The 72,089-nt window shown below is 38.5% G+C and overlaps 1 protein-coding gene across 2 annotated transcripts; it reads right to left on the reverse strand.

Moving 5' to 3' along the window:
- Window positions 1-24,242: 24,242 nt before the first annotated feature.
- Window positions 24,243-26,417, reverse strand: LOC124502880 (lithostathine-like). Of its 2 annotated transcripts, XM_047067472.1 has the most exons (5): window positions 26,339-26,417; window positions 25,665-25,783; window positions 25,317-25,454; window positions 24,594-24,720; window positions 24,243-24,310 (listed from the first exon to the last, which is right to left on the reverse strand). In XM_047067472.1, exons 1-5 carry the CDS (start codon window positions 26,415-26,417, stop codon window positions 24,243-24,245), a joined length of 531 nt encoding a protein of 176 aa, XP_046923428.1. The 2 variants fall into 2 exon arrangements, with proteins under 2 accessions (XP_046923428.1, XP_046923429.1); XM_047067473.1 differs by lacking the exon at window positions 25,317-25,454 and having other exon boundaries at window positions 26,339-26,414.
- Between the last annotated feature and the right edge of the window lie 45,672 nt (window positions 26,418-72,089).

A 72,089-nucleotide genomic window follows, 5' to 3' on the forward strand; every position in this document is an offset into this window, starting at 1 on the left:
AAGGGAGGGAGAGCTGCTGAGCCCCCGGACGACAGAGCTCAGTTTGGTGGGGAACAAAGGCTCTCACCAGCGCCATCTCCCCCGCCCATCCCCCAGCCAAAATCCCAAAGGGAACCGGTTCCTGCCAGGGAAATTGCTTGCTCCGCGCAAGCATCCAACTCTGTGCTTCTGCGGAGCCAAACCTCCGGCAGCGGATCTGACTCCCTCCCGCTGCCACAGGGCCCCTCCTGAAGTGGATCACCTAAGGAGAAGCGAGCTAAGCCTGCCCCCCTGCCGCCGTGCACCTTGCCTACCCACCCCAGCTAATACGCCAGATCCCCAGCATCACAAGCCTGGCAGTGTGCAAGTAGCCCAGACGGGCCACGCCACCCCACAGTGAATCCCGCCCCTAGGAGAGGGGAAGAGGAGGCACACACCAGTCTGACTGTGGCCCCAGCGGTGGGCTGGGGGCAGACATCAGGTCGGACTGCGGCCCCGCCCACCAACTCCAGTTATACACCACAGCACAGGGGAAGTGCCCTGCAGGCCCTCACCACACCAGGGACTATCCAAAATGACCAAGCGGAAGAATTCCCCTCAGAAGAATCTCCAAGAAATAACAACAGCTAATGAGCTGATCAAAAAGGATTTAAATAATATAACAGAAAGTGAATTTAGAATAATAGTCATAAAATTAATCGCTGGGCTTGAAAACAGTATACAGGACAGCAGAGAATCTCTTGCTACAGAGATCAAGGGACTAAGGAACAGTCACGAGGAGCTGAAAAACGCTTTAAATGAAATGCAAAACAAAATGGAAACCACCACGGCTCGGATGGAAGAGGCAGAGGAGAGAATAGGTGAACTAGAAGATAAAGTTATGGAAAAAGAGGAAGCTGAGAAAAAGAGAGATAAAAAAATCCAGGAGTATGAGGGGAAAATTAGAGAACTAAGTGATACACTAAAAAGAAATAATATACGCATAATTGGTATCCCAGAGGAGGAAGAGAGAGGGAAAGGTGCTGAAGGGGTACTTGAAGAAATAATAGCTGAGAACTTCCCTGAACTGGGGAAGGAAAAAGGCATTGAAATCCAAGAGGCACAGAGAACTCCCTTCAGACGTAACTTGAATCGATCTTCTGCACGCCATATCATAGTGAAACTGGCAAAATACAAGGATAAAGAGAAAATTCTGAAAGCAGCAAAGGGGTAAACGTGCCCTCACATATAAAGGGAGACCTATAAGACTCGTGACTGATCTCTCTTTTGAAACTTGGCAGGCCAGAAAGACTTGGCATGAGATTTTCAGTGTGCTAGACAGAAAAAATATGCAGCCGAGAATCCTTTATCCAGCAAGTCTGTCATTTAGAATAGAAGGAGAGATAAAGGTCTTCCCAAACAAACAAAAACTGAAGGAATTTGTCACCACTAAACCAGCCCTACAAGAGATCCTAAGGGGGACCCTGTGAGACCAAGTACCAGAGACATCACTACAAGCATAAAACATGCAGACATCACAATGACTCTAAACCCGTATCTTTCTATAATAACACTGAATGTAAATGGATTAAATGCGCCAACCAAAAGACATAGGGTATCAGAATGGATAAAAAAACAAGACCCATCTATTTGCTGTCTACAAGAGACTCATTTTAGACCTGAGGACACCTTTAGATTCAGAGTGAGGGGATGGAGAACTATTTATCATGCTACTGAAAGCCAAAAGAAAGCTGGAGTAGCCATACTTATATCAGACAAACTAGACTTTAAATTAAAGGCTGTAACAAGAGATGAAGAAGGACATTATATAATAGTTACAGGGTCTATCCATCAGGAAGAGCTAACAATTATAAATGTCTATGCGCCGAATACAGGAGCCCCCAAATATATAAAACAATTACTCATAAACATAAGCAACCTTATTGATAAGAATGTGGTATTTGCAGGGGACATTAACACCCCACTTACAGAAATGGATAGATCATCTAGACACACGGTCAATAAAGAAACAAGGGCCCTGAATGAGACATTGGATCAGATGGACTTGACAGATATATTTAGAACTCTGCATCCGAAAGCAACAGAATATACTTTCTTCTCGAGTGCACATGGAACATTCTCCAAGATAGATCATATACTGGGTCACAAAACAGCCCTTCATAAGTTTGCAAGAATTGAAATTATACCATGCATACTTTCAGACCACAATGCTATGAAGCTTGAAATCAACCACAGGGAAAAGTCTGGAAAACCTCCAAAAGCATGGAGGTTAAAGAACACCCTACTAACGAATGAGTGGGTCAACCAGGCAATTAGAGAAGAAATTAAAAAATAGGGGCGCCTGGGTGGCGCAGTCGGTTAAGCGTCCGACTTCAGCCAGGTCACGATCTCGCGGTCCGTGAGTTCGAGCCCCGTGTCAGGCTCTGGGCTGATGGCTCGGAGCCTGGAGCCTGTTTCCGATTCTGTGTCTCCCTCTTTCTCTGCCCCTCCCCCGTTCATGCTCTGTCTCTCTCTGTCCCAAAAATAAATAAAAACTTTGAAAAAAAAATTAAAAAAAAAATATGGAAACAAACGAAAATGAAAATACAACAATCCAAACGCTTTGGGATGCAGCGAAGGCAGTCCTGAGAGGAAAATACATTGCAATCCAGGCCTATCTCAAGAAACCAGAAAAATCCCAAATACAAAATCTAACAGCACACCTAAAGGAAATAGAAGCAGAACAGCAAAGGCAGCCTAAACCCAGCAGAAGAAGAGAAATAATAAAGATCAGAGCAGAAATAAACAATATAGAATCTAAAAAAACTGTAGAGCAGATCAACGAAACCAAGAGTTGGTTTTTTGAAAAAATAAACAAAATTGACAAACCTCTAGCCAGGCTTCTCAAAAAGAAAAGGGAGATGACCCAAATAGATAAAATCATGAATGAAAATGGAATTATTACAACCAATCCCTCAGAGATACAAACAATTATCAGGGAATACTATGAAAAATTATATGCCAACAAATTGGACAACCTGGAAGAAATGGACAAATTCCTGAACACCCACACTCTTCCAAAACTCAATCAGGAGGAAATAGAAAGCTTGAACAGACCCATAACCAGCGAAGAAATTGAATCGGTTATCAAAAATCTCCCAACAAATAAGAGTCCAGGACCAGACGGCTTCCCAGGGGAGTTCTACCAGACGTTTAAAGCAGAGATAATACCTATCCTTCTCAAGCTATTCCAAGAAATAGAAAGGGAAGGAAAACTTCCAGACTCATTCTATGAAGCCAGTATTACTTTGATTCCTAAACCAGACAGAGACCCAGTAAAAAAAGAGAACTACAGGCCAATATCCCTGATGAATATGGATGCAAAAATTCTCAATAAGATACTAGCAAATCGAATTCAACAGCATATAAAAAGAATTATTCACCATGATCAAATGGGATTCATTCCTGGGATGCAGGGCTGGTTCAACATTCGCAAATCAATCAACGTGATACATTACATTAACAAAAAAAAAGAGAAGAACCATATGATCCTGTCTATCGATGCAGAAAAGGCTTTTGACAAAATCCAGCACCCTTTCTTTTTTTTTTTTATATGAAGTTTATTGACAAATTGGTTTCCATACAACACCCAGTGCTCATCCCAAAAGGTGCCCTCCTCAATACCCATCACCCACCCGCCCCTCCCTCCCACCCCCCATCAACCCTCAGTTTGTTCTCAGTTTTTAACAGTCTCTTATGCTTTGGCTCTCTCCCACTCTAACGTCCTTTTTTTTTTTTTTTTTTTTTTCTTCCCCTCCCCCATGGGTTCCTGTTAAGTTTCTCAGGATCCACATAAGAGTGAAACCATATGGTATCTGTCTTTCTCTGTATGGCTTATTTCACTTAGCATCACACTCTCCAGTTCCATCCACGTTGCTACAAAAGGCCATATTTCATTTTTTCTCATTGCCACGTAGTATTCCATTGTGTATATAAACCACAATTTCTTTATCCATTCATCAGTTGATGGACATTTAGGCTCTTTCCGTAATTTGGCTATTGTTGAGAGTGCTGCTATGAACATTGGGGTACAAGTGCCCCTATGCATCAGTACTCCTGTATCCCTTGGGTAGATTCCTAGCAGTGCTATTGCTGGGTCATAGGGTAGGTCTATTTTTAATTTTCTGAGGAACCTCCACACTGCTTTCCAGAGCGGCTGCACCAATTTGCATTCCCACCAACAGTGCAAGAGGGTTCCCGTTTCTCCACATCCTCTCCAGCATCTATAGTCTCCTGATTTGTTCATTTTGGCCACTCTGACTGGCGTGAGGTGATACCTGAGTGTGGTTTTGATTTGTATTTCCCTGATAAGGAGCGACGCTGAACATCTTTTCATGTGCCTGTTGGCCATCTGGATGTCTTCTTTAGAGAAGTGTCTATTCATGTTTTCTGCCCATTTCTTCACTGGGTTATTTGTTTTTCGGGTGTGGAGTTTGGTGAGCTCTTTATAGATTTTAGATACTAGCCCTTTGTCCGATATGTCATTTGCAAATATCTTTTCCCATTCCGTTGGTTGCCTTTTAGTTTTGTTGATTGTTTCCTTTGGAGTGCAGAAGCTTTTTATCTTCATGAGGTCCCAATGGTTCATTTTTGCTTTTAATTCCCTTGCCTTTGGAGATGTGTCAAGTAAGAAATTGCTGCAGCTGAGGTCAGAGAGGTTTTTTCCTGCTTTCTCCTCTAGGGTTTTGATGGTTTCCTGTCTCACATTCAGGTCCTTTATCCATTTTGAGTTTATTTTTGTGAATGGTGTGAGAAAGTGGTCTAGTTTCAATCTTCTGCATGTTGCTATCCAGTTCTCCCAGCACCATTTGTTAAAGAGACTTTCTTTTTTCCATTGGATGTTCTTTCCTGCTTTGTCAAAGATTAGTTGGCCATATGTTTGTGGGTCTAGTTCTGGGGTTTCTATTCTATTCCATTGGTCTATGTGTCTGTTTTTGTGCCAATACCATGCTGTCTTGATGATGACAGCTTTGTAGTAGAGGCTAAAGTCTGGGATTATGATGCTCCTGCTTTGGTCTTCTTCTTCAAAATTACTTTGGCCATTTGCGGCCTTTTGTGGTTCCATATGAATTTTAGGATTGCTTGTTCTAGCTTCAAGAAGAATGCTGGCGCAATTTTGATTGGGATTGCATTGAATGTGTAGATAGCTTTGGGTAGTATTGACATTTTGACAATATTTATTCTTCCAATCCATGAGCATGGAATGTTTTTCCATTTCTTTATATCTTCTTCAATTTCCTTCATAAGCTTTCTATAGTTTTCAGCATACAGATCCTTTACATCTTTGGTTAGATTTATTCCTAGGTATTTTATGCTTCTTGGTGCAATTGTGAATGGGATCAGTTTCTTTATTTGTCTTTCTGTTGCTTCATTGTTAGTGTATAAGAATGCAACTGATTTCTGTACATTGATTTTGTATCCTGCAACTTTGCTGAATTCATGTATCAGTTCTAGCAGCCTTTTGGTGGAGTCTATCGGATTTTCCATGTATAATATCATGTCATCTGCAAAAAGCGAAAGCTTGACTTCATCTTTGCCAATTTTGATGCCTTTGATTTCCTTTTGTTGTCTGATCAGCACCCTTTCTTAATAAAAACCCTTGAGAAAGTCAGGATAGAAGGAACATACTTAAAGATCATAAAAGCCATTTATGAAAAGCCCACAGCTAACATCATCCTCAACGGGGAAAAACTGAGAGCTTTTTCCCTGAGATCAGGAACACGACAGGGATGCCCACTCTCACCGCTGTTGAGAAACAACCAACAAAACTAAAAGGCAACCAACGGAATGGGAAACGATATTTGCAAATGACATATCGGACAAAGGGCTAGTATCTAAAATCTATAAAGAGCTCACCAACCCCACACCCGAAAAACAAATAACCCAGTGAAGAAATGGGCAGAAAACATGAATAGACACTTCTCTAAAGAAGACATCCAGATGGCCAACAGGCACATGAAAAGATGTTCAGCGTCGCTCCTTATCAGGGAAATACAAATCAAAACCACACTCAGGTATCACCTCACGCCAGTCAGAGTGGCCAAAATGAACAAATCAGGAGACTATAGATGCTGGAGAGGATGTGGAGAAACGGGAACTCTCTTGCACTGTTGGTGGGAATGCAAATTGGTGCAGCCGCTCTGGAAAGCAGTGTGGAGGTTCCTCAGAAAATTAAAAATAGACCTACCTTATGACCCAGCAATAGCACTGCTAGGAATTTACCTAAGGGATACAGGAGTACTGATGCTTAGGGGCACTTGTACCCCAATGTTCATAGCAGCACTCTCAAAAATAGCCAAATTACGGAAAGAGCCTAAATGTCCATCAACTGATGAATGGATAAAGAAATTGTGGTTTATATACACAATGGAATACTACGTGGCAATGAGAAAAAATGAAATATGGCCTTTTGTAGCAACGTGGATGGAACTGGAGAGTGTGATGCTAAGTGAAATAAGCCATACAGAGAAAGACAGATACCATATGGTTTCACTCTTATGTGGATCCTGAGAAACTTAACAGGAACCCATGGGGGAGGGGAAGAAAAAAAAAAAAAAAAAAAAAAGGACGTTAGAGTGGGAGAGAGCCAAAGCATAAGAGACTGTTAAAAACTGAGAACAAACTGAGGGTTGATGGGGGGTGGGAGGGAGGGGCGGGTGGGTGATGGGTATTGAGGAGGGCACCTTTTGGGATGAGCACTGGGTGTTGTATGGAAACCAATTTGTCAATAAATTTCATATATAAAAAAAAAAGAAGTTCTACTTCTGGATCATTTTTTTAAATTTTATTTTTTATTTTTTAAAATTTATATCCAAATCAGTTAGCATATAGTGAAACAATGATTTCAGGAGTAGATTCCTTAACGCCCCTTACCCATTTAGCCCATCTCACCTCCCACAACCCCTCCAGCAACCCTCAGTTTTTATCCATATTTATGAGTCTCTTCTGTTTTGTCCCCCTCCCTGTTTTTATATTATTTTTGTTTCCCTTCCCTTATCTTCATGTGTTTTGTCTCTTAAAGTCCTCATATGAGTGAAGTCATATGATTTTTGTCTTTCTCTGACTGACTAATTTCACTTAGCATAATATCCTCCAGTTTCATCCATGTAGTTGCAAATGGCAAGGTTTCATTTTTTTGATTGCCAAGTAATACTCCATTGTATATATATACCACATCTTCTTTATCCATTCATCCATTGATGGACATTTGGGCTCTTTCCATACTTTGGCTATTGTTGATAGTGCTGCTATAAACATGGGGAAGCATGTGTCCCTTCAAAACAGCACACCTGTATCCTGTGGATAAATGTCTAGTAGTGCAATTGCTGGGTCATAGGGTAGTTCTATTTTTAGTTTTTTGAAGAATCTCTATACTGATTTCCAGAATGGCTGCACCAGCTTGCATTGCCACCAACAATGGAAGAGAGATCCTCTTTCTCTGCATCCTCGCCAACATCTGTTTTTCTTGAGTTGTTAATGTTAGCCATTCTGACAGGTGTAAGGTGGTATCTCATTGTGGTTTTGATTTGTATTTCCCTGATGATGAGTGATGTTGAGCATTTTTTCATGTGTCGGTTGGCCATCTGGATGTCTTCCTTGGAGAAGTATCTATTCATGTCTTTCATCCATTTCTTCACTGGATTATTTGTTTTTTGGGTGTTGAGTTTGGTAAGTTCTTTGTGGATTTTGTATACTAACCCTTTATCTGATATGTCTTTTGCAAATATCTTCTCCCATTCTATCGGTTGCCTTTTAGTTTTGCTGATTGTTTCCTTCACTGTGCAGAAGCTTTTTATTTTGATGAGGTCCCAGTAGTTCATTTTTGCTTTTGATTCCCTTGCCTTCAGAGACGTGTTGAGTAAGAAGTTTCTGCAGCCAAGATCAAAGAGGTTTTTGTCTGCTTTCTCCTCAAGGATTTTGATGGCTTCCTGTCTTACTTTGAGGTCTTTCATCCATTTTGAGTTTATCTTTATGTATGGTGTAAGAAAGTGGTCCAGGTTCATTCTTTGGTATGTTGCTGTCCAGTTTTCCCAGCACCACTTGCTGAAGAGACTGTCTTTATTCCCTTGGATATTCTTTCCTGCTTTGTCAAAGATTAGTTGGTCATACATTTGTGGGTCCATTTCTGGGTTCTTTATTCTGTTCCATTGATCTAAGTGTCTGTTCTTGTGACAGTACCATACTGTCTTGGTGAAGTATAGCTTGAAGTCCAGGATGGTGAAGCCTTCTGCTTTGGTTTTCTTTTTCAAGATTGCTTTGATTATTCGGGGTCTTTTCTGATTCCATACAAATTTTAGGATTATTTGTTCTAGCTCTGTGAAGAATGCTGGTGTTATTTTGATAGGCATTGCATTGAATATGTAGATTGCTTTGGGTAGTATTGACATTTTAACAATATTTGTTCTTCCTATCCAGGAGTATGGAATCTTTTTCCATTTTTTTGTGTCTTCTTCTATTTCTTTCATAAGCTTTCTATAGTTTTCAGTGTATAGGTTTTTCACCTCATTGGTTAGATTTATTCCTAGGTATTTTATGGTTTTTTGTGCAACTGTAAATGGGATCGATTCCTTGATTTCTCTTTCTGTCACTTCATTGTTGGTGTATAGGAATGCAACCGATTTCTGTGCACTGATTTTATATCCTGCAACTTTACTGAATTCATGAATCAATTCTAGCAGTTTTTTGGTGGAATCTTCTGGGTTTTCCATATAGAGTATCATGTCATCTGCGAAGAGGGAAAGTTTGACCTCCTCCTGGCTGATTTGGATGCCTTTTATTTCTTTGTGTTGTCTGATTGCATAGGCTAAGACTTCCAATCCTATGTTGAATAACAGTGGCGAGAGTGAACATCCCTGTCTTGTTCCTGACCTTAGGGGGAAAGCTCTCAGTTTTTGTTTTTGCTTTTGTTTCCCTTGCCTCTGGAGACGTGTTGAGTAAGAAGTTTTTGCAGCCAAGATCAAAGAGGCTTTTGCCTGCTGAGGATGAGCAGCATGAGGATGATATTAGTGTGGGATCGTTCATATATGGCTTTTATGATCTTGAGGTATGATCCTTCTATCCCTACTTTCTTGAGGGTTTTTATCAAGAAAGGATGCTGTATTTTGTCAAATGCTTTCTCTGTATCTTTTGAGAGGATAATATGGTTCTTGTCCTTTCTTTTATTGATGTGATGAATCACATTAATTGTTTTGCGGATATTGAACCAGCCCTGTATCCCAAGTGTAAATCCTGCTTGGTCGTGGTGAATAATTTTTTTAATGTATTGTTGGATCTGGTTGGCTCATATCTTGTTGAGGACTTTTACATCCATGTTCATCAGGGACATTGATCTATAGTTCTCCTTTTTAGTGTGGTCTCTGTCTGGTTTTGGAATCAAGGTAATCTGGCTTCATAGAAAGAATTTAGAAGGTTTCCTTCTGTTTCTATTTTTTGGAATGCTTCAAGAGAATAAGTGTTAACTCTTCCTTAAATGTTTGGTAGAATTCCCCTGAAATGCCATCTGGCCCTGGACTCTTGTTTTTTGGCAGATTTTTGATTACTGTTTTGATTTCCTTAATGGTTATGGGAATGTTCAAATTTTCTATTTCTTCCTGTTTCAGTTTTGGTAGTTTATATGTTTCTAGGAATTTGACCATTTCTTCCAGAATGCCCATTTTATTGGCATATAATTGCTCATAATATTCTTTTATTATTTTGTTTATTTCTGCTGTGTTGGTTGTGGTCTCTCCTCTTTCATTCTTGATTTTATTTATTTGGGTCCTTTCCTTTTTCTTGATAAAACTGGCTAGTGGTTTATCAATTTTGTTCATTCTTTCAAAGGACCAGCTTCTGGTTTCATTGATCTGTTCTACTGGTTTGTTTATTTATTTATTTATTTATTTATTTATTTATTTATTTGGTTTCGATAGCATTAATTTCTGCTCTAATCTTTATTATTTCCTGTCTTCTGCTGGTTTTGGGTTTTATTTGCTGTTCTTTTTCCAGCTCTTTGAGGTGTAAGTTTAGGTTGCGTATCTGAGACCTTTCTTCCTTCTTTAGGAAGGCCTGGATTGCTATATTCTTTCCTCTTATGACCACTTTTGCTGTGTCCCAGAGGTTTTGGGCTGTGATGTTATCATTTTCATTGGCTTCCATGTACTTTTTAATTTCCTCTTTAACCTCTTGGTTAGCCCATTCATTCTTTAGTAGGATGTTCTTTAGTCTTCAAGTATGTGTTACCTTTCCAGATTTCATCTTGTGGTTGATTTAGAATTTCATACGTTGTGGTCTGATATGCGTGGTATGATCTTGATCTTTTTGTACTTACTTAGGGCTGATTTGTGTCCCAGTATTTGGTCTATTCTGGAGAACGTTCCATGTGCACTGGAGAAGAATGTATATTCTGCTCCTTTAGGATGAAATGTTCTGAATATATCTGTTACGTCTGTCCAGTCCAGTGTGTCATTCAAAGCCATTGTTTTCTTGTTGATTTTTTGATTAGATGATCTGTCCATTGTTGTGAGTGGGGTGTTGAAGTCTCCTACTATTATGGTATTACTATTGATGAGTTTCTTCATGATTGTGATTAATTGATTTATGTATTTGGGTGCTTTCACATTTGGCACATAAATGTTTACAATTATTAGGTCTTCTTGGTGGATAGACCCTTGATTATGATATAATGCCCTTCTTCATCTCTTGATACAGTCTTTATTTTAAAGTCTAGATTGTCTGATATAATATGGCTACTCCGGCTTTCTTTTGTTGACCATTAGCATGATAGATGGTTCTCCATCCCCTTATTTTCAATCTGAAGGTGTCTTTAGGTCTCAAGTGCGTCTCTTGTAAACAGCATATAGATGGACCTTGTTTTCTTATCCATTCTGTTACCCTATGTCTTTTGATTGGAGAATTGAGCCCATTGATGTTTAGAGTGAGTACTGAAAGATATGAATTTATTGCCATTATGATGCTTGTAGAATATTTATATATATTCATCTTTTCTCTCCTCAGAGAGTCCCCCTTAAAATTTCTTGCAGGGCTGGTTTAGTGGTCACAAACTCCTTTAATTTTTGTTTGGGAAACTTTTTATCTCTCCTATTTTGAATGACAGCCTTGCTGGGTAAAGAATTCTTGGCTGCATATTTTTCTGATTCAACACACTGAATATATCTTGCCACTCCTTTCTGGCCTGCCAAGTTTCTGTGGATAGGTCTGCTGCAAACCTGATCTGTCTTCCCGTGTAGGTTAAAGACTTTTTTTCCCTTGCTGCTTTCATGATTCTCTCCTTGCCTGAGTATTTTGTGAATTTGACTATGATATGCCTTGTGATGGTTGGTTTTTGTTGAATCTAATGGGGGTCCTCTGTGCTTCCTGGATTTTGATGTCTGTGTCTTTCCCCAGGTTAGGAAAGTTTTCCATTATGATTTGCTCACATAACCCTTCTATCCCTATTTCTCTCTCTTCCTCTTCTGGGACCCCTATGATTCTGATGTTGTTCCTTTTTAATGAGTCACTGATTTCTCTAATTATTAAATTGTGCTTTTTTTGCCTTAATCTCCCTCTTTTTTCTGTTTCATTATTCTCTATAAGTTTGTCCTCTCTATTGCTGAGTCTCTGTTCTGCCTAGTCCATCCTTGTTGCAACTGCATCCATCTGTGATTGTAGCTCAGTTATAACATTTTTAATTTCACTCTGGCTATTTTTTACTTCTTTTATCTCTGCAAAAAGGGATTCTAATCTACTTTTGACTGCAGCTAGTATTCTTATTATCATAATTCTAATTCCTGGTTCAGACATCTTGCTTGTATCTGTGTTGGTTAAATCCCTGGCTGTCATTTCTTTGTGCTCTTTCTTTTGGGGTGAATTCCTTTGTTTTGTCATTTTGAAGGGAGAAAAGGAATTAATGAGGTAGAAAAATTGAAATTAAAAAATGAAATTAAAAAAAAATTAAAAATTAAACACACACACACACACATCAAATAGATGATGCTAGATCCTAGGTGTGTTTTGGTCTGGGTGTTGAAAGTGGTTTGACAGATTAGAGAAAAAAAAGGGGGGGCCCGGGAGAAAAAAAAGAAATCATTTGAGAATTTGACAAAATGAATACACTGAAGTAGACTAAAATGAGATGATGTGGGTAAAATAGAATTTGAAAAAATATACACAAAAAGAAAGAATATAGTAGAAAAAAATTAAAGAAAAATATTTTTAATAAAAAATTAAAAATAAATACGAATTTTTTCATTTTCTGTATTTAAGAGAAAAGAAACAAAAAAGAGAAAAAAGATTTAAAAAAAGAAAAAAAAGAAATCATTTGAAAATTTGAGAATGTGAATATACTGTAGTAGACTAAAATAAAATGATGGAAGTAAAATAGAATTTGAAAAAATTTACATGAAAGCAAAAAATATAGTAATGAAAATTAAATAAGAATATTTTTAATAGAAATTGAAAGTCGGGGTGCCTGGGTGGCTCAGTCAGTTGAGTGTCTGACTTTGGCTCAGGTCATGATCTCATGGTTTGTGAGTTTGAGCCCCACATCGGGGTCTGTGCTGACAGCTCAGAGCCTGGAGCCTGTTTCAGATTCTGTGTCTCCTTCTCTCTCTGACCCTCCCCCGTTCATGCTCTGTCTCTCTCAGTCTCAAAAATAAATAAACTTTAAAAAAATTTTTTTAAAGAAATTGAAAGTAAGAATGAAGTTTTCCTCTTTCTGCATTCAAGGAAAAGAAACGAAAAAGAGAAAAAAAGAAAAAGAAGGAAAAAAAGGAAATTGTTTGAAAATTTGAAAAGGTGAATACACTGAAGTAGACTAAAATGATGGAAGTAAAGTAGAATTTGAAAAAAATTACACAAAAGTAAAAAATAGAGTAATAATAATTAAAGATATTTTTAATAAAAAATGAAAATAAAATGAATTTTTTTCTTTCTGTATTCGAGAAAAAGAAAAGAATTATAAAAGAGAAAAAGAAAAAAGAAAAAGAAGAAAGCAAATTGAATAGATGAACCTGTTGACAGATTGAAGTAGGACTGAAGTTGCTTCGTTTTCCCCTAGAAGTCAGTCTATGTAGCTCTTTATAGTCTGTAAATTAAGCTGGCGGTGAGACTTGTTTTCTTGAAAAGCAACGTTGGCCCCATTGGGCGGGGCTCAGTGTAATATCTCCGCTCTCCACTAGATGGCGCTGCTAGCCTACGGGGGTGGACTGTTGCGGAGCTCGTAGGTGCGTATGTGCATGCGTGGGAGTGGTGAAAATGGCGCCACCCAGCTACCCAGTCTGTTCTCCGGATCAGTAATCACGTACCTGTCCTCTTTCTTCAGCTCTCATCCACTGCCTGCTTTTTCACTCTCCGTGACCAGGCCCAGGCAGTACCACTCTCCCAAGTTTTGTCTCAGATGCGGCTGTTTTCCCCAGCCACTTACTTCCGAAGGACTGCATCTTTGACCTGTTCTGCCCCTCTGCGGGAGGGTGTCACTGAACAATGACCGAATGAGCAATGGCTGAATGTCGGCTGCTCCCAGGAATGCCCACTGGACCCTGTTGTTGCTGAGACTGCGGCCAGGTGCCAGCCCGTCCCAGAAAATGTTCGTGAGGTAGTGTAGCAGCAGTGTTTCAGGGATTATGGAAAATCACAACACACATCTGGCACCAGGCTTCACCCTTAACGACCTTGCCCAAGCACCAGCAAATGTGGCTGCCTTCCGGGGTCTGCTGGGACCAGGTGGCTTCAACAGTCTCTACCAAATGTCCTTCCAGCAGTGGAATCGCTTTTTCCTGTGTGGCCTGAGAACCTCCCAGACCCCACTCTGTTCCTGGGGATTCTCCCTTCCCACTAGAGCACCATCAGGTATTGAGCTGCAGAGTTGCAGCCTTTGAACTCCCCTTGTTTACAGTCTTAATGGAATTTAAACCCTCTCCTTTCTCCTTTCTCCCTTTTTAGTTTAGTCCCTGTGGCTGTTTCCAATTTTCCACTTTATCTCCAGGTGCTTTTGGGGAAGGGTGCTTTTCCCATATTCTCCCCCTCTCCCCAGTCTCCATCCTCTCTCCGCCCGCATAAGTGGTTCCCTACCTTTCATGGCTTCTCGCTCCCCAAGTTCAGCTCTCTGTGCCATCTACCCACTGAATTCTGTGGTTCAGGTTGTGCAGATTGTTGTGTTAATCCCCCAGTCAGTTTTCTAGGTGTGTTGGATGGTTTAGTGTTGGTCTGGCTGTATTTCATGGATGTGAGACACACAAAAAGCTTCCATGCAGTTTGCTTTCTTGGCTCCTCCCCTGGATCATTTTTTTAAATAGATACAAAGCTTGCTGATCTCTTTAGTGTCTTTATAATCAATACATCCAGCTCTCTGAGGCTTGATTGACTTCAATAATTTACTACCCATCATTGATCATGGCCATAGTCATAAAGACCCCACGAGAAGAGCTCAAAAAGTAAATAAACGGAAGACAACAAGCACCCAATACTATTTTTATTGAAGTATAGTTGACATACAGTGTTAATTTCAGGTGTAAAACTTAGTGATTCCACAAGTCTATATGTTATGCTATGCTCACCACAAGTATAGCTTCCATCTGTCATCATACAATGCTCTTACAGTATCACTGATGTTCCCTATGCTGTACCTTTCATCCCCATGACTAATTCACTCCATAACTGGAAGCCTGTATCTCCTACTCTCCTTTACCCATTTTGTGCATCCCCCTATCTTCCTTCCCTTGGGCAACCATCAGCTTTTTCTCTGTATTTATGGGTTTGTTTCTGCATTTTGTATGTTTGTTTGTTCATGTGTTTTGTTTTTTAGATTCCACATATAAATGAAATCATATGGATTTGTCTTTTTTTGTCTGATGTATTTCATTTGGCATAGTACCCTCTAGGCCCATCTATGTTGTCACATATGGGAAGATCTCATACAGCTCTGTTAGAAGGGATGCATAATATTGCATTTCATATATATACCACATCTTTTTTATCCATCCATCTATTGATGGAAAGCAACTAATTACTTTCACTCACAATTTGTCTTTCACATACAGCAGCATCACAAATGTGTATGTGTGTTTTGGAGGGGTGTATTGTTCTTCCTCATCTCAACATAGGTATAAGCGAGGCCCACCCATGGTCACAAACGCATGGGGTCAGATAAATTGAAATTAGGATGGAGACTAGGAGGGACAGAGAATAAGTCAGACCCTCCACCTCTCCTTCTCTCATAGCTCAGTTTGTGTCCAAGGAAATAAAAGGACACAAAAACTTTAGGGAAAGAACTAGCTATTACAGAAAAGTGTCCATGATCTCTCCCTCCTCTAAATCTCAGATCCTTGAATAGTTATAAAGTCATATTCTATCAAGCTACCAGCTATTTTATTTAATTTCTGTATGGGGTCTCCAGAAAATTTGTATATTCCTTAAATCCAGAAGCAGCTCTTTGCCTCTAGATTCCTCTTCTGTATAACTTTGAATTTGAGTTGCAAGGGGGAAGGCAAGGGTAGAAGCTCAGAGGCCCTACAGAGGACACTGACATAAGGAAATTGTGGCATCAGGAATAGCCTCTTCCTGGTACACCCTGGGAATTGTCACAGATGAGGTGTGGTTGCCCTTCCAGTAAGCAGGTTGGCAGACTGTACAAGTTGAAGGAGGCTTTGCCCTTCCCCAGCAGCAACCAGATGCCCAGTTCCCATGGCCCTGAACATCCCAGGAAGGAACAGAGTCCTTCCAGGAATAGTGACGGCTGGATTTGGGGGATAGTATGAGGAGACAGGCAGACAGTGTGTGAGTCTGTAATAGGATAATCTGAGGAACGCAGGGACAAGGGAGGCAGAGACATAAGATACTAGTGACCCTGCTTGGGACAGTGGAGAAAGCACTTTGAGATTCATGTAACTGACTCACTCAACTTTATACCATGGAAGAAAAAGTGGATAAAATTCAGCTCTTCTCTCTTCCAGTCTGCCTTTTTTCCTCTTCTTTTTAAGATCATGTTGTTCTTGGGGCACCTGGGTGGCTCAGTCGGTTAAGCCTCTGACTTTGGCTCAGGTCATGATCTCACTATCCGCCAGTTCGAGCCCCACTCAGGCTCTGTGCTGACAGCTCAGAGCCTGGAGCCTGTTTCAGATTCTGTGTCCCCCTCTCCTGCTCATGCGCTTGTGCTCTCTCTCTCTCTCAAAAATAAATAAAGATTAAAAAAAATTTTTAAAAAAGATCACATTGTTCTTTCTTTTGTCCCTGAATACAGCCCACCTGCGGAGTCCTGCTGGGTCCTTGTTTGCTGGCTCTCTCCCGCCATCTGTTTCCTGACCAGTCCTCTGCCTGCATCACCCTGATATATCTCACTGTATTTACCAAACCACTCTTTCATTTTAACTTCTACCATTTCACAGGTAGGCCGGAAAGCCCATGCTGTTCTTCCTCTACTGAGCACCCTTTAAGATAATCAAGATCACACTCTGCCTTTTGTAGCAAGGCCTCCCAGGATCTTCTAAGCATCTTCCTGATGGGACCCTGCTTGCTTGCCCTCAGATCCTGCCATCTGATAGAACGTTCTATTGGTTCTTTTCATCATCTGTGTTTTCCTTATTTTGCTAATTACAGAATGCTAATTACAGAATTTTGCTAATTAGATCAGAGAATTCTCTTTCAGAACATTTTTCCTTAAGGAAGGCCTGATAGAGGCTTAGGAAATACTGGAAAATAGGTTACGATCTGTTCAGTATTATCTAGGAGGCACAAGGTCCTTGATTCTCAGAGAAGGTGATTGTGGCTCACAACAGGGATTCTAGCCTACCCCTCACATATTTCATCCCTTGGAAACCCAGGGTGTTAGTTCACTTTTACTGCGTAACAAACTCGCATTCTCATTTAGGTTATTTTCACAAAATTCACTTTGTTGCAGTTATAGGACTGAGGTCCCTACTTCCTTGCTGGCTGCCAGCTGAGGAGCCATTCTCAGCTCCATTTTTCGGCATGAGGTCACCTCTAGCTTCTAAGCCAGCAATGGCACAATGAATCTTTTTGGTGCTTTGAATTTCTAAGACTTCTCCTTATGCTTCCAATCAGAGAATTCTGCTTTTAAATGGCTTATGTATTAGATAGAACCCACTTTAATAATCTCCCAGAAATCTCCATTTTTATTAATTCACAGTCAACTGATTAGTGACCTTAATTGCCTCTCCAAGACTTTAACTCAGGGGTTGATAGCATATCTACAGCCTCTAAACACAGATGAAAGGGAGATATTATAACAAGAACAGGGATCATTGGGAGTCATTAGAATTCTGCCAGACTTCTCTGCCATTCTTGCTTTCCTGAGATGGACCTCATACAAACTTGTATAATGGGAATAATTCCCCTGTTTCTTATATGAAAGCACCTGAAGTACATGAGACCTGAGAAATTTCCTCTCTGACTTTGCATCTACTTACCCCTGTGGCCATTCTCCCAACCAGCATCCATTTTTAAAGAACATCAACCCCTAATTTCTTCTCCCCTCTCCTTTAGTGAAAATTTAGGTTGCGCAAGTTATGGCTGCTAATCCTCACAAACAGTTCCTTTATTTTTTATAGTAACTGAACTTCAAGTTTCCTTCCCATGGTAAAGCCCCATAAAACATTCCACCCTCTTGCCCCAAGTTACAATGTTCCTTGGAAGGCTTATCCAGCGAGGCATTCTCAAATAAAAGCTAACGGTTCTTGGCATGATTTTTGTTCCCACTGTTTGGTTCATTGACTTGGATAGGATTGGATCCTCTACCACTCAGCTCAGCCACTTCCAGAATCCGTTTCATGTGTCCCCACCCTGGAGTCTCACAGACTGGCTGGCTGAAGAAGGCCCCTCCTGAGCAGCACTACACTTTTAACATTAAAGCGTGGTCTGTGCCTTTATACTCTCTCTTTGTCCTTAGTAAAAACCTCTTGATTTGATTTGTTTCACTACTCAGTGTTATCAGGACAAGGTGGGATTGCAGTGCTGAGGAGATCTGGGTTTAGTTTCTTACATATTTTTATCATTTGAATATGAACAGCTACCAGTTATTTAATGAAATTCAGAGTCATTGTCTGCCTTTTTAAAAATTTTATGTTTTTAATTTACATACAAATTAGCATATAGTGCAACAATGATTTCAGGAGTAGATTCCTTAGTTCCCCTTACCCATTTAGCCCATCCCCTCTCCCAAAGCCCCTCCCGTAACCTTCAGTTTGTTCTCCATATTTATGAGTCTCTTCTGTTTTGTCCCCCTTCCTGTTTTTCTATTATTTTGTTTCCCTTCCCTTATGTTCATCTGTTTTGTCTCTTAAAGTCCTCATGAGTGAAGTCATATGATACTTGTCTTTCTCTGACTGATTAATTTCATTTAGCATAATTCTCTCCAGTTCCATCCACACAGTTGCAAATGGCAAGATTTCATTCTTTTTGATTGCAAGTAATACTCCATTGTATACATATACCACATCTTCTCTATCCATTCATTGGGTGCAGCCACTCTGGAAAACAGTATGGAGGTTCCTCAAAAAACTAAAAATAGAACTACCCTATGACCCAGCAATTGCACTACTAGGTATGTATCCAAGGGATACAGGTGTGCTGTTTCAAAGGGACATATGCACCCCAATGTTTATAGCAACACTATCAATAATAGGCAAAGTATGGAAAGAGCCCAAATGTCCATTGATGGATGAATGCATTGTCTGCCTTTTAACATGACAAGGATTAGGGTGCCAGTAGCACTAAACATTTGAAGTTCTGGTAGGATTTTATGAAAGACAATTTAGAATGTCAGTGGCCTTTGCGGGGAATTTGTGATATCAATAAGACAATCTCTTTGTATGGTACTTTATAATCAAATGTTCAAATATTTCCAAATATTTATATACTTATTTATTTTTAAAGTTTATTTATTGAGAGAGGGAAAGAGAGAACAGTGGAAGGCAGAGAGAGAGAGGGAGGGAGAGAACCCCAAGCATGCTCTGCACCATCAGCACAGAGCCTGAAGTGGGGCTCCAACTCATGAACTATGAGAGCATGACCTGAGCCGAAATCAAGAGTCGGACACTTAATCGACTGAGCCCACCCAGGCATCCCCCAAATTCCAAATATTTAATCATTAGTTTCATTAAAATTGTTGTGAAGATGCTTTAGAAACATAGAAAAACTAAAAAGATTATAATATTCCTTCCATTAAGTATTACTGAGAATAGGATAATAAAAACATGGACAATCTAACTCCCAAATTTCAATTCTGGTTGGCTTTCTTCCTACTTGTTTTCTTACAAAATTCCTCAGTCTATGACCCTCTTGAAGTTCATCATATTTGATATTAGCAAATATTTCAGAAGAGTATTTGACTAAGATTCAGTTTTCCTTTGGAGAAGGAAAGAATGCACTTAAGGGAAGAATGACAGGACTATCCTTGCAATCATGCAGGACTAGACACTGTGACAGGATGGGGTCAGTAGCACTTGAAGATCTATGAAGGCAGGGAAAGAGAAAAATTCATGGTAGGACATGGAGGGAAGGGTAGGAGGGGAGGGAAAAGGCCAGGATAGCACAGCTGACAGGTGTAAGTAAAAAACCAAGAAAACAAAACAAAACAAAAAAAACAAGAAACTGCATTTTTCTGAAAGCAATGTGCAATGGAAACAGCAGTAGAAATTAAGTGAGACCCAAGACTCTTTTGTTAAGTTTCTTCCAGTGTGTTACAGGAGAAAAGTTACTTAATTTCAGGTCAAGAACTATGATTTCTCTGAAATATTGCCCTGCTTACAAGCTAAGTTGGACTTTGTGTTTCACTGATATTGGCCAAAGGCAAAGGACTTGACTACTTAAGGAGCATGAGCTCCCACTCAGTGTGGTCCCCCTCACTCCCAAGTCCCAAGTCCCATGGGTGTGGGAACATAGATGGGCTGGCACAGATGCCTATATATGCACTGGGTTATGTTATAAGGGAGGGATATTTTTATAATTATGCTATAGGAGCTTAGGAAACCTGAATCTTCATAGTGGGCTTAAATGTAGTCTTTATTTCAAGGGGAGACATCTTTATTATATTGGAGAGTAAGTATACCTTTCTTTCTTTTCTCTGGATGGAAACACTATCTCTATTTTCCAAAACTGAAAGCAAGCCTGTCTTTTGCTTTGGAAGAAAATGATATCTCAACTTTTTTTTTTTAATTCCAGCATAGTCAATGTACAGTGTTATATTAGTTTCAGGTATACAACATAGTGATTCAGCAGTTCTGTACATTACTCAGTGCTCATCGTGATGTGTACTCTTAATCCCCTTCACCTAGTTCACCCATTCCTCCACCAACCTCCCCTCTGGTAACCACCAATTCATTCTCTACATTTGAATTTTTTTTTCTTTGTTCATTTGTTTTGTTTCTTAAATTACACATTTGAGGAACTTACATACTGTCTTCCACAGTGGCCGTATCAGTTTACATTCCCATCAACAGTGCACAAGGATTCTTTTTTCTCCACATTCTCTCCAACACTTGTAGTTTCTTGTGTTTTTGATTTAGCCATTCTGACAGGTGTGCAGTGTGCTTTTTGGCCTTTTTTGTTTGTTTGTTTTTATTTCTAGGTTTATTCACTTATTTTGAGAGAGAGAGAGAGAAAGAACACAGAAGGGGCAGAGAGAGAAGGAGAGAGACAGAATCCCAAAAGAGCCTCCACACTGTCAGCACAGAGCCTAATGAGAGGCTTGAACTCATGAACCCATGAGATCATTACCTGAGCTAAAATCAAGAGTCAGACACTTAACCAACTGAGCCACCCAGGCACCCTGCCTTTTGGTTTTGTTTTGGTTTGTTTTCAAAAATTTTTGAAAATGGTTATTATGAGAGAGAGAGAGAGAGAGAGAGAGAGAGTGTGTGTGTGTGTGTGTGTGTGTGTGTGTGTGTGTGAGCAGGGGAGGGGCAGAGAGAGAGAGAGAGAGAGAGAGAGAGAGAGAGAGAGAATCCCAAGCAGGCTACGTGCTGTCAGCTCAGAGGCCAACGTGGGGCTCAATCCCACTAATCACAAGATCATGACCTGAGTCGAAATCAAGTCGATACTCAACCGACTGAGTCACCTAGGCGGCCCTGCCTTTTTGTTTTTAAACAAACAGACATTCTTGAGAAGACAGTCTCGAACTAGAGGGTGGTTAGTGTCTCTGCTTATAGCAAGTGCAAAAAACATGAGAGACACATGGACAATTATCTTTCAACTCTTCTTTGAATATTCTTTTCTTCCCCAATAAAACAAGAGGGTTTTTCCACTTGTGATAGCCAATGATTTTTAGAAAGAAATTATTTGTATGAGTTTAAGAGTCTGTATGAAGTTGGCAGTGAGAGATACTGAGCATTTGACAGTTTTTAAAAGCATGGAATTGAAGAATGAATGCACATAATGCATTATGCAACTAGAAAAATTTTATCATCCCTATGACAAATTCTCAGTAGCACCTAAGCTATTACAGGCATGTCCTGCAGACAACATCTCTGGTAAATATTTTCTTAAGAGAATACCTCTTGGTGTTAGTTAACCAAATTCCAAACACATATACAATGTATATATACCCCAGTGCAACATTTTTTAGCCAAAGCTTATATAAGAAAATTTTATATATGCATTCCCAAATCTCAATATAATTCATTTACTAAAATTACAAGTGGGCTAAACCTTGTTACATTCCAAACACAGTGGATAGAATATCAGGATCATCTACTCTGTGAAAAGAACACTGATGGTTAACAAAAGGCACACAAGTCACAGATGTTGCTGGTGCAAAGAAAGACATTGTATGTCCTATCATACAAATAAAAGTTTTAAACAATACATTTATTGCCCTCCTCCTACCACATGTACATTTTATAATTTAACAAACCTGAAACATTTCAGCATAATTTATAATGGTTAATATTCAATTCAATAGTTGTACTATAATTTTTAAAACTTACCTGGTTTGTTGAATGTTTATATTATTTTTAATTTTATTTTAGAAGATAGGAATAAATACTTCATGAATGTTTGTAATGATATTTCATTTTTTTAAGACAGTACTTATTTCTGAGAAAATATTTGGCAGCAAAGAACTGGTTATGAATTTCCTGCATTGTTAAGGAATCACTAAGAAGCCATTTGGTTTATAGACTTAGAATATGGATACCAAGTGGCCTTGTTGGAGTTCCAGATAAAAATTATAATTTTTAATACATCCTTAGGAGAACATTGGTGTCCAGTCTAAACCTGCTTTGAGAGAAAAGTTTTCAAAAGATTTAGTAAGTTACAATATCACAAATTTTTCCAAGTGTCCTCTTAATTCTCCATTTTTTTCATCGTTCTGATAAGAGGGCAGTATTTTGATTATATCTTTACCAGATGACTTATTCACCTCTCTAAAATATATAGCATCACCATCCTAGGTTTGAAAAATCATGTCATCTGAACTTTAAGTGCCAGTGGGTTCAAGAGAGGCTAAGAATAATCATAGCAAATTTACATAACTATTTGGGCAGAGGAAAGTATAAAGTAGCATTCACAATGTAAGTTGGCAAAGATAACTGAAAAGGTACAACTGAAGGTATGATAAAAATTGAAGAGTGATGTTTTATGACAAGAAGGCTCCAGAAAAATGACACTTGAGCCCTGACTGAACTGAGCTCAAAGTTTACCTTACTTTTAGATATTTCAGTTAGGTGATCTAATACATACCTTTACCTTTACTTTTTGAGCCAAATTATGCTGGGATCTTTTCTTACCTGCAACTACAATTGTCCTATCTTGTACCATGGGATTCTCCAACTGGAAGAACATAATCTGGCCCCCAGAGTTCCTCTCCAAAGGAGGAACTCAAACTAAAATAGGAATTGGCATAAGCACTGTCACTGTGAAATTTTCTAGCCCATTTTTTATGACTTTAACCAGGACAGAAGATCAAGACCCATGGTGTTGCACATCATAAATTAATTTAAAATGATGAAAAAGTGTTTCCACCAAAAAATGCTAAATGGGCATTTATTCAAAGCAGTCTATCTTTGAAAAGCAAAAGAAATTTACCAAATAATTATTTTTTAAAAAAAATGACACTGTCCATTCACATGTCCATTCATCTATCTGTTTGAGAAGCAATAACTTTGTCTAGCAATGTGGTAAAATTCTTTGCTCATAGAGAAAATTTTGCCAGTGGTTCTTGTGTGACAACTTCTTTTCCAGATTAGGGTGCTAGCCAAATACACTTTTTTATATAATAGAAAGATGTAGCTATGGAGGGGTGGTGTTAGATGGGAGGCAGATTTGTGGTCTTGATATATACAGATACTTGACAAACCTGGGTCTTGCCTTCATTCAGTTAGAGGGAATTTCTTCAAAAAAACATAATGTTTTATTCAAAAAATATTTTCAAAAACCATATCAGATGTTAAAGTCATCCCAACTCCAGTCCTGACTGAGGTCAGAATGTTTTAAGGGCAAAAATCAAAGGACCTAGTAGTGCCTTTTTTGCCCTTTAAGGACAGGGCAACACATAGTTCAGTGGACCGGTGCCAGCTGACCAAGGCAAGGAAGTATAGAATTTGAAAGTTATCAGTAAATTGTACAATAATTTGACAGATCACTTATATGTCTGTCAAAACTACTAACAAAAAAATTAGGTCTGCATTTTGATTGTTTTATATATTTATTTTTTAAAAATTATTTGTTCATAGTCTATATTACAGATATTGATGAAGCTTATTCATTTTCCTTCACTCTGATAGTTTAGGAACACTATTCTAAACATTGTCTGAACCTCTAGACTGATGTGTCATACTATCAGAGACCTGGCCTGGGGGGACTTTGTGGGTAAGAAACTGTGTGGGAGGGCAGTGAGCACAACCCAAATCCTACATGAGCAATGCTGAAACACCTTATCACAAATGTGCTGCTACAGATGCATATTTAGTTATTTATCTAGGAACAAGGGTGAAATTGGGCAAGGAGAAATCTACAAAGACTCCTCCCTGAACCACTTCAGAGTTTTTCTATGAGATTAAAGCACACAAAAGAGGCAATTGCAGACCAAATTTCTTATTTTTTATTCTGCCTGTTGAAACTCAAGTTATAGAAGATACAGAAGAGTTTGAAATGAGGCTGAAGAGAAAGGAAGGTCAAATGAGGTGGTCAAGTTTGAAGGCATGGGAGGCTGTCCCCTTATAGGGTGGGTTGTCGCACTTGGTTCTGTGTCCATGATGAGCTGCCTGCAAACTCAGGCTCCTGATGTCCCACCAGACCTAGTCCTTGAACTTGCAGATATAAGGTAGCATCGCACCGCAGTTATAATCTCTCCATTTCAGATATCCTAGAGAGACAGAGGAGCTCAGGTAGATGTGGCTGGTAGAGCTCATGAACCCAAGGTACAGGCAGCCCAGATTCTGGCGTAGGATTCACAGCCTCTCCCTCATCCTCAACAGTGTCCTACTCCAGGGGAATGGGACTCAAAGAAAGGAGAGATGAGAAGGGGTGGGAGAAGATAAACCAACCCTACATTTTCTTGCTCAAGGGGATTCTCTGACGGTCACACTGAGAAATAGGGAAAAAGAGGATGGAGAGGTCTGGCAGAAAGGAGCTCCTCTGTTGCTTACCTGTGCTTGCTGACAGACTCCCACAGTAGCCGGGGTTTGGGTTAGTGGAGGGGTGTCTCTCCCAGGCAAGGTAATTCAGCACATCCGTGCTACTCCACTCCCATCCACCTGCATTGGGCTCATAGCCCTAGAGAGGATGGAGTCTAGTGAGGTTGAATGGCCATTAAAGGGCTCCTTGTAGGAACCCCTCCCCAGCATCATGGAATTTGGTCTGCTCCTCTAGATGCTGCCTGGGAGCCAAAGCTCTCCTCTGGGAGACTCCTCCTAACTCCTTGCTCTTATTGACAAATCCTGAAGCCCATAAACACAAAGACCAATAGACCCATTCAGAGTAACCTCTCACTGACTGAACAACAACGAGTGATACATATGTGATTAGCTTCTGAACCTCAAAGATAGTGTCTGTTCCATAGAGCAAAAATGGATCCTCTCTTCATTTAGGAATCACTCTACACAATACGTGTAGACTCTGTGAAGCTCAGAGAACTGAATTACATGGCCTCCCATGCAAATTAAGAAGCAGATTAACTTCAGCAGAGGCAAGAGACTTCCACAGAACTCAGCTGTTCAGCTGGCCACAAGGTCCTCCCTTTTCCCCTAATATCCTCCTGGATCTCTGAGCTTCAAGGCTCTCTAGGGCATTTACTGGGCAGACACAGGGGACAGAGAGTGGGCTTGGGTGGCGATAGCAGCTTGAGAGGTTATAGAGAGATGTATTCATACCTCTGTGGGATCATGGAGCCCCATCCAGATGTTTGAGTAAGTGTTCGCACTGTTCTGTACTAGGGAGGCCACAAAGGATGCCTCAGCCCCACTGAGCACAGACACAAGGTGTCCCGAGGGTCTCTTCTGGCAGGCCATCTGTGTGGGGAAGGGAGAGACTCAGGGGAGGCCTGAGACATCACTGGGAGACGGGCAGTGCAGAGGTAGGGGAGAAGAGGTATGTATGCAAAAGATGAGGATGCTCACCGTCACCCCCAAGGAACTCTGGGGAATGGAACTCCCCCCCCCACCGCCAGGTCTCTAGTGTACTTGCCCTTAAAACCCCAACCTGCAAATCCAAGTACTCACATCTGCATTCATCCAGGATTTTGGTGTCATAAACAAGGCATAGCAGTGGGAGGCATAGGCCTTGGAGCCTTTAGGACACCTGATCCGTGGAGTGGGCACTTCCTTTGGCGAGTCTTCACCTAGGATGGAAGGACACAAAAGAGAGAGAAGAGGTGAATAGGAGACTGGGGATCAGGGTGGGAGGTGACCTAGAGGAACGTCTATGGGGTCGGTGCTTGGGGAAGTGATGCCAAAGTGCTGACTGCCTCTCACCACTGCCAACACTTTCAGGATTTCTTGTTCTTGAACCAGCCCCACTAAATGAGGAAACCTCTCCTTTCTTTTCATCTTTCCCATTCACAGTCCAACCCTTCCCCGCTCTAGGATACACATTCTTGCCCTGGGTCCTCATTTTCCTTCCCCTTATTTTATTTCTGTCCCTTCACACTTTCCTCTTTCGCCTACCAACATAAATGAGAGTGCACTGACAAGAAGCAAAGGACCTCCTTGCAGTGCTAGTGGACCACTGTGATGCCTGCCACCCCTGGTTACCCTGAAGGATGGTGTGGTGATGGACGAGTCACAGGCCATTTCATGGTGTGGGGATATATGTCACCAGTACCACGAGAGTCTTCCTTCTCCTCTTGGCCCTGAGCATTCGCAAGGACCCAGTGTCAGAGGCAGAGAAATCTCACCTTGGACCTGAGACAGCAACATCAGGCAGGAGAACAGCATCCAGGACATGCTGGGGAGGTCCATGTGAGGCCGCATCATGTCTGTGACCTGAGGAAGCAATCAGATTTCACTAAGAGAAGTGTGATCAGAGAGAGGACATATAGAGATGCCACACATCTTCTTTGTCTTTCCTTTGTTAGTCCCCTAGGAATAAGTTCATCTTAGTGACATCCATCCCCTTGTATAGCTCTGGAAAGAACTAGAAAATCTGTACATGCTCCTACCCCATGAGACCTCCCAAGCCTGCGTGTGCTGAGTCTCAGAGCTCCTGTATCTGACAGAGATCCTCCTGTATCTTCCCCCAAATATGTACAGTATAGCTCTTGCCATGGTCTCATCTTCTGTCAGCTTCCACTCACCTGTCTTGCAGGGATTTGCAGTGGTTTGTCATGTCAGAGAAGACTGTGCTTTTATAAGAAAATTAGAAGGAAGGGCACTCAAATGAATTACAGGAATGTGGAGGGGACAGGGGTCATGGGAGGGGCTTCTATTTGTTCAAGGAAATTGCCACCACATGGAGGAGTCTCTTCCCAGCAAAGCCTGGGAATTGCCACAGATGTTGCCTCTTTCCAGTTAGCAGGCCAGCACTTTTCCCAACAATAAGTGACATTTGGTCTTTCCCTGTCTCTTCCTTGTTATGGACTGGTTACAAATTGTGGCACTGGAAAATGGAGTCGTTCTTCTGGTGGATATCTCAAGGACTCCCTTTGGCATACATATGTATTTCTTTCTATTTTGTATAATATAATTAATATAACTAATTATAACTTCATGATAAGTGGAGGTGAGTATGGGAATTACAGGTGAGGGCATAGAAGGAACTGAAACTAATAGGACAGATCATTTTTCAGGGTTTCCTCTTAAACACCGTGGCGAATTTTAATGAAAATTCAGAATCATCTGATGACTCAATAGGTAACCCAAGATATTAAGGAAAATGAGATGATTAAACTTGTCTTGCCAGTCTCCTGAGCGATGGAGCTTACCTGATGGTTACTCATTATGTGATAGATTAAGAAGAAATGGAAATTAAAGCATAAGGAGGACTAGAGTAAGATGAAGAGCCAAAGGAAGAAAGCATGAGGCTTAAAGAAGGGTCAGAGCAGGAATTGGTTGAAATTGTAGATATTGTCCTACATTGCCGGTAAGTTAGAGGTGTGGCATCAAGATGTTCACTGCCCTGGGCTGCTAACAACCTCCTTGCAAGGCTATTGTTCGGCTTTAGATTAAAAGACATTTATTTCTGTTACATTCTTACTGGGAGAGGGGCCAGCTTCCTGTGAGGGTACTGAGAAAAGTTTCTCAGACAGGTTTACTTTCTGAGTTTGCAATTTTGCCACAGTGAAAAACATGTGGCTTATATGATGTGTTTCAGGGGCGTTTTGGCCAGTCCTAGACAAAGTTAGGCTTTCTACAAACCCCTTTTTTTTTTTAATTTTTTCAACGTTTTTTATTTATTTTTGGGACAGAGAGAGACAGAGCATGAACGGGGGAGGGGCAGAGAGAGAGGGAGACACAGAATCGGAAACAGGCTCCAGGCTCCGAGCCATCAGCCCAGAGCCTGACGTGGGGCTCGAACTCACGGACCGCGAGATCGTGACCTGGCTGAAGTCGGACGCTTAACCGACTGCGCCACCCAGGCGCCCCCAAACCCTTTTTTATACTATATTTTTATAGGCAAGCTTGTGTCTAGATGTCTATGGTAGAGCTTTGTGATGAGGTCATGCAGTTAAGTTCATCATTGATTCATCTCCTCAGAATCCAAACTCAGTGGATCCCACAAATGATCTAATAAGAAATATAGCCAACAGATTCTTTTGTTAAAACGGGAAAGGGGCGCCTGGGTGGCGCAGTCGGTTAAGCGTCCGACTTCAGCCAGGTCACGATCTCGCGGTCCGGGAGTTCGAGCCCCGCGTCAGGCTCTGGGCTGATGGCTCAGAGCCTGGAGCCTGTTTCCGATTCTGTGTCTCCCTCTCTCTCTGTCCCTCCCCCGTTCATGCTCTGTCTCTCTCTGTCCCAAAAATAAATAAACGTTGAAAAAAAAAAAAAACGGGAAAAAATTATTACTTTACAAACATATACAAAAATATGTAAATGAAATCCTATGACTAACAGTGAGAGCTCAGTGGAAATTGAAGTTTAAAAGTATAAAAATAGTATATCATAATATGATAGTTAAGATGATTAGGAAATTAATCTTGCTACATTAAAAGAATTACTTGAGGAGAAGTTAATAATGACAATTAACAAATCTGGAATGGACTGTGGTCCTGAATTCCTGAAAAATTCAGTGTAATGGAGCAAAGAATCCATTAAAATTTTTTTTTAATGTTTACTTATTTCTCAGACAGAGAGTGACAGAGCATGAGTTGGGGAGGGGCAGAGAGAGAGGGAGACACACAATCAGAAGCAGGCTCCAGGCTCTGAGATGTCAGCACTGAGCCCAACACGGGGCTCAAACTCACAGACCGTGAGATCATGACCTGAGCCAAAGTCTGATGCCTAACGGACTGAGCCACCCAGGTGCCCCACAAAGAATCCATTTTAAATTAAAAGAACCTAAAGAGATATAGCAACCTGATTGAGTGAGTAAATTTTAATTGGATCTTGATTAATAAAGTAAGTCATTTCAGGGACAACTGTGAAATGTAAAAATGGACTGATATTTGATAATCGTAGAATTTTAAATTCTCTTTCTTGTGATAATGGTATTATAGTCAGTAGATTTCCTTATACTTCTGATATTTATAGTGAAGTATTTAGAGGTGAAATGTCATGATATCCACAACTTATTTTCAAATTATTCAAGAAAATGTCTGTGTGTGGGGTGGAGAAGAGGTCAAGGAATGATAAATAAAGCAAATATATTACAATATGGTAACAATTACCAAATCTAAGTGTAAGGTGTAATGGTATTATAATATTCTTTCAATTTTTTCCATATGTCTAAAATTTTCCAAACAAAAGTTATAGGGGCACCGGGGTGGCTCAGTTGGCTGAGTATCCAACTCTTCATTTCAGCTGACCATCATGAGATTGAGCCCCGCATTGGGCTCTGAGCTGAGTGTGGAGCATGCTTGAGATTCTCTCTTTCCCTCTCTCTCTGCCCCTCCCCAGCTTATGCATTCTCTCTGTCTCTCTCAAAATAAATAAACTTCAAAAAAATAAGCAGGTATAGTTTAACTTACATGTTCACTATCAATAATAACACGTATGCATTTTTCTCATCATTACCATAAACTACAAATAGCATATATAGAGCAATATTCATGTAGAATCATATGTACTCTACACATTAAAAATAAATTTTACAAATTCAAATGAAATACTAAAGTATTATAAATAAATAATATTTAACAGTTAGCTATGTAAACAATTAAATAAAAACAAGAAAAAGCAATGAGGTAATTGATATTCTATGTCCAACCAGATAAAAATTGTATCTTCAGAGTTAAAAAGAGTGATCATCAGATACCATCTTTCAAAGCAGAGTTTAAATAGTTGTGAAAATGGAAAACCTCTGAGTCCTTCATTTATCTATAAGAGAAGGAAGTATATGTGGCTCTCTAAAATTTCTCTTCTTTTCAAACTGTGCTTGGTTTACTGTCCTCCTGAATCTTCCCTGTTGCCAGCTAGAAGGCAGTTAAATTCAGATACTCCTATGAGAAGTTATTAAAACTCAGTTTTGTTTTTATTTTAATTCAAATAATGTTATATTATAATAAACCTTGAGGCTATAATATCCCTAACTGCAATATAAGACTTTGGTTTCTAATGACAGCTCACTAAACTCAGTAAAAGTTAGTTGTTATTGTCTTATTTGTAATTGTTCTTCCAAACAGTCCTCATTAACCAGGCACTGAGAAGTTTGCTTAAATGCTATCTTTAAGGGAGCTGGTCTTAGGTTATTTACAATTCACTTCCTGGTGGTGGGAGAGGAATCCTTACTCTTGGAATAGCCAAGATTGAGCTTTAAAAAGTTTCCTTTGCCAAAAGATATGATGTCCAGGTTGTACTTCTTATCTCTATTAACTTCCAAGTCCAACAATATTTGCAGATAAGCCTTTGTATGGTTATTCCTAGAATTTATACAAGGGGAAAATGACCACTTTGCGGAAATCTAGTATGTTTCTCCCAAGGATGGTGAAATGTGAAGAGTTCCTGGAATAGCCTTGAAGTATATTTTATTGGAGATTTATCACTAAAGCACACCCAGTTGGGATATATTAACCAAATACCCAAGATGCGACTTTGGTCCTTTCACCTTATCCTAAGCCTGTCAGAAAAAAATGGGAACAACAAAAAAAAATGAGGTGCCATACACTTTGTGAAACAAGGCAGGCTGGCAAACCTCAAAGTCCCTGAGGCCAATGAGGGAAGTTATCATAGCCCTGGAGAGTTGATACCATAGCTGCTGACATCTGGTTAATTATATGCAAGTAATGAACAGTAACTATTTTTATCACCTGTGCAGTTATTGGGGGCAATAAAGCTCTTATCAGGAAACTGTCAATTTTCGTTTGGTTTCAGAGCCTCACATTGGTCTTAGAACAATTCCCTGTTGCGTATCATGTTGGTTCTTCCAATATATTTGAGTGTTTGATAAAGGCTATTTTTTGTTACTTAATTGTCTTTTAGGATAAACTAAAAGACATACAAAATGTTCTTCATTTGGGAAAAAAGTGAGATTATATTTCCAGCTGGTCACCATCATTTATAATCAGTTTGTTGGTGGAAACTCTGCAGATCTGAAATGCATTTCCAGAGTTTATATTTCTTTTGGCAGCAAATAAAAATAAAAATCAGAAATGCTTTCATAGCTGTGCTGCTTTTCTCTTTATTATGCATTGTTTTTATGATACAGAAAAAATTAATAAACATGTATGTATTCACCATCTAGAATGAACAGCAATCATATCTTGCCATTTTCACATCTTTATTTTTTTAAGAAATAAAGAAGTAAACAAGAAGTAATGAAGAAATAACCTAGTAGCTATTTCTTACTTCTTACTTAATTTTTACTTCTACTCCATTATGAATTTTCTAATCATTCTTCCAATTTATGTTTTTGAGCATTTGTTGAACATAGATATATCAACTCTATGTAGTATTATCTTATATTTCTAGATTAACATATATGTCATATTTCATATAACATTCTACAATTTTTTTGTTCATTTGACCTTAGGTTTTAAAATCTACTTTGAGATAAATAGTCTAATTCTTTGATTTTAAATGCAATGTAGTATTTACTTATCTAAGTATTTCAAAAGTATGTATCCTTTCTTCTGTTGGTGGAAATTTACCACTTTTCATTGATTTTAAGATTTGTAATTTACCCCATTTTAAAATCTCTAAAATCGGGGGTTGTGTGGGTGGCTCATTCCATTAAGTGTCTGACTTCGGCTCAGGTTGTGATCTCTCACCGTTAGTGAGTTCGAGCCCCATGTCGGACTCTGTGCTGACAGCTCAGAGCTTGGAGCCTGCTTTGGATTCTGTGTCTCCCTCCCTCACTCAGCCTCTCCCCGGCTTGTACTCTGTCTCTGTCTCAAAAATAATGAACATTAAAAAAAATTTGTTTCTAATGTCTAAAATCTAAATGCAGTGGTAATAATGACAAACATGGTCTTCATCTTTGCTCTGTAGGAAAGTGGTTAGCAAACTTTTGTAAAGGACCAGATAGTAAATAGTCTGGGCTCTGTGGGGCATTCTGTCTCTGAACTCTGCCATTGTAGCATGAAAGCAGCCAAAGGCAATATGCAAATGATGGACATGTTTGCGTTCTAGTTGAACATTAATTATTAACACTGAAGTTTGAATTTCATATCATTTCTATGTGTCACACAGTGTTAGTTTCAGGTGTACAACACACTGATTCAACAATTCTATGTATTACTCAGTGCTCACCATGATAACTGTAGATACCATCTGTCACCATACAACATTATTACAATATCAAAATACTCTTCTTTTGATTATTTTCCAAACATTTAAAAATGTAAGAAAATTCTTTGCTTATAGGCCATATAAAAACAGGCAATAAACCAGATTTGTACCACCGACTACTTTGCTGTAAACTGGGACATAAAAAATTAGAAGTAAAATAATCAAATAGTAGTATAACTAATCAATTATTTATAATATAGTAAGAGCCCTGAAGAATTAGTATAAAGATTTTGATAGCATAAAGCAGGAGGGGTGTGACCTGATCTTAGCAGACAGTTAACAAGTTGGTGTGATTCCAAAAGGCACTGGTTTTGATAATTTTTGTTCCAATTGTAAAAGAAACAGATGTTTAATCATGAACCCAGTCTAATCAAAAGAGCTCAGAAAAACACATCCATTTCAAATGTACTTTTTCCAAATAGTTATACTAAATTAAGTTCAATGAAAGCATCATTTGTGGAAAAAAACAGTATAAGAAAAAAGGTTGGTCTCAGATACTCTTCTCCAAAGTAACATTACCAATTCAAAAAAATCTAAATTCCAACTGAAGATTGTGTTCAAGAAACTAGAATATGCAGGTCCAAGTTCTCCATCCAAAATCCATTTCCAGATTAGAGGTCCACAGTCAGCATCTATGACCAAAGTGAAGTCTAGGTCCTGGTCCAAAGGACGGTCCAAAGTCCATATCTACCTAAGGACAAACACCATCCCCAAGGTTGTATTCCTAGGTATATTTCCACTCTGGATCTTGTCCAGACACAAGGTCCAGGTCTAATAGCTGGTCTGAGATCTAGGTCAAATTCATTTTTGATTTACAGAGTCAATATTCAGGTCTAGATAAAAGTTCGAAGATCGTGGTAAAGTTCTAGAGTCCAGTTTCACATCTGTGTTTAGAAATGAAGTCCAGGGGCACCTAGGTGGCTCAGTCAGTTAAGCATCTGACTTCGGCTTAGGTCATGATCTTGCGGTTTGTGACTTTGAGCCCCGTGTTGGGCTCTGTGCTGACAGCTCAGAGCCCAAAGCCTGATTTGGGTTCTGTGTCTCCCTCTGTCTTTCTCCCCCCTCCCCACTCACACTCTGTCTCTCTCTCAAAAATAAATAAATATTCTTAATAAAAACCCTTGAGAAAGTCGGGATAGAAGGAACATACTTAAAGATCATAAAAGCCATTTATGAAAAGCCCACAGCTAACATCATCCTCAATGGGGAAAAACTGAGAGCTTTTTCCCTGAGATCAGGAACACGACAGGGATGCCCACTGTCACCGCTGTTGTTTAACATAGTGCTGGAAGTTCTAGCATCAGCAATCAGACAACAAAAGGAAATCAAAGGCATCAAAATTGGCAAAGATGAAGTCAAGCTTTCGCTTTTTGCAGATGACATGATATTACACATGGAAAATCCGATAGACTCCACCAAAAGTCTGCTAGAACTGATACATGAATTCAGCAAAGTTGCAGGATACAAAATCAATGTACAGAAATCAGTTGCATTCTTATACACTAACAATGAAGCAACAGAAAGACAAATAAAGAAACTGATCCCATTCACAATTGCACCAAGAAGCATAAAATACCTAGGAATAAATCTAACCAAAGATGTAAAAGATCTGTATGCTGAAAACTATAGAAAGCTTATGAAGGTAATTGAAGAAGATTTAAAGAAATGGAAAGACATTCCCTGCTCATGGATTGGAAGAATAAATATTGTCAAAATGTCAATACTACCCAAAGCTATCTACACATTCAATGCAATCCCAATCAAAATTGCACCAGCATTCTTCTCGAAACTAGAACAAGCAATTCTAAAATTCATATGGAACCACAAAAGGCCCCGAATAGCCAAAGGAATTTTGAAGAAGAAGACCAAAGCAGGAGGCATCACAATCCCAGACGTTAGCCTCTACTACAAAGCTGTCATCATCAAGACAGCATGGTATTGGCACAAAAACAGACACACAGACCAATGGAATAGAATAGAAACCCCAGAACTAGACCCACAAAAGTATGGCCAACTCATCTTTGACAAAGCAGGAAAGAACATCCAATGGAAAAAAGACAGTCTCTTTAACAAATGGTGCTGGGAGAACTGGACAGCAACATGCAGAAGGTTGAAACTAGACCACTTTCTCATACCATTCACAAAAATAAACTCAAAATGGATAAAGGACCTGAATGTGAGACAGGAAACCATCAAAACCCTAGAGGAGAAAGCAGGAAAAGACCTCTCTGACCTCAGCCGTAGCAATCTCTTACTCGACACATCCCCAAAGGCAAGGGAATTAAAAGCAAAAGTGAATTACTGGGACCTTATGAAGATACAAAGCTTCTGCACAGCAAAGGAAACAACCAACAAAACTAAAAGGCAACCAACGGAATGGGAAAAGATATTTGCAAATGACATATTGGACAAAGGGCTAGTATCCAAAATCTATAAAGAACTCACCAAACTCCACACCCGAAAAACAAATAACCCAGTGAAGAAATGGGCAGAAAACATGAATAGACACTTCTCTAAAGAAGACATCCAGATGGCCAACAGGCACATGAAAAGATGTTCAGCGTCGCTCCTTATCAGGGAAATACAAATCAAAACCACACTCAGGTATCACCTCATGCCAGTCAGAGTGACCAAAATGAACAAATCAGGAGACTATAGATGCTGGAGAGGATGTGGAGAAACGGGAACCCTCTTGCACTGTTGGTGGGAATGCAAATTGGTGCAGCCGCTCTGGTAAGCAGTGTGGAGGTTCCTCAGAAAATTAAAAATAGACCTACCCTATGACCCAGCAATAGCACTGCTAGGAATTTATCCAAGGGATACAGGAGTACTGATGCATAGGGGCACTTGTACCCCAATGTTCATAGCAGCACTCTCAACAATAGCCAAATTATGGAGAGAGCCTAAATGTCCATCAACTGATGAATGGATAAAGAAATTGTGGTATATATACACAATGGAATACTACGTGGCAATGAGAAAAAATGAAATATGGCCTTTTGTAACAACGTGGATGGAACTGGAGAGTGTGATGCTAAGTGAAATAAGCCATCCAGAGAAAGACAGATACCATATGGTTTCACTCTTATGTGGATCCTGAGAAACTTAACAGAAACCCATGGGGGAGGGGAAGGGAAAAAAAAAAAAGAGGTTAGAGTGGGAGAGAGCCAAAGCATAAGAGACTGTTAAAAACTGAGAACACGGGGCGCCTGGGTGGCGCAGTCGGTTAAGCGTCCGACTTCAGCCAGGTCACGATCTCGCGGTCCGGGAGTTCGAGCCCCGCGTCAGGCTCTGGGCGGATGGCTCGGAGCCTGGAGCCTGTTTCCGATTCTGTGTCTCCCTCTCTCTCTGCCCCTCCCCCGTTCATGCTCTGTCTCTCTCTGTCCCAAAAATAAATAAAAACGTTGAAAAAAAAATTAAAAAAAAAAACTGAGAACAAACTGAGGGTTGATGGGGGGTGGGAGGGAGGGAAGGGTGGGTGATGGATATTGAGGAGGGCACCTTTTGGGATGAGCACTGGGTGTTGTATGGAAACCAATTTGACAATAAATTTCATATATTAAAAAATAAAATAAAATAAAATAAATTAAAAATAAATATAAAAAAATTTAAAAAAAAAAAAGAAAGAAATGAATGAATTCCAGGTCCAAGTTCTAGGTCCAAAGTCATGCCCAGGTCCAGACTAAGTCTCAAGTCTGAGATTAGATGTCTAGATCAATGTCAAGGACAAACTCACAAGTCCATGACTATGGAGCATGATTAAGGTCAGATTCAATGTTCTGCACAAATTCAGATCCTAGTTTTAGGTCTCCTGTCTCATTCTGGTGTATAAGTCTAGAGAATAGGTTCACATTAATGTCCAATATGTGAGATCCAGGTCTTGGTCTAAAGTCTAAGTTTGAAATTATGGAAATTTCAGGTAAAAGGTCCAATGTCAAGTTCCAGTCCATATTCAGTACAGGCTTATGGTTCATTCCTATAGTCCAGATCCAGTGTACATGTCCTAAGTCAGTGCTATGTTTGTGGCTGGAGTCTTGGTCCAAGGTTTAGGTCTACATGCACACTTAATGTCAATCTCAACTTTCAGGTCATTCCAGGTTCCACGATTTTCTGACCTCTCCTCCCCACCAGCATCTCTGTCTTTTTTATAACATCTGTCAATTCCTCTAGATTTTGTCCTCCCTTTTCCTCCTTCCACCCAAATCTAAACTTTGTTGATCCTCCATAATTTTTCCTCCTTCTATTCTTTTATTCCTCTCTTCCAACACCTGCTAATTCTCCCCCAGTATTTTCTCCTCTTCTTTTCCTTCTCTTGTCTTATGACACTTGCTAAATCTCCAGTATTTTCATAAGCTTTATGAGAACAGGAATGAGAACATTCCTCTCAATTTCACTTTCCTGTTATTGGTGGTTTTTGTCTCTGTACAACGGCTGCTTACAATAAGATTGATAATTGTACCTGGAATGAAGGATCTTATGTGAACAAGGTCCCTGCATTCTGACAAAGATTTACCCTTTAAGTGAAGAGCAGTGATAGTTGCATGCCTATAGTGCAAACAAATACCATCCATGTTCAGGATTTTAATACTTAATGAAGCCTAATATGTTGGTCCTATGTATAATTAGTGAACATGTTTCCCCTGCTATTCTCATCTATCTGGCTATTTGGTTTATGAATATGCAAATCGAAAAATATTAATACTTTAACATATATACTACATGAAGGCTTTTTTTTTTACTAGAATGTAGCAACCTCTTATATATTGTTTTTGATAAGGTGATATGCTCAGAATTAGAACTTAGGTTCATAATTCACATGCATAAGCAGTCTACAACAGGCAGTTCTTAGTATGATAAAAACAAACTATAGAAGGGTATATTAATAACAATTTACGTAAAAGTAAAACACTTCTGTGATGCAAACTATCTAATAAAGTAAGTAGTCAAAAAGCAAATCTGGGAACACCCATTTTTAACTTATACCAAAAATATACCTAATATACAATGATTTTCTAGAAATCAATTTTAAATTTTTTTTTTCAACGTTTATTTATTTTTGGGACAGAGAGAGACAGAGCATGAACGGGGGAGGGGCAGAGAGAGAGGGAGACACAGAATCGGAAACAGGCTCCAGGCTCCGAGCCATCAGCCCAGAGCCTGACGCGGGGCTCGAACTCACGGACCGCGAGATCGTGACCTGGCTGAAGTCGGACGCTCAACCGACTGCGCCACCCAGGCGCCCCTAAAAAAAAAACTTTTTATCAAAGTATAATATATATGAAAAAAAGTCCACAAGTGGTAGATGCATAGTTTAATGAGTTTTCATTAACTGAATACATCAGTATATCCAGAACTCGGATCAGAAAATAGTAATTGCCAGCATCCCAGGAGATCCACCTCTACTTTATATACTTAAATGAGTTTAGCATTTTCCATACGTGACATAAATGGAATCATAAAATATAAATGTCCAGTGACTGGCTTCTCTCAATTAACTTTGTAGATACGTTGAAATTATTTTGTGTAAGTGTAGATTATTCATTCTAATTTCTGTGCAGTCTTCATTGTGTGGATATAATGCAATTTATTTATATTTTCTTCTGTTTGTTGATGGACATTTGGCTAATATTCAGTGTTTGGCTTTAAGCATAGTGCTGCTAGGAATATTACTTGTCTTGTAGTATATCTATGTATACTCTCTTCTTAAATATATACCTAGGAGTGAAATACTGAGCAATTTAAAGTTTTATTTTGTTTTTCTGAAATGCAGATAAGAAATTGAGGACCCATACTATGTAGCTATAAAAAAGAATGTAAAAGCTATTCATGTACTGATGACAAAAATTTCTAAGGTATGATTAAAAGTGAAAAAGGTACAAAACGGAGTGTTTATACTTTGTCTAAAAAGGGAAGAAAATATATTAATACTTGCTTTTATATGCATGAAAAAACTCTTAGAGGATAAAGAAGACAGTAATAAAGATAGCTCCCTTCAAATATAAAGGGTGGTGCTGTGCATCCAAGAAGATGGGTCCAGAAGTAGGAGGAAAACTTCTCATGCACAAATGTACACACACATACACACACAAGTATGTGTACATGTGTGTGTGTATATATATTATATATATCCCACAATTTTTAATTGTGGGAAAGTCTACTCAAAAATGAAAATAGGGGCACCTGGGTGTCTCAGTAGGTTGAGCATCTGACTTTGGCTCAAGTCATGATCTCACAGTTTGTGAGTTCAAGCCCCGTGTCAGGCTGGCTACTGTCAGCTTGTCACCCAGAGCCCGCTTCAGACCCTCTGCCCCCCTCTTTCCCCCTCCCCCACTTGTGCTCTCTCAAAAATAAATAAACATTAAAAAAATGAAAGTAACATTACTGTGTCAGGGGTAAAACCTTTGTAAAGGTGATATTCCTTTTTTCAGACATGGTTACATTTGGCCATAGAATTTCTCAGAAATTTACCCACTTTCTAGCCAGTTTCCTAGAGAGTAGCTTTCAGCCCCAGGTTTTAGCAGTGTGGTCCTTCCCCCAGGGCAACTGCCGGCTTCCCTGCTAATGTCAGTTCTCTCTCTAGAATGAAGGCAGCTAGAAGTATTAATTGCTCTGTTTTATAATGAAAACAACCAAACCAAAGCATTTTTAATTATTAAACTAAATAATTATATTTTAAAATAAAATATCTTCATTTTGTTTAAGGCCTTAAAGGGAATATCCTGCACCTAATTTTCCCTGATTTAAAACCATGGCCTGTATTCCCAAGTGAAATTTCATAACAGAGAAGTTAGCCTAATGAAGACCTGCTACATATTATCCAAATAGGAAAAAATATAAATCCGAGAAATCAGGAAGTGTCTTTCAAATGGCCAAAATGATGAGCATCTTCATCTATAATATATATTCCCATGGCAGCTTGGCCTCCCCAAATGAGCAGCCTCAAGGCAAGACTTGGCTAGATGAGCCTGCTGAGCCTCCTTCCCTCCTCACCTCCTTTGGCTTTGGCCTGTAGGGAAACACAGGGAAGTACGGTGCTACCTACTCTGCCCACACATAAAGCCAAAAGACATGATTATAACAATGACTCACTAACTTCTGGCCCCAAGTCAAAGCTCAGTAAAGGCTTATACCCCTCCTCCTCCGGTCGTAAATCTGGCTTCTTCTGCCTAAGAGGCCATTATAATTGATGGCTACATTTCAAAGACAAAATAGTCAATATAACGGGCAAGTCTCCCTATCCATTTCTCGTAAGCCATACATGCAATTTATAACCCTTCTACTGATCATCACTCCAGGAATGTATTGATTTTTTAAAACCACATAGTCGACATCTGTGATTGCTGGCTCCAAATAGAACTGATATTTAAAGAGCAAAATCATTCTAGCCTTTACATTTGTAAGGGATTAACAATTCCCATCATTTCACCCCACTTTATGCAAGCTTCCAGCCCTGGGAGAATCTGTGATTTATGGTCTTTGTACTGAAGGAACAAATCAGCATTTTTTTCAGTGCAGGAGCTCTGATAAGTATTGTGGTTGGCAAAATTTTAAAGATGCCCCCCCCCAATATTTCTGCCCCTGGTTTTTCAAACACTAATATAGGTAGTATGGTAGAGGAACTTTGCCCATGTAATTAAAGCTACTAAGAAGCTGACTTTAAAATAGGAAGATGATCTTGGAAGATTAATCTTGGCATTATCTAATCACATGTACCCTTAAAAGGAGAAGAGGAAGGCAGAAAAGTCAGTAAGAAAGATGTGGCAGAAGTCAGAAAAGAAAAGATAAAAGGAGAGAACAGAGAGATCGCAAGTATGAGAAGAACTTGACTGATCAATGCTGTCTTTGAAAATGGAAGAGGGGCATGAACTAAGGAATGTAGTTTTCTGGAGTAGAAAAACAGTTGAGCCATGCCTGAACTTCTCACCTCCATAACTGTGAGATGATAGAAGGGTATTGTTTTAAGTTGCCAGTGTTGTAGTTATTTGTTATGGAAACTATTTAAAAAAAAACAAACATTAGTTCTTATATAAGAAGTAATGTTTTCCTATTAAACATACTAGGGCTTCACACAAAATTTACTATTCACCTGCCAGCATAGTCATCAATATTCTTATGTGCATCTGCCTCATTCTGTCATCATTTCCACTGTGCTCTCCTCATGAGGAGCAACTGTAACTCTGTCACTCACGAGTAAATGTGTTTCAAAGGTTTTTGGCAAGAACTGAGTCTTAGTCACTGTTTGAATTTTCATAGCACCTGGGATAGAACCTGGCACATAGTAGGTCTTCAATAACCACTTGTTAATTTGAGTTAATGATTTATATTTTTCCCATAAATACCATCCTAACACTGTTTATTTTTTCCTGAGTTGTTATTTCCCACCTCTGTATCTATTGAATAACTCCAACGCTAACCCTCACTAAGTTGTACCTTCCCAGAAATGGGGCTAGGCAATGTTAACACAACCACAACCCCTGACACTCTGTGTTTGTGAAACAGGTTATGGTGTTAAATTCAGTCCATGATTGTGGCTAGAGATCAGAAGGAACACAAAACGAGGGGTCAGCTGCAGGTATATGTAGGAATCAGTCTGAGAAGAGGGGTCAAGTGTTGGTCTATAGATCGAGAAATGCTTATGGATCAGCTTGTGCCTGGCATTGATGGCAATTTCTGCTTATGTTCATGGTAGAGTTCTAAATTTACTTTGGAAATTCATCCTACTCTTCAAATTATTTCTAAGACTTCTTCAGTGTATTTACTATGTGTAAAAATGACAAATCTCTCCTAACTAACCAGCTAAGCATCTTCAGGATAGCTCTTTACACACATCCTTAGCCCCCAGAATTGGGAGGGAGACTATGTGAGACCTGTTGTAGCCACCGTTGATAATAATGTTGTTGCCATGGGAAATTGTCTTAATACAATCGTAGACTCCCAGTCAGAAGTCATGGAACAAAAAGACTTACCAATGAAGTTAAGTTGCTCAAACCCTGCAGTTTATTGAATCAATTCAAACCATGAGGTAAGAATGCAAGGAGGATAGATATGGTAAATTAATACTTAAGAAAGGGTACTAACAGAGTGGAAAGACCACGCTACCTGTTTGGGGCTAAACAGTTATAATTCATTGTTACCTATTGCTAGGTAACAAGTTGCCCCCAAAGCCAGCAGCTTAAAGCAACAAATACTTATTATACCACAGTTTTGTGTTTCAGGAATGCAGTAGAATCCTGGAATAGAAAAAAAAATCATTGGAAAAATACTGCAGAAATCTGAATATAATATGAACTTTAGTTAAAGAAAAACTCAACTGACTTATTCATTTAAATGTGTTTTTTTTAGAAAAAGCTTGCGAGTGCTACAAATATTAAGACTCTACTTTCTATTATTTTAATCTGAAAATGATATCTTGGCTGGTTATGAAATTCTGTTAGAATAGACCTTTTGTCCCCTTAGCTTTTTATGCAAATGGTCTATTTTCTTCTGGAGTCCAGTGTTTTGTAGAGAAGAGTGAGAGTAATATAATTTTTCCCTCCTTTGAAAAACATGAGATCTTTCTACCTGGGTTCATATAGTCATTTATTTATTTATGTAGTTAGTTATACATAATAAATTGTTTACTTTTTTAGTTCTCCATTATATTTTAACCATTTCTCAAGCCTGTCTTAAAAGCTACTGATATACTTCTTTTTCATCTCAGGTCTGTTCCTTAGTGCTTCCTTAGTTTCAGATCTATGATAAATTTTGTTTCTTGTTTTTCTTCTGAATCTTAATAAAAAGATGATATATATGGAATACAGATCATAGAGACCAAAAGACTTATAATTTGTCCAATTGAAGAAGAAAGACAGAACAAAAATAACAGAAAAGTTAGTCAAGGAAAAAATAAAAATAAAACTTTACAGTAAAGGACTATATGAATCCAGAACCTTCTGAGTTCCGGAAAAGGAAGGAGAAAGAGAAAACACTTACTGTCAAGATGGCTTGGAGCTAGATGAAGGAACTTCAAGAATAAGAAAAAGATATCACCATCATAGGTTTTTCTCCATGTCATTCTATCTTCCGTCTTGAGTAATCTCACTGACAGGTTCTTATTCTTTTGAGAATACAAAGACACTTTTGCAGAAGTTGTTGCTGTTTTTTTTTTTTTTTGAGTTTCAACATGTATTCTGTACTTGAACCTCACTTCTAAAGTCTATGTCCTTCTTTTTGTTTGACATGGCATGTATACAGAGATCTAAGGCTGGATCATTTATTTACTCATCTTTGAGTAGAAGTTCTGTGTCATTATTTTGCCTTAGAAAAAATATTGGAGGATTGCACTCAACTCCTTTCTTTGCTTTCCTGGATATTTTTTTCATTTTTCACTTAGTGCCTGAATTGGAAGGCTATGTATTGGTAGTTTGTAATCTCTGTTAGATCTTGTGTATTTTGGGCGTGGGAGGTGGCCGTGGTATCTGGAGTGAACTGACAAAAGGAGCATTTGGCAGCTGGTAATTTTATTCGGGTAAGCTCTCTCTTAGCACTTGCCAAATTTGAAATACCATCTGCCTGAGGGCTGTATGTGCTCCCTTGATTAGAAGTGTGAGGCTACCTCAGAGTTTATCCTTCCTCTTGCTTTGAGGAGAGTGAGTTACATGTTGGCAAGTGAGTGACTGTGAAATCCCCTTGGTCCCCCAATTTTTTGTTTTATGGTTACTAACTTATCTCAGTTGATTTTTGTATGAAACTACAAACCTGAATCTCAGCTCATTGTTACCCAATATCCCCTACCCTGCTTCATCTTTTATCATTTAGGACACATTTTGAGTGAAGAAATCCAATGGCTTTAGTAGTAGAGTTTTTGTTTGGTTGTTTGTATAGATAAAAACACAAAAGCTGAGCTAATTTTATGTAGGGACTCATCTACCACCAAAGACCCGGCATAGCTCTGAACGTGTTCTGCCTACTTCATTTATACTTGAATATTGTTAAAGCTGAGTAATGGACTCAGGTGGTTTATTACATTATTTTCTCTGCCTTTGTATGTACTTGAAAGTTTCAATATAAAAAGTAAAATGAAATTACCAAAATGGGGAACTCACTTATGTCTCTCCCGTTCTTATCATTTCAAAAAAAGGATTGTTTTTAGGTCCTTTTCCAGCCTTTCATCTATATTCAGACCTCTGTACTGTGCTCAACATGCAAAGTGTCCTCTGTAGCTGTGTTTCTTTTATTTGATCCAGATTTCATGTTTCTGTTGAGTTTGTCATGTGGACTTGTGGCACATTGACTGAAGATATAATGCATTGCACTATTTTAGACTTTTATTCATTCACGTGGCCTTTGGAAAAGCGGGTTAAATAAACAAGAACTTTTCCCTGACCAGAGAGTCTATTGGGAAAGATGTTTATTAATTTATTTGAGCAGAGGTGTCAATATTGCTCTACAAAACACAGAACACAAAACTGTACTGATATAAATAATCCACAAAAAATCATGACCAAATATATATAATACTTTGTTGACAGAAAGGAGCACTCAAAAAAATCTTTACCAAGTTTTCCAATTTGCTGTATTAGCATGGTCCTAACTCCTCTATTGAAATTACAACAATTCTATTTCAAGGCTCCTGCACCTAGTCCTGGGGACAGTGCAATTTCAGTCCAAGGGACTATAAGCCTTCTTCCAGTTTATAAAATAAGTTTAAAAATACTATATCCTCAATCCCATGGTGCCACCTTTAAAAAAGCAATCGACAAAATGGTATATTATTAAAGAATGGTTTTTCCATAAAAGGCTACATAATGATTCAAAGAATTTCTGACTTCAGAAATGTGAATATGATAAATGCATTTGCTAGAGTTGTAGACATCTAAAAGTCTTCTGTTTCTCTTAGGCCCAAACAACCTAGGGTTTCTTAGAACCCCAGGAGTTAAACCAGGTTACTCAGCTTCTGCAGCCCTTCTGGGGCAGTGCAGGGGTGGGAGATGAGGGGTGGGATGGGAGAGCAGGTTGTCTCAGTCTGACCTTTCCTGTGTGAGTTGTGTCTTTGCAGGGGTTCCTTGTGGCCCTATGTGTGGTTTACCAGGATACCAACCTTCCGCCATATGCCGGCTGTCTTGTACCGTCTCCATCACTTCTTTCTGTCAACTCTGTCTTTTGGCAAATTCTTGAATTTTAAATCTCCCTCACTTTTATCTTGGAATGAATTTACTATTTCCAATTCAGGTCTGCATCTTTACCATCATTTTCTCTTCTCTGAGATTATGAAACTGCCTGATCTTCTCACTCAGATTCAAGGAGAGTGAGTGATAACTCTTAGAACTATCTTATCTGTCATCCTGTTGTTTGGCCATGTTAGCTGCTTCACAGATCAATAGTCTACACTATTGTAGATATTTCCACATCCTACCATTTCCTTGTTCTTTGTTTAGCATAGCATGCTACCGTGGTTTATATCAACTGCAAGGAGTCAGTGATGACAGTGTGTTAAAACCAAGAATTGGGAACCTCAATACAGTCGTCCTTGGGAGAGCGCTCAATTCAGTGGGTGCTTTATTGGTTAACACAGTGGGATCTGTTTTTCAGAGGGAAAGGGGAAACTGATACAAAGGAAAAACTCTGTGACAGAGTCCCGGGGGAACATAATAACCATCTGCTTTGTCTGGAACATGTGGAGCCTTCTTCCCAAATAAACACACAGCCAGCAGATGCCACTGCCATGTCTTCATTATGGACAATTTTTTTTCAGGGGAAGAGAAATTCAGCCTAACAGCTGTCATATCATGTCTTTTAACATCCCGTCCTTTTATGATGAAGGAATCCACAACCAGCTGAGTGAGAAAGAAGTGACTACTAATGTTCTGATTTAAATCAGTGGAGGTCTTCTTTTCACCTCTGCAGATCTTGAATGTTCTATAACAGCAGCTCTGAACTGCTTATACTATGTTACTCAGGGAAAAATAAAGAATTTGGTGGGATAAAGCTAGCTCAGTTAAAATTTTCCCCTGTGATTATGTTTTTAATGTATTTTGAGGTATTAGAATATCCTCCATTTATAAAAAATTATGAGAATAGATGGTAAGTTCTGTTTTGTTTTACTTTGTTTTGAATAAAGTACAGATTAGCAACCCTCCTATACCTATCAATATACCTATTCCGATATCAAATTCGTGAAATCAAAAACCTTGATAAGTACTTCTATAATTCTTGAGTACTTCAAATGCTTGATAATATTTATAATGGCACAATGTCTGACACAGAAGTGCATTTAATAAAATGGTTGTTAACATACATCTTTACTTTTGTTTATACCTTTACTGCACTGACCCTTGAACAATATAGATTTGAACTGCATGAATCCACTTATATACAAATTTTTTACAAATAGATTTTCTCTTATGATTTTATTAACATTTTCTTTTCCCTGGCTTACTTTAATTATAAAAATACATAAATGATATGTATAACATACAAAATATGTGTTAATTGACTACTCATGTTATCAGCAAGGCTTCCAGTTAACATTAGCTATTAGTAGTTAAGTTTTCAGGGAGTCAAAAGTTAATATGCAGTTTTCCTACTATGCAGGGAGTCTGCATTGTTCAAGGGTCAGCAGCAGTACATGTATCCCTAAGCACCATTTTGTGCTAATTTGTACAATTTTACATTATATATAAACATTATCATATATTCTTCTGCAACTTGACTTTTTTTCTTTCAATATTATTTTTGTGAGATTTATCCATGTGTGTGGTATTGCACTTCTTAGTTACACTTAAATTTGTTCATTCTTCTTTGGATGAAAATTTCAGTGGTTTTCCCAGTCTGTTATTAGACAGTGCTTTTTGTAGTTCCTCTTTACCTTCTATTTTGGGGTTCTCATTTCCAATAGGGCATCTCTAATCACTCTTGAGAGAAGTAATTGCTTAAATGTAGCCTAAGGAAACAAAGAGATTTCACTCTAAAATCAATGTGACCATACACTAAGCATGAGATATGGCCTATAGATAGGAATTTTCTACTCCTCCATTATGCATTGATGGAAATTATATGATATTCCTCAATTTTCTCATCTGCCAAAAGGAATAATAGTGGTATCCATCTTACAAAGTGATTGTGAGGTTTAAATGAGTTAATACACATAAATGCTTACAACAATGTCTAGCATATAGTACATGCTATGTGAGTGTTAGCAACTGTTATCATTATGGTAATACCATGGCTAATGTTTTGCTATTTTCATATGTATTGTAGTGACTTTATATTTATTGTTTTTCTACATCAAATAGACTATTCCTCAGGCTGGGCTTGGGTATTATATATTCAGGGACATGAACAGACATTGTTGATAAAAATGTCTGTCCTTCACAAGCCTACCTTCAAAACTTGGTATCTTGGGTATTCCTTCAGATGATATTTCTAAGTATAGATGCAAAAAGATGCAAAGGACCTTTGAGCTGCTGTAAGGAAAACTGTTGTTAGTGAGAGCAAGCTAGGGTGGTAGAAGAGCTGGAAAATGGGAGTGCAACAGAGTCAAGGGACTGCAAGAAGGTGCCCCTAGGGCAAGCCTCTTTATATCCTAAGAAGGCAGGAGACTGGAAGAATGTCATTAGATTTCATCTCACTTCAGGCTACCTTAGATGATTACAGCCTTTGATGGACCCAGAGTACCTAGACCCAATAGGCTTATCCCAGGCTTTCAGTCTTCTCTCTGACTGACATATCCAATCCTTTAAATGGGGTGGGGATCAGCAGGTAGGTTTCAGGATACTATATTATAAATTCTATTTTAATTCTATTATAAATTCGTTCCTGGAGCAAACCTACAGTCATAGTGATACAATGTTAGTGCCTTCTCTGTAGTTCAGTGCTAACCTCCGGATAGGTGTCCAACCTTTCAGGTCAGTAATTCTTAAGACTCTGCACGGGTAGAGCTGCTTACCTTATCTCCTTCAGCCATCACTAAGTTCCCACACTGCCTCTACTTACCACCTTCAGAGAAATTCAAAGTGTCTGAAAAAAATGTCCAATTGCTTATGAAATCACAACAATTTTAGGGATACTTGAGGATCACGTTTTACAGTGGAATCTAGAATGTTATTTTTGTTGCGGTTTCATGATTTCTCAGAGGATGTATTTGCCATTCTGCAACGCAAATGCCAACATTTTATGAACTGTCTGTTCTTTAGGATTCTTTCAACATTGCTGCTTAGGGAATAAGGATAACCATAGCCCTTTGGAATTGCCATGATGGGGAAGGCTTGAGAATTCAGGTCTCTCTTTTTGAAGCACTCACAATGTGTTTCTGAGAAGTCTCTAGTGCCCAGTGACCCCCTCTTTGAGTGACTACTGCTTTCTTACCAATGATATATCTAGATGCATTTGCTATTCCTATCTGTTACCAAGGATACCCAACTGGTAATCCTCCCTCACATCATGATAGCACTGAATCCCTAGTTAATTGCTGCTTCTCTTAATCCTACCTCAGAAATAGCACCCAGTGGAGAAATGGGACCCTTCTCAGAAAACTTTATCAGGAACTGGAAGCTTAGAAAAGGTGCATTCCTCTTCCCTCTTGGACAGCAGCAAATAGTTCCTTTGAGGTGCCCTCCCTCACTGACTTGGGTCATTATATCTTATTTTGCCGTAGTAAAGCCTTGTTTTTGGTGGTCTTTGGCTCACCGGGCTTTAATAGAAGCAAAGCTTTTAGGATCTGTGTCCTCACTCTCCCACCACAGGTGGTACCAACTCCTCTCAATCTTGTCCCGCTAATCTGGAGAGCTTTCATGTTACCCATCCTTCATGTGCAGCTTGCTTCAGAACCAGGTAACAAATACTATTATACCCACAGCGTCAGAAGAAGGAAAGCCTGACATGACACTGCAGACAGGCCTTTGCAGCACTTTCCCAGCCCAAGGATTTCAGTATGTTTATATCTGCCATCAACCTTTCGCCACAGAAGTCTGAGGAAGATAAAGATGGGTGGGTAATATCATCTGAGGCAGAAGCGAGTTTTGTCACCTCTGAATCCACAGCAGAGAGAGCAAGGCCCCGCATATGGAGTTAACTCAATAAATATTGCTGAAGTAAAGTCCTATGGCCTAAAATGTAAAAGGTAAATAATAAACTTGGGGTAGGGATGCCGGGGTGGAATGGAAGTGAGGGAGTGACGTCTGTTTTATGTTTCTGGAGTTCAAAATGTAGCCCTTTTAGGCCTTGTAAGTGACACATAAGAATTTTTAGTGCTTTGATAGTTGTCAACTCTTTCACGTTGTCACTCCAAATCGAGCAGCTCTGAAACAGACTGAAGCCAACCTCTTGTTATTCAGCGCCTTTTCAGGAGTCATTGAATTTCTGCCTCTATTAACCCTGTGATTTTCGCTTCCGTAAAGTTATGTACCATAGAACATGTTTGTTTTTTTTGTTTTTTTTTTTCTCGCGGTAGATAACTATGCACCATCTATTATTAGAGTCCAGCCCTGTTCATGGTCATTGTCTTCGAGCTATTTTGCAGCTCTTTATATAAATTGTAGGTAATGTATATGTTCCTGTCTAGCAGTGATTTGGTTTCTTCCCCATCTCCTACCCTGCCTGAGGAGAAAAACAGTCCCATTTGCAATTCACTTTGTCCTATTTGCTATTCATTTTGACATTTCTTGTACCCATGTAAATAAATCTGTGCTGTTTTGACTTTTCTTTGGAATTGATTACAATTTCTGCCTGGTTCCCTTATATCATATGAGTGAAATAAAATTTTTAACATGTTCAATCAGTATGAGAGTCTGATTTTACCTTTTTCTAAAACTTAATCTTTGAACTGTGTCTATTTCACAGGATTGTCCCGTGAGTGCCTCCTACTTAATCATCATTTTGCTTTGGCCCGTGAGTAAAGAATTGTATAATATTAGGAACTTTTTGAGGTTTCGCTGAAATTTTTCAAAATGTTTACTTTGGGTACCAACTTATTTCACGTCGTTGCATAGGAAAGTCATTACACTGTAGGGAAGCGGAAATTACATCGTCTCAGCAAAACTGCAGTACGGTTTACTTGCAGAGATGGCGTGGGGTCAAGGGTTGGTATGATCAGCTATTTTTGTTGTCGTTATTGCGGGATTCTTTTTTAGGGGAACATACTTCTCAGCATCTCTTATGGTTCTAATTTATGTTTTTAGAATGAAGAATGAGATGGTTCAGTTTACCTTGGTGACATGACATGCCTCTTCTCTAGATTCTTTCCTGCATCATTGCAAGGTTTGCTTCCTTTCTCTGGATCTGTTTCCTCATCCATTTGTGAATACCAGTCCCCAGGAAGAACTTTTGCAATCATTCTTCCATACTTTGAAGCATGCAAAGTGCTGGAAATCACATTATCTCAACTTCCATATCTCTGGTGTTTTCTCACCCAGAGATATGCACTGTGTGGAAATAAACAGAGACCACCACATTAGAACAAATAGATTCTTTATTCAGAGCTTGCTATAGCAAAAGCGTCACTTGCATTTAGCTGAGACTCAAAGTCATCTAGGGGAATAAGAAAGCTTTATAGTAAAACACAAGGGAGGCTCAGGTATGCCCTGATTAGAAGTTGCTTACATGGCGAAGCTGGAAGTGGATGATCAAGAAGTGGTGCATCTTATGTGATTGGTTTGGAGGATATATTCGGCTTTCTCTAGCTGGTTGTCAACTGGAAGCCAGGGCAAAAATCAGGAATGCTGACAGTCGTTGGCCAAGTCCTAACTGTTCTGGGCTTACTGCTGCAGAGGCCATCACTTGTCTTTCCAGGCTGCTCGCTGCAGAGGTTGTGGGCCAGGGTTCTGTTGTGATGTATAGTCTGGCCATCATCAATTTGCTTATTCAATATCGCACTAACTTCCTTTTATAATGTTAAATGATAATTGTAAATCTAAAGAAATCCAAACAAAAAAGGCTTTTTGTCACCAAGAATTTTAGGTCTCATCCCCTATTTTTTTTTTTTTTTTTTTTTTTTGGTGCTGAAGGTTAATTTTTGTTGTGAGTCCATGGTAAAGTAGATACTGTGTTGTGCATTTTACTTACAGCATATCAAGTGGTACTTGCATAGTCTTTGCCAGCTGAACTTCAGATATGTTAACAAGGCTGATGAAAGCTACACACTAGAAGACAGAGTGTACAAAAACCTGAATCCAAATCCTAGAACCGTTATCTAGAAACAGGAATGGAAGAGTTACACAAAACTTTTAACTTCCCTCTGAGGATCCAATTCATAAACTATTTTGTAAGCTTAAATTACACACACACACATACACACACACACACAAATTAGTTTATTTCAGATAACAAACTTATATTAGTTATTTGAAGGGGTTTGTTTTTCTTGAGGAGGTTAATATAGTAAGATATCATTTGCAGATTAACAAATCAACAGGAGCAAAGGGATTGCATATTCTTTTTTTTTTAACTTTATTTACTTATTTTGAGAGACAGAGAGAGTGAGTAGGGGAGGGACAGAAGGAGAGGGAGAGAGAAAGAATCCCAAGCAGACTCTGTGCTGTCAGCACAGAGCCCAATGCAGGGATTGAACTCATGAACCATGAGATCATGACCTGAGATGAAAACAAGTGTCAGATGCTTAACTGACTGAGTCCTCCAGGTGCCCCAGGGATTGCATATCTTAAGAGATATTCGTATCAAGTAAAGTAGTTTAAAGACTACTTATTTTGTAACTATTCTATAATAGAACTCTGTTGCTTTAAAAAATTTGTTAATGTTTATTTATTTCTGAGACAGAGACAGAGGAAGAAAGAGAGCAAGGGGCAGAGAGAGAGGGAGACACAGAGTCTGAAGCAGAGTCCAGGCTCTGAACTGTCAGCACAGAGTCCAACATAGGGCTTGAACTCACAGACTGCCAAATCATGACCTGAGCCGAAGTCAGAGGCTTAACCAACCAAGCCATCCAGGCACCCTTAGAGCTCTGTTGCTTTTAAATAACTGATACTACTATTTCATCTATCCACTTATCTATCCATCAAATATGGAGCTCCTAATGTGTTTTAGATATGGTGTTGGTAATTGAGATTAAAAGCAAATAAGCAAAGTATGGCCTGTAAGAGGTTTAGGTTTTTCTGGTTGTTAAAAAATAATTTTCTAGAAAAAAGTATAATCCTGAGTCATACAGATATGAAAAGATTACACTGTTAAGGATTTTATTTAACTTATTAATGAGGAAACTGATAAGATGGGTAAGTTGCTACAAGCAGTTCAAAGGTAAATCTAGGGAACAAATTTGTGTTTTAGAAATATTGAAATGAGTATGTAATGGGGAACAGAACTGCTTCCCTGAGAGAAAATATGCCAATGTACAGAATTCATTTGCATGTTTATAGACAAGAATTATTTTGCATTATTATCAGTTATCTATAATGTACAGAGTTGTAAAATAGCTCCCATAGAATCAGAATCAGATAACCAAGAACACAATGCTCCAAATACTGCATTATTTTCTACTGAAGCATTATTCTGTTCCTGTAGAGCAAAGACAAACTTATAGCATGTATGGCAGATGTTGTTATCTGGTCCTTCAATGTTCTTCTCCTCTACCAGCCCTCCTTGCTAATGAAACCCTGACTTGTTTAGGCAAATGAAGAGTTCCCTACTCTAGCCCCCATGAATTAATGATACCTCATGATTCATCTTGGTCTTTCCTGATACAAATGTTCAGTGGCAGCTGGCATAGCCCTTCCTCTTTCCCTTTCCTCTTTTCGTAGCTAGAATGTACATGTAATTACTAGAATTCAGCAGTCATCTTGTGGCCATAAAGTGACCAGCATAAAAAAAAAAAAAAAAACAATAGTGATAGGTGTATTAGAGTCCTCAGGATGCTGTAACGAAATACCATAGGCTGAGAGACTTAAACAACAGACATTTATTTATTTCTCACAGTTGTGGAGACTTGGAAGTCCAAGATCAAGGTGCTAGCTGATATGACTCCTGTTGAGAGTTCTCTTCTTGGCTTGCAGACAGCCACCTTCTCACTGCGTTCTCATTTGGTGGAGAAAGAGCGAGTTCTTCTCTTATAAGGACTCTAATCTCATCATAAAGACCCTACCTTCTTGATCTCACCTAAACCTAATTAACTACCAAAGCCCCCATCTCCAAATACTGTCATACTGCAGGCTAGACTTTTGGTATATTAATTTGGGGGAAAAACAATTCAGTCCATAATAATACCTAAAGCTTATGTAGCACTTACTATGTGCCCGGTATTCTAAGTGCTTTTCATATATCGGCCCTTTTAATTGTTTAGTTACCCTGAGGACAGATATTAATTTCATTATTTCACAAAAAGACTGATGACATGGCTTGTCCACGGTCACATGGCTAGGAAATAGTGGAGTCAGGATTTGAACCAAGACTGTCGGGTGGGAGAAGCTGTGGTCCTAACCATTATGTGATCCTACTTTCTTACAAGAATCACAAAGACACTGGCCCCAACTTCTTTGAGCCACTGAATCAATGCTAGCAGCCCTGTACTTCTAGACTTCTGATTATGTAAGACAAATAAAGCTCTATCGTTTTAAGCTGCTAGTAATTAAATTCATAATGTAATACAACCTTTCATCATTTAATTTTGCTGTAGTTTTTGTTTTGTTTTGTTTTGTTTAGGTTTTTGTAAATGCCATTTATCAGATTAAGGGAGTCTCCTTCTTTTCCTAGCTTGCTAAACAACTGTATCGTAAAAATTATTTATAGGAGGAAAATTGAATTTAGGATGATTATCTTCCTTCAGAGAGGAATTTGCTACTTTGCCAGATGCCCAACCCACCGACAATAGAACTACCCTAATCCAACCTCAAATATTGATCTTTCCTGGGCCTCTGAGAAGGTAGGGCTGTCTAACTTCTGGTTTATTCTGAGTCCTGGGGTCCAAACGAAGCACAAGGTTGGTTTTTCTCCAATTTTTGGCACCCCAGCGCTGGGAAGCTGTTATATGTGCTGCTCTCATCTCTTTTCTGGAATTATCTGGTGTCCCCAGGGCTAAAGAGGTCTCAATACCATACTCACCTCTCTGTATTTCAACATCTCCTGGGTGTTGTCTCAGTTATTCCCTCCTAGCTCTTAGCTCTTCAATATTCTCACGTAGATTTTATTTAAAAGCCCCCATTCTTCCTAACTAGCCTTAGCCAAAAGGCTATCTGAAGTACCATTATTGGAGATACAAATTCTCTTTTAACCTAAATTTCAGCTGACTTGATGTCAGCATACCTTCCTTACTTCTGAGGTCACCACTGTCTTTCCTATTACAGTAACAGAGCTGAAAGTTACATCCCCTGTACTAGGCAAAACCCCTCTCAATATTTTTATAGGTTTCAGAGGTGGGAGGGCTTCTGATTTTCTGGTGTTTTTCTTTGTGACAACCTGGATCCCTGCCATCATACAGCCTAGAAACTGTTCTCACATTGCTCCTGACGTGGAATACAACATCTCCTTATTTCATCCCCCAGCATATTATGATTGCAAAGCTTTGGGCACAGTCATTTACTACGAAAACTTTGAGATAATAGAAAAGGTTCCACTGAAGCATGGCAAACACAGACCAACATGGTTGGCTGACCAGTAGACTTGAGTGTCTTTAAAGTTTTTAAATTCCCTCTTCCATGTAGAATTTCTCATTTGTCTTTCTCCTCAGCTACCTTCCCCTGCCCTACTGTACCCTCCACCTCCTAGTTCTCTCCAGCCTCATAGGTCACCATATTATTTAGTCTCTTGCACTTCTTCCCACAGCTCTGTGGTTGTTTGATTGTTGTTTTCTCCTTTTTCTAAACCTGCCAGTCTTCAGTCTCCAAAATCCTGTTCATTGCTAATGGAGAACAGTTTGGGTCTCTCACCAATCACTATTTTAAATTAAGCCCAGGTCCAACCTTATGTTAAAAGATACTTTCCAGAAAATGGAACAATCATAACTCTCCTACAGATATAAAAATGAACACATTTAAAAGATTTTAGTAAATTTATGTAATATAAAGGAACTAGTTCCGAAGAAATGTTAAAAAGAACAAACATATAAAGGAATTGAATTGCAAATAGATGCAAAATGGATTTTCAAAGTGGGAAGAGAAGTCAGTGGAGGCTCTAGTGGACAAGACAGAGTTTATATATCTATCAGTTACCTGCAATTAAAAAACAGGTACAAAATAGCTCAAAGATCATGAAAAGCCTTGGAAACAGACTGCCCAGAAGGCAGTAGACAATGTACTTCAATGAAGTACAAATTCTTTTCTGTATTTAGCATATCTAAAAATGCATTAACAGTCCTGTACTGCTGGACAAAAAGTCACCAAGTCTGGGGATCCTCCCTTTGAGAATCAAAGCCCTCACCAGTGCTCTTAAAATTACACTAATGAGTGCTCTTAAGTTATACTTTCTTCTTTACTATGATCACACTGGGAGGTGGTATCTGAGCATCAAAGAAAGCAATATGTTTTTGGCTACTTTTTTTCCAGTGCAACTTCCCAGGGATTATTTCTTCTTTTATCTCTCATCTGAATTGTATAAAATATGGCAGCTGTCTCTTTTCATTGTCACCTGAGTATGTTGTCTGTTGACATCCTGGCTATGGTGTCTTTCACCAGTAGTAATTTATCTCAACTTATTAAATGTTGGCCACAGATGATATTAATAGCCAAGGGCCAAGACTTAATTTCTGTTCTATTAAGAGGATGTTTTAGCATTTAAAGCAATAATAATGGCATTGCATAATGTCAGAACCAGAAGGAGCTATAAAAATGATCTGATTCCATATTGTAGTTTACAAATGAGGAAGGGACCCCAGAGGCGAAGTGATCTGCCAGTGAAGGTCACTAAGGGTCAGTGGCACATGTGAGCTGGCACCCAGGAATGCCAGGCTGACATTCAGTTTGTTTTGCCTTTTGGCACCTGTATCTGAACCAGCCACCTTAGTCCCATTGGTACCCTCCTATAGTCCTCTGCCCCACCACAGGGATGTTTTCCCCACGCCTAATATTCCTAGTGCTTAATTCTCATGGATTTGTATGCTAATTCTAAGTTAAATATGAAATCAATCATGGATGAAGCTCTAATTCCAGAGACTATTTTGCCTTGGATATGTGACTCCTGAAAAGCCCATCAGAATTAAAGAAGAAGGAGGAGGAGGAGGAGAAGGAGGAAGAGCAGGAGGAGGAGAGGGGGAAGGAGAAAGAGAAGGAGAAGGAAGAGACTTTCTTATGGTGAAATGACAGTCTTTGTGGAGAATTTAAAACATGTCTGCAATTCTTTAATACTCCGGTCACTAAGAGGTGGAGTTTAATTTCCTCACCTTGAATATGCCTTCAATGACTTAATTTTTCTGAAGATTAGAATATACTCCGAGTGACTCTGCTGACTTCTGCTGGGGCCTCAAAACTCATAAGCCTTCTGCATGGCTTTCTCTTGGGACATGTGCTTATGCTGGTCAGAGCTGAAGAAGTCAGCTACCCTGATTGCCATGCTGGAAAGACCATGTGGAGAGACCATACAGAGAGATATTTCTGAGGCACCCCAGTTCTGCCCGCCTACAGCCATTTGAATCTTCCAAAGGTCATGAGTGAAAAAATCTTAAATGACACAGATTCCAAGCAAGAACTGCCTAACTAAGCCTGGTAAACACCCACAACTGTGAAAAGTAACAACAATAAATAGCCATTGTAGTTTCAGTTTGGGATAGTTTATTACACATCATTTAGGTGATAACCAGAGTAGACCCTTTGAAAAGTAGTCAAATATTTGAGTCCTGAAGACTTCAGTCTAGTCATAAACAAGATTGTTAAGGAATAGAGGAGTCTCTAGTTAACCAGCATGCTGTTCCCGTTTCTTCAGCTTGACGGCATATATAAGAACTCATTACAGTAATTCACTTTTCAACAGGAAAGATTGAAGTGATGATAGACCCAGACACTAACTAAACATAGGTCCCTACTTCCCATGGCAACCTTCATTGACAGTGAAACCATTTTCCCCAGTGCTTGGTGGAGCTTCATACAGTAGCAGTATAATGAAATAGAGCATTCTTGCCCAGGAAACCTCTGCCCAGTGCAATTCCATGCACCTTGAAAAGCCAAAGATGATCTAATTTTTGACACAAAAACACATCAATCATTTTGCAGATGGAAACTGGTTCAGGGAGATGCAATGATTTGTTGGAGGTCTCCTGATATTTCTGCTACACATGGTTTTGAATGCCTATACCTTTCTTGTTTTTCTCCCATTGAATTTCAGAGGTTCAGTTTCCTGCCTTTTAGGGATCTCAAGAAACTAAAACCAGCAGAAAGCTTCAAATCTCCATTTTAAAAACAGATTTGAGATTGTAAAAGCAGCAGTGAGGGTGGAGGGTTTCCTCTATCAATGTTTCTTCATTTCTTTGTTCATTCATTTACCAGATGTGTATCTATTTTATAAACATTTCCAAGCAAGCACTTCAGTATTGTATCTTCCCATTACAGAAAGTGCCTACCTCTGTGTTGGGACTTGAAGATCACCCAGTCCTGAGTGGCAATCCAAAAATTAAGGGGAAAAGTTCCTTAATATAATGTTTTAATAAGAAAAAGAAAACCCTGAGAAGTGGCTTGAAATATGATAAGAAGCAGGGCTCCCTGATTTGGAGCAACATGGCCAATATATTTCATTGCAATTATGTCTCCCAAACCAGATGAAGATAAATAGTGCCAGTTCTCGACAAAATTGTGAGTTCTATCTTTGTCAGTCTTGATATCCTCTTTATGTACCCTTTTAGTCCTTCAGCTGTCTTCTTTTATACTTCAAGCCTCCAAAGCTTTCCTATTATTCTCCCCTACCTTCTCTGCCATTCTGATTGTCTCCTGAATACCCATTCCTCTTCTTTGTATAGCAACCTTGTTACATGAGTGACAAGGATACATCCCCAGCTTTAGGAGGACCCTAATTGCTACAGTTAAACCTAATCAGCTTCAGAAGGACCTTAAACTAGCTAACATCACTGAATATTGAGCATGAAGAACAAGTTGTAGTGGTGAGGGCTTTTTATTTATAGAGAGACACAGTGATAAGTTCAGTGTTTGTTGAAAGAAGCTCTCCTTTCCCCATAACCATTAACAAGGAAGATATAGTACAATTACTTTTAGCACTCATTTCATAAAGCCAACTGGTAGATGAAGCCAACACACAGAATCAAAAAAATCATGGAGAAACCATGATAAAGCCCTAATCAGACAACTCCTGAAGCCCATCTTACTCTCAGTTATATGATAAGTTATTGCATAAACTAATATGAGTTGTGTTTTCTCTTCCTAGCAACCAAATATATCCTAAAAATCAATGATGGCCCAAAGAAGCTTCCATTTTTGGTAATATGGCAGAGTGCATTGTTGGGACCAACCTTGTGAGGGAAGTCAACTAAAAATGTCAAATAATCTATTAGAAACATATTCTTATAGGCATCAGATGATAAAATGTTAAGAAATTATTAGACAAAATCTCAGTGAAATCTGTAATCTGAGCATTTAAGCTGCTTTTTTCCTGAGGACATTTGCAAAAAAGGCAAAACTGAGCATGCATTTTGAACCCTTCTTTGGGAGGACAGTAGAATTCATGAAGGCTGAATATACACTTCAAAGCCCAGGCCTCACTTAAGGTGAATGTCTAGTAGGAAACTCTACCTCTTTAAACATGGAACCCCCTAAACCTACCCCTTAAAAGTAAGAGAGAACCAGAAGTAAACTCCCATCAAGTTTCTATCTTGAGGAAATTGTAAGAAAATTTGCCTTGTCATTGAACAGAATGATGATATGAGAGTCACTGAGAAGTTGGGACCATACCTGCAGCCCAAATTACCATCATTTGGATCATCCCCTTCCAAAAAACAAAAAGAGTTTTTTGCAGATTTCTAGAAGAGGATGGTACAATAAGACAGACAGTATGACCATTTGTGAAGAAAGTGGTTTGTGACCTGAGCATGAAGAACAAGTTGTGGTGATTGAAGGCTTTTTATAGAGAAGTGGCTCCGTGCAGGCTGACCTGCCATGGCCATTCAGGAGATGCATCTAGGCTGTGGTGAAAATCTCCTTTGTCATATTTGCTGGCCTTTGCCTATTTCTTATGACTCAGAGAGGATGAAGGAGAACATCAGAAGGGGTTGGGGAAGGCATATTAGGAGCATGACTTTCCCAGCAGGGCACCAAAGAACTGCAGTGTTTTGAGAGTTTTTCTTTTGGAATTTGGGATAAGGAAAGATTTGAGTGGTGATGATATTGAACTTTACCTCAGCCGTGTGCCCCCCAAAACAGCGATAGTTAAGAAATTCTGCTATCCTTCTGTGTTCTGGGAAATGTTTAACCAAAAAGCACTAATTTTCCTTCACATATTTTTAAATGTTTATTTATTTTTGAGAGAGAGACAGAGTGTGAGCGGGGGAGGAGCAGAGAGAGAGCGAGAGAGAGAGAGAGAGCGAGAGGGAGGAAGATACAAAATCTGAAACAGGCTCCAGGCTCTGAGCTGTCAGCACAGAGCCGCACACGGGGCTCAAACTCCTGAACCATGAGATCATGACCTAAGCCGAAGTCGGATACTTAACCGAGCCATGCAGACCCACTTCCCTCATATATTTTAAGATATGATCAGCCTTTCTTCTCCCTCCAGACTCCCACAGACTTGCATATGAAATGGATGACTCCCTTGTCTACCTGTGTCTGCACATCTTCAAGGCACTTCCATGTATTTAAAATGTTCATCATTAAATGTTATTAACAATGAACATTTCTCCTATTGCAATAGCCTGAATAAAGTAATCTCTTTAATGATGTAGTTAATTTTGTCTATCACAGGTGATAAATAGACTGGTTCTACAATTGATGTAAATGAGTGATATTTGGAGTTTTGAAACAGTTCAAGATTCTTCAAGAATAGACTCAAGGCTGGGAACAAAGTATATCTCGCCTAGCTGAGAAAGGATATGTTTGCTAGGGGTAGGCTGATCTAATCAGGAGGACAAATCTTTCATCAAAACCTATTTTCTCGTTAGCTTGGAGGATTTAAGAAAAACAAATGAGAGGAAAAAGACTAGAAGAGATAAATTGGAAAGGGCATGCACCTGGCATTAGGCCAACATTTGAACTCCAGGCTCTGTGGCTAACTAGCAGTGCAATTTGGGGTGAGCTTCGTGTAATTGCTGTTCCCAGTGGATACTTCTTTTACTCTTCCAGATGAATCTTGGCAGTCACTCAAGCCACACATCTAATTTTAGGCTTTTTCTGTGTTAGTGGGTATATCTGGTTTCACTCCAGGACCCTCTCCATTTCTCCTTCTCAGTGATCAGTGTGAGTAAGCTGTCATGATTTGCCATCGAAACCTGTTTTATGACAAAAAATGACTTCATGTTTAAATTTGTGAATGGAGAGAAGTGGAAATAGGGGCTTATCAGGGATGACCTTATATTAACCTTGCTTTTCTCTTTGACAGAGACTAGATGGGTAGATCAGAGATATGTGGTAGAAACAGGGCTCCACCCTCATCGAAGTATTTGACAAAGATATTCATTGTGGATGAGATGAAGAGATAGAGAGATGATAATAAACTTAGATAAATGTGAGCTAACAGTAAATATCCTGACACCAATGGAGAAAGAAATTGTGTTTCAATGGAAAACTATGCAATGTCCACATATAGGATATTCATATTATTTACAAATAACACAGTACTTCTAAGTTATCAGATTCTAGTCTTCTGTTGTCTTTAATATATTTTATGACTCTAATTTGCTAGACATACAAATGCTACCTTGTCCAGTAGAGTTTTGAGTTACTTCCCTCTGGGGGAAACACCAGTTTTGCCTCCATTTGCAATTCAATTCATTTACTCAATATATATTCGTCCTTTGGGGCACCTGGGTGGCTCAGTCAGTTGAGCATCCAACTCTTGATTTCGGCTCAGGTCATGGTTCAAGTCCCACATCGGGCTCCATGCTGGCATTGTGGAGCCTGCTTGGGATTCTCTCTCTCTGCCTCTCTCTCTGCTCCTCACTTGTGATCATGCGCTCTCTCTCAAATAAATAAATAAATAAATAAATAAATAAATAAATAAATAAATAAATAAATAATGTTTTTAATCTTTTCCTTTGGGTTATGACATCTACCTGATCCTCTCATTAAATGAGTAAAATATAATCTTTTAATACATGTTCATTTTTATATTAGTTTGAGAGCTGTGATTTCATCTTTTTCTGAAAATTATATTTTAACACTAATGAGAACTGAAAGCATTAATACTATTTTAAACAATACTGGGACCAGGAATACTTTCCTGTGCTTGTACTCAACTAGCTATGCCAGAAAACAACCTGCTCCTGGAAGATAATTAAAATTGCTTGTTTAGCCTGGTGAACAGATTTGCTTTTCAAGGCTCCCTTAAAGACCATTAACCTGCTAGACTGCCGATTGAAAGCTATTAATAACATCCCAAACTGCCCAACTACATCAGGTCCTAGCCATACTACACTTCAGTAATTCAGCCCAGGCACTAAAAATCCTATAAGTACTTTTCCCTACATTCCTCCTTTTGACAAACCACTGGTTCTGTTAAAAAGATGCTTACCCTTGCTATGGTAAGTTAAGTTTAAAATCTCTCTTTTACCTAATTAACAGGTATTCTTGGTTGTGTGTGTATGTGTGCGTGTGTGTGCGTGCATCCTTGTGTGTGTTAAAGTGAAGGAGATTGACAATGGGAATTATAACTATCAGCTGCTTCTAACGGATGACATATGTTAGGTTCTCAATTTGGGATTATGCAGTCAAGTTACTTTTTTTTTTTAAATCAGAAGTCAGGTCAGGTCTGCACTCCATGCTAGGGATCCAGATCAGGATATGTCAACATGTAACAAACTGTTACATATATTCGGTGCCTAAAAAGTATTTGAAAGTATTTGCAAATGGTAAGAGATCGTTTTTTTTTTTCCCTAAAAACCCAATAACTTAAGGAAAAAGTTTAAAAGAAAAAATCAGATTTCATTTCAGGTTTGTATGAATAAAAAGAAAGGTATGTATTACACCTTCAAATGTATTCATTACACTTAAATATGCGGAGGAAATACAGTATAGTTCATTTATTTTTTTCTAACTAAAATGATCTGATCTTTCCTTTGAGTGCCCCCAAGTTCTCTTCCCTCCAATACTAATCCCAGTGTTTCTGTGTCCCTCTTCTCCCTGCTAAGGGTCCTTGGCAGCTACAGAGGAGGAAGACTAAGGCATCTGTAACTTTACCTCCTCACTATATGTATTTCCTTTCCAGTTACCGGAGCTTAGAAGTCTTTGCTTCAACTTATCTACCCAGGACTTCCCTAATGCAAAATCTAAGAACACATCCAAAATAAAGGGTGTACAAGGAGTTTTCAAGAGTGCACATATATACAGTAATGGAGAAAATAAATCTCCAAGTCCTCCATTTCTTTTAGGTACTCCTTTCAAATCTGATTGGCCTGAGGAAGCCCCATGATTTTTTTTTTTTCTGTCTCCTGTTTCACAGTCTCTCCTGTCATTTAGCAAAGCAAACTATTCATTTCCTTACCACTAATCTCTCCATGGCCTCTGGGTGTGAAACACTGTAGCACACTGAACTAAGAGAGGATTATAGTTGATTGAGCTTCAACATAAACTCTGACACCTATAGCTACACAGATATTAAACATAGCCTAACTCCTGGCTAGATAATATAAAATCTCCCACATGTTCAAAACATTTGATGAAAGGAGAAAATAAAGAGGATTACTTGTTGATTAATGAACATCTGTACAATAACAACTAAAAAACCTAAATGCCTTCTGTGGTTCAGGCACTTTACTTAAATTATTATAATTCCACAGAATTCTCCATGTAGAATTCAGAATACTGAAGCCAAAAAGCTTAAGGCATAAGGCCAGAAGTTGGTAGGGCTCTGAACCCAGACAGGCAGTCCAGCTCCACCATGGCAAGCTCCCTCTGGTGTCCAGGGCTTTCCTCACCCTGCCTGCAAGCGGCAAGTGGAGGGAGAGAAGCAGATGAACCCAGGAAAGTCTGAACTTCCTTTCCTAAGCCACAGACTGGAGTCTTCATTAATTTGAACCAGTTTCTGAAAGAGACAGTTAGAAAAGAGACAGTTAAAGGATAGCGACAGAGACGCAGAAAAGACCCTCACTTGGAACACTTCTGAATATGTAAAATGTTTTACTGATTTGGTTCCTAATGAGTGAATGAAGGTAACATTGGGCTCAGGTGTTAAACAGGTGCAGCACTACAGGGAAAATCTGAAGACCACTCAACTGCCCTGGGAGGCCTCAGTGGCATGCTACACATTATAAATTTATGAACTTCCTTGGTGACAAAAAGCATGCCAATGATTTATGCATGTGAGTATTTATATGCATACTCAAAACTGTACATGAGTAAGAAACTTTAGTTTTTTAAAAAGTGAAGAACCAGAATCTTCCAAAACTCATTTTAACTTTTGATCACATCCTAAAAGTTCTACATTATTTTTATAGATTATTCTGTTATTAATCTTTTTGATCTTGGAAAAAGATTGAAAATAAAGTTCAAAGAAGAACTGATAATATTAGTTAATCACTGATAATATTATGATCTCCTTATTTCTATGTAAGTATGTATATATATATACCATATGTATGTATGTATATATATGTACTATGTATGTACATATATATACATGTATATATATACATACTATGTAAGTATGTATATATTTATACCATATATATATATATATATGGTATAAAATTGCCAAATTTAGAATTATGTCATATAGTCATATATGGATATACATGTATTTATAAATGTATATACATACTTCTACTTTCTCTTTTTTGTCCTTAAAATTATAACATTCCCCCATATTCTAAGAAAATACTAATTTTAATGGCTATGTAATATTCCAGCACACATTTATATCACAATTCAGATGACCAAAATTCTATTGCAGGACATTTAAAATTTGTTAGTGTTACAAATAATGGGAAGAAGCAGTACTCTTTATTCTAATTGCACCCATATTCTAATTGAAAAAACATTAAAGAATATTAACTCAGTGATTGAAAAAAAATGAAATCTTGCCATTTGCAACAACTTGGTTGGAACTAGAGTATATTATGCTAAATGAAATAAGTCAGTCAGAGAAAGATAAATATCTTATGACTTCACTCATGTGTGCAATTTAAAAAACAAAACAGATGAACATAGGGGAGAAGAAGGAAGAATAAGATAAAAACACAGAAGAAGGTAAACCATAAAAGACTCTTAAATACAGAGAACAAACTGAGGGTTGCTGGAGGGTGTTGGGTGGGGGGATGGGCTAAATGGGCATTAAGGAGGCCACTTGTGGGGATGAGCACTGGGTGTTATATGTCAGTGATGAATCACTAAATTCTGCTTCTGAAATCATCATTACACTATGTGTTAACTAACTTGTATTTAAATAAATTTTTTAAAAAATCTCTAAAAACAAACAAACAACCAAAAAGAAAAAAAAAAAAACATTGAAAAATCAGTAGAAAATTTTGTAATAATGGAAATGTTTTATTCTGCTTTAGTCTGGTCACCACTAGCCATATGTGGCTGTTGAGTTTATACTATGTGGTTAGTGCAACTGAGGAACTGGATTTTTCATTTATTTAATTTGAATAAATTTAAATTTAAGTACTCCCAAGTGACTTTATTGGTCAAAGCAGAACTTGAGTTCAGTGCATTAATTTAGGTATTTACTTGTATGCAGGAATACCCCCATCTTGTGGCCTTTTGGAATATTGCCTTTAAAATTGTTTGAAACCAAGGAGTATTTGTAACTAGGAACACAATTTGTAGTTGTAATTTCATAATGTTTGTGGATCACAAGAGTACACCGAATAGTTTGTATAAAGTATCTGCAAATTTAAAGATTGACATTGTTAAAACACAGTAGGTTCTCAGGGTGAATGAATTCACATGGGGACATTTAGTGCCTTGACAAACCCTAAGAATAGGCATATTTGCTTTGCCATTTGAGATAGTCACTCTTTTTGATTTTTTAATAAACAGCTGAAATCTCTCAGAGTTATTGACATGTAAAATTAGGCCCTTTATTTGTTTTGCTATTCAAAAGTCCTCTTTGTTTTAGATTATTTAAAACATTTATCCTCCTACCAGCTTTTTCTGTTTATCTTCACATATGTCTACTGATACTCCTGTTCTACAGATCCGCTCAGTATTTTTGTTATGGAGACCATACTGTAAATTCTAGTATATCTGTCCAATATTTCTAACTGATTCAACTCTTATTTTTTGTAAAGTTTATTTATTTATGAGAGAGACAGAGAGAGAGAGATAGAGAGGGAGGGAGGGAGGGAGGGAGGGAGAGTAGAGGAGGGGCAGAAAGAGAGGGAGACAGAAAATCCGAAGCAGGCTCTGTGCTGAGTGTAAAGCCTGATGCGGGGCTCAAACTCTGACTGATTCAACTCCTAATCCTTTCCCTAAATCTAGCAAGCATTTCACAAAATTGGCTCAATATATGTGTAAGTGTATGAATATATGTATGTGTGTGTGTGTATACATATAAACATAAGTGTATTTATATGTGTTCTGAATATGAATTATTAGTGATTTAAAGAGGAATAAAATTAAGATCTCCCCTGTAACCCCAACTAAGTTTCTAATTAAAGATAGACAACGATGGAAAATAGGTGAAGACAAAAACATAAGCTTATTACTGATAGAAGTATTTTTTTAAGTTTTTATTTTAATTCCAGTACAGTTAACATACAATGTTATATTAGTTTCAGGTATATAATATGGTGATTAAATAATTCTATAAGTCACCCAGTGCTCATTACAGGTGTACTTCTTAATCCCCATCACATATTTTACCCATCACCCTAACCACCTCCCCTCTGGTAACCATCTCTTTGTTCTCTATAGTTAAGTGTTTCTTCATTTGTTTTTCTGTTTTTTCTTCCCTTTGCTCATTTGTTTTGCTTCTTAAATTTCACATATGAGTGAAATAATATGCTATTTGTCTATTTTCTGACTGACTTATTTTGCTTGGTATTATACTTGCTAGCTCCATCCGTGTTGTTGCAAATGGAGAACTTTCATTCTTTTTTTATGGATGAATAATATTCTGCTGTATGTATGTGTATACACACACACACCCACACACACACACACACACACACCCCACAACTTCTTTATCCATACCCAGCTGATGAACACAGGCTGCTTCCATATCTTGGCTATTGTAAATAATGTTGCTATAAACATATAGGTGCATGTATCCCTTTGAATCAGTGTTTTTGTATTTTCTGGGTAAATAGCCAGCATTGTAATTGCTGAGTCATAGGATGATAGTTCTATTTTTAACTTTTTGAGAAGACTTCATACTGTTTTCTACAGTGGATGAACTGGTTTTCTGATCGAGGCATTTTTTAAATATGACTTTGTGGCATGGAAATAATGGAAATTCTAATATTGAACCTCAGAATTAGACATTTCTACCAACTTACAAACAGCTCTGGAAAACCATGGGCCTTCCCTTAATGGCAGGTCCCTTTAAAAATTATAGGACATTAGGGCAGAACAGAGGGGCACATATTATGGTCATCTGGCTCCAGGGAGAAGAGATGGTTGGAGGAGGGAGAATGGGAAGAAGAGAGTCTACTATGAGCAGGGCAAATGCCTCACATTCTATAAGATATACTTTATTCTACTTTGGGAGAAAGAATTAAAGGCTGGGCAGATTGTTTAGGGAAACTCCCTCCTCATAGCAACTGGAAGACTGAGAAAAAGTATTTACACTAATGGATATTCTAACATGATGTGGGTAAAATTTTAGCTCTTCGGCAAAGTAATTTCAGCTTTGCCTGAGAGCTGTTGAGGAGAAAAACAGATTTTTATTCATCTTTGCCCAGCTCTATACATCATTGTTCATCTTTTCCAACCTGAAGGGAACATAAATTATGTGAATTTAATAAATGACTCTAAAATGAGAATAAATACTGACGTCAGACTCATTCCTCTCAAAATGCTGTTTCAGTTTGTCTGGAAAACTTTGAAAACTGAGTTTGTCTGGGAAACTTCCAGCTCAAATACAAAAGAATTAGCTCAAAAGTAACTATGTCATAAAACTGTTTAAACATCTTTCAGTTACAATATAAAGGGAAAAATTCAGTGACTGCATAACAGCACCATAGCAATAATAAGAAGCTACAACATAAAATAGAAATACCTCATTCACAACAGCAATAAAAGTATAAAATTCTAATTGTAAGAATTCAACCTAAGGATATACATGCCATTGTACATAACAGTTTATTATATATATATATTCATCACAGAAGTGTTTATAATCATCCTCATAGAATTATGGTGATGGATGTTTTTAAACGTGCTAACTTGGCAAATTTTTAACACTCTCTTACAACTCTTTATTGTTCCCAACACTAAAGACTCACCAGTCCATGAAACAATAAATCTGAGAACAATTTTATTAGATCTACTAATATGTCACTCTAGGAATTGGTATTAAAGATAATAGTTTATATCTATATAGATTGTAGACAACTCAGCCAGAGATAGTCTTCTCTACTGAGAAAAGATGCCCAGAAATTCACTTTGATTTCAGTCATTGAAGTTGAGCACCCTATTTGCCACCATCAAATATCCCTGAGGATATTTGTGATCACGGAGGATAATCACTCTGAGAAATGTAAGAGGTATAGGCTGTTGTTCCAAAAATGATTTAATCAGGTCTTTTCTGTGTCAAGAGATCAAACGGGACGCTGTCCAGCTCCTGGCATTGATCTCTGAGGAGAGAAGGAGATGATGCCCTATTCCAGGACAGAGTTCTGAAAACAAGTTATGCATCACCTGAAAATGCCAAGTTCAGAGATCCATAATATGAGAGTCAAAGTATGGTGCTTCTTTGATTAAACCTAGCACCGTGATTAAGATGGTAAACACAAATACTGCCAACCAGGCAGTATAAAAATTTGTATCGGGCTGGGTGCAAAACAGAGAGACAATAATGTTTGCCATGAAATGTGTGCTGACATATTCTGAAGGTCCACAGGCAGCCAGTGAGTTAATGAGTTATTCCTTCTTCAAAGAATTGCAACTGACCCTACCTTGTAGGAATCTGGCCAGGCATTCTCTATGCTGGGCACTCAGGTTCTTTGTATGGAGAGGACCAGTGTCAACAGTGACACCATGTGACAATGAAGGGCACTGGCACTGGCAATGTGACTTCATCCAACTTTCAGTAGATACTGAATTTTCTATTGATAGAACAGGTGGGGGATTTAAAATTTAGCCAGGAAAATAATAGGTAGAATAATTCATGTACAGTATAGTCTTAGAGCATTTGTATCATTTTCTGAGGTTCCTCTCAACCTCCCTGCCTTCCTCTTTTCTCTCCTTCCTCCTCTCCTTCTTTCTTCCCACCGTTCCTCCCTCCCTCCCTCCTCTTTCTCTCAATCTATCCTTGTCTTCTCATCAGTCTGTGAACTATTTCAGAGTACATTACGAGGTCTCCCTTCTCAGACTGGAGGTTTATCAGAGTGGACACTATGTCTTCCTAACTACATGAGGCAGTAGGACTACATCTCCCTCATGGGTCTAAACTGCTTCCCGCCTGTACATGCTATCAATATATCCATTGATCGGAACGGACTCTGAAGATAGAACTCTTTCTGCGAACTGCCCCCATAGCCACCAATTGTTTCTCTCCTTTCTATTCTCATACCCACTTTCCTATACCCAGAAATATGAATGCAATATTGTTGACTGGTACATGAGCTAAACTGACAGTTGGTGGCACTGCTTCGCAACAAAAATTCCTAAAGCATAAGAATAAGAAATTTTATCTCTTTATTTACCACAAGAGGTGATCTAAACTCTAAGACATGAGAATTGCTAGGGGAACAGACTTCTGAACCCAAACCCTTAGAACAAATAGCATAGTAAGTCTTGAAATCTGTAGGTTTGGCTAGTGTTCCAAGTGGTTCCAATTCAGGTAGTACATAAATCACATTTTCGGAGGTTAAGACATGGGATAACAGGGCTTTGAACTCAAGAATAGGATGGGATAAAATTTTCCTTCAAGAGTATCTTTCTGATCTGAGAGGTTTGCCAAAGTCTTCTGTGATATTGTGCTTGTCTTTATATAATAGATATATTGTATGTGTATGTGTGTGTGTGTGATGTGTGTGTATGTATGTGATATGGTGATATCCAAATGTAGGTGATATGTATATATAAAGACTTAGGCCTGCTGATTATCAGTCTCAGTTCTCTTAATGATTCCCTTTCCATCCATGAGCAAGATCAAAATGAATGTTAATTCCACTAAACCAGTGAGTGGCTGAGATTGTTATATATGTGTTTATTTAACTGTGTTTCTGACATTTCACATTCATTTATGAGCGTTTTAAATTACAATGAAAGCTAAAACCTTTTATCATGAACACCCAAATCCTTACTACTTAGATTCTGCAATGAATATTTTGCTATCCTTATTTCATCAATTGTCTATACATCTATACATTCCTCTGTTATCTATCCATCTTATTTTTTGATATATCTTATTTTAATATAGGTTGGAGTCAGAAGTACAAATATTTCACTATGTATCTCATTAACTAGAGCTCAAGATTGTTTATGCTTTTTAATGTAAAATTTATATACAGTGGAATCTTTTGGATATCATTCAGTAAGTTCAGACAACCATATTCACCCGTGCAATTCCTTGTCAACATGCAGAATAGTATCATCATCCCAGAAGTTCTGTCATATGCCTTCCCATATGAGTGGATCCTGAACTCCATCTCCCAGATCTAGCCATTGTTCTAATTATTTTCCACCATAATCTGGGTTTGTCTTTCTAAGATTACACATAAATGGAGTCATATATTAAGAATGTTTTGTGTGTAAGTCTTTTATTTAGCATGTTTTTTGAGATCCATCCATGTTGTTGTGAATGTCAGTAGTTTTTTTTTTTTTTCCTTTGGCATTACTGGATAATATTACAATCCACAAATATAATAGTTTTTGTATCTACTATATTTGATGGAAAACCAGGCTGTTTGCATCTTGGGACTATTATGAATACTCGTGCTATCAACATTCAGGTACAAATATTTTGTGGAAATATATTTTTATTTCTCTTGGATTAGTACCTAGTCATGGAATTGCTAGGTCACAAAGGAGGTCTTTGTTTAGTTTTAGAAAAAATTGGCAAAATTTGTAATAAAGTAGTTCTACCATTTTAACCATTTTGATTTCCTACCAACAATATAGGAGAGTTCCAGTTGTTTCATGTACTCAGTGACATTTGGCATTGTCAGTCTTTTTAATTTTAGTCATATTCATATCTATCTAACAATATCTAGGCTTTAACTGACCTAAGTGTCAGCCTTTTTTAATGACTCCTGTGGCTTGTTTTTATATTCAGAGCTATCGAAAAATAACTTCTAAAAACGTGTTTGAGTGTCTACTCTTATGTGTAGCTTTACTAGGAGATGTGGGGGCATCTGGGTGGCTCAGTTGGTGGAGCATCTGACTTCAGCTCAGATCATGATCTCACGGTTCATGGATTCAAGCCCCATGTCAGGCTTTGTGCTGGCAGTGCTGAGCCTGCTTGGGATTCTCTCTCTCAGTCCGTCCCTCACTTAGACACTCTTCTTCTCTCAAACTAAATTAATTAATTAATTAATTAAAAAAGAATTACTGTGAGGTGTGTGAAAAGTGAAAGAGAAAAATAGCCCATCGTTAAAGGGCTTGCATTCTTAACATCTACAACACAAGGCAATAAAATACAAGGTCTGTGTGACTAAACTGGACTCAAGGTGCAAGATCGGTATAAAGATGGTCATTACTAGAGTTAATTGCCAGGGAAGTTTTTAAGCTACAGATTGAAAATTAGTGCTATTTAGCTTTTAAAATAAGGTGAGAAAAGAGGTTAGCATTTCTCTGGGAAAATAGCCAGAATGAGGCCCTAAGCTCAGAACAAGCAAGTAGTATGAAAAAGAGATGGAAATGCTCCATGCGAAGACTTTTGCAACACTCAGGCTTTCACAAATGTAACACCACCATTAGATCCCATGTCAAGATTTAGTTGTCTGGTCATTTTTCTTGCTACCTGTTTGCAATTAAATTATTTTTTATTTTATACCACAAAATCCAAACCAATATCTCAGTGTTCTAGTGACATATAGAGGACTTGCCTTATGTGAGAAACCAAATGAATGCCAATGACAAAGACTTAAATATATTTTCTGTTATTGTGGACTTGGAAGCACCATGGATAGCTCTTTATACATAAGCAGGCGGCATTCTGAAATGACTGCAATTTCATTTTTGCTCTTTTTGAAATGGGCCTGAAACTTCCTCCATCAGCTTTCATGCTGTTTTTCCTTGGGAGCATATATGACATAGTACATGAGAAAATAAACTTCACCCTCAATCAGATACACCTGAGATCACAGTCCATCTCTTGAGCACCATATACCTCAGCTTCCTCATCTCTAAAATTGAGATGGTGGTAGAACCAACCTCATAGAGTTGTTGAGAGGATTACACAAGATAATGCATGATAAGTGCTTAGCACAGCCCCTGGCTCATTAATGTCACTTATTTTTATTACTCTCTTTGATCACATTTGCCAATTTCACCTGATCCCTCACTCAGTTATTGCTAGTTCTCAAATATTAAATATGAAAGTATATGCAGTGAGTATAACCGGATGCCTGAATTTGCTAGTGGATTTCTTATATCTTCCAGTAGCCCAATTAACATATGTTTCTCCTGATTTCTCCTCTTTAAAAGAATAGTCCATTCATAGTTTGGAATATTTTAACATGAAGTAAATAAACAAATATAACTTGCTTTATTATAAGCCTGAAATATATTAAAAAGTCATGCCTGAAAAGAACATTGAATATGAAATATTGGATCAGAGATTATCATATCATATGATTATGGTGGCAGGGCTCATGGGGATTTTTTTTTTGAGACACAAGTAACTTCATCTCTAGTAACAGGCTCTAATGCAACATGGATTTGTATTTCAAGGTACTGCCATGGTCTTTATTTTATTAATTGCAAAAACAACCAGCTGCTCAGATGGCGTGATCTGAGGGACTCTGGGATAAACTCTCTGCTAAAAAATGTCAAGCCTCACCACCTGGCTGGCATACTGCCCAAAATTGCTGAGGAACTCTCTGTTAAAATGAATATATACCTGGGAGATTTAACACATTCAGCAGTCTCTTGAGCCCTTCAGACCTTAGAGTAAACTTATTAATCAGATGGATTTCCAGCTGACCTTAAGTGCAAGGTATTTGGTGGAGGATGAAAGGAAATTCTTTTGGATTTGTAGCAGTTCCCAGACAGCACAAATAAGAGTTTTAATTTGGGCATAGCAAGCATTATGGTTCAATGTATATAACGGGGCTCAGGGTGAAGTGGGGGCAGGACTGAGAGGCAGAGGACATGGGTTTAGATTTTATTCTACAATTTGATGTGTGTGTGTGTAGCCTTAGTGTGTGTAGACTTAGCCTTCAAATTCTTGAAACCTGTGTTTCCTTACCTACAAAGTGGGGAAATGTATTTTTGTTCTAATATTCAGGATGTTAGTGAGAATTAAATGAGATAATATACATGAAAGTCCTCTGGATACAAAAATTCATCAGATATAATACACAATGTTATTCTTTTGTAATAATTGCTAATGTAGAATCTTGGTGAGAAAATGCCTATTGAAGTATTG

Source organism: Lynx rufus, unplaced genomic scaffold, assembly GCF_022079265.1.
Source record: "Lynx rufus isolate CCGP_SWC_20201006 ecotype Redwood Valley unplaced genomic scaffold, mLynRuf1.p SCAF_8, whole genome shotgun sequence".
Taxonomy (NCBI): domain Eukaryota; kingdom Metazoa; phylum Chordata; class Mammalia; order Carnivora; family Felidae; genus Lynx; species Lynx rufus.

Bases quoted from the DNA above. Each gene is read 5' to 3' on its own strand.
- LOC124502880 (XM_047067472.1), bottom strand. From the start codon at position 26,417: ATGATGCGGCCTCACATGGACCTCCCCAGCATGTCCTGGATGCTGTTC. The intron at 25,784-26,338 runs GTGAGATTTCTC...CTTCCATCCTAG, and splicing joins GTTGCTGTCTCAGGTCCAAG to GTGAAGACTCGCCAAAGGAA. The intron at 24,311-24,593 runs GTAAGCAACAGA...CTGTCTCTCTAG, and splicing joins GAGTCTGTCAGCAAGCACAG to GATATCTGAAATGGAGAGAT.